At 38.9% G+C, this 70,469-nt stretch overlaps 9 protein-coding genes and 1 long non-coding RNA gene across 12 annotated transcripts in view; 5 read left to right on the forward strand and 5 right to left on the reverse strand.

Moving 5' to 3' along the window:
- The first annotated feature begins 738 nt into the window (after positions 1–738).
- On the forward strand, positions 739–11,874 carry LOC116188195 (clathrin heavy chain 1). Its single transcript, XM_031517396.1, has 30 exons — positions 739–1,044; positions 1,533–1,737; positions 2,413–2,501; positions 2,593–2,671; positions 2,805–2,932; positions 3,321–3,419; positions 3,504–3,612; positions 3,782–3,861; positions 3,947–4,174; positions 4,266–4,331; positions 4,646–4,762; positions 5,221–5,418; positions 5,549–5,665; positions 5,807–5,866; positions 6,050–6,136; positions 6,366–6,449; positions 6,544–6,678; positions 6,773–6,835; positions 6,913–7,017; positions 7,106–7,218; positions 7,315–7,567; positions 7,677–7,813; positions 7,898–8,176; positions 8,256–9,258; positions 9,370–9,855; positions 9,947–10,117; positions 10,209–10,394; positions 10,591–10,713; positions 10,953–11,063; positions 11,321–11,874. Exons 1-30 carry the CDS (start codon positions 1,000–1,002, stop codon positions 11,483–11,485), a joined length of 5,121 nt encoding a protein of 1,706 aa, XP_031373256.1. The 5' UTR covers positions 739–999; the 3' UTR covers positions 11,486–11,874.
- A 3,283-nt stretch (positions 11,875–15,157) lies between these two features.
- Positions 15,158–16,492, forward strand: LOC116188196. The gene is made up of 2 exons (XM_031517397.1): positions 15,158–15,322; positions 15,632–16,492. Exons 1-2 carry the CDS (start codon positions 15,281–15,283, stop codon positions 16,256–16,258), a joined length of 669 nt encoding a protein of 222 aa, XP_031373257.1. The 5' UTR covers positions 15,158–15,280; the 3' UTR covers positions 16,259–16,492.
- A 1,174-nt stretch (positions 16,493–17,666) lies between these two features.
- On the forward strand, positions 17,667–18,878 carry LOC116188197 (transcription factor MYB73-like). Its single transcript, XM_031517398.1, has one exon. The coding sequence runs from the start codon at positions 17,841–17,843 to the stop codon at positions 18,663–18,665; it is 825 nt and encodes a 274-aa protein (XP_031373258.1). The 5' UTR covers positions 17,667–17,840; the 3' UTR covers positions 18,666–18,878.
- A 921-nt stretch (positions 18,879–19,799) lies between these two features.
- LOC116188198 lies at positions 19,800–20,304 on the reverse strand. Its single transcript, XR_004152214.1, has 2 exons — positions 20,174–20,304; positions 19,800–20,070 (listed from the first exon to the last, which is right to left on the reverse strand). It is a non-coding gene; the product is annotated as an uncharacterized LOC116188198 (long non-coding RNA).
- Positions 20,305–27,032: 6,728 nt separating this feature from the next.
- LOC116187326 (RING-H2 finger protein ATL66) lies at positions 27,033–27,865 on the reverse strand. Its single transcript, XM_031515983.1, has one exon. The coding sequence runs from the start codon at positions 27,699–27,701 to the stop codon at positions 27,210–27,212; it is 492 nt and encodes a 163-aa protein (XP_031371843.1). The 5' UTR covers positions 27,702–27,865; the 3' UTR covers positions 27,033–27,209.
- A 1,369-nt stretch (positions 27,866–29,234) lies between these two features.
- Positions 29,235–32,027, reverse strand: LOC116187323 (ethylene-responsive transcription factor ABI4). 2 transcript variants are annotated; one of them, XM_031515981.1, is made up of 3 exons: positions 31,552–32,027; positions 30,584–31,372; positions 29,235–30,335 (listed from the first exon to the last, which is right to left on the reverse strand). In XM_031515981.1, coding segments are annotated over exons 1-3 (1,122 nt in total). In that variant the 5' UTR covers positions 31,884–32,027; the 3' UTR covers positions 29,235–30,334. The 2 variants fall into 2 exon arrangements, with proteins under 2 accessions (XP_031371841.1, XP_031371840.1); XM_031515980.1 differs by having other exon boundaries at positions 29,235–31,372.
- Positions 32,028–46,233: 14,206 nt separating this feature from the next.
- On the reverse strand, positions 46,234–48,218 carry LOC116187121 (fatty alcohol:caffeoyl-CoA acyltransferase). The gene has a single exon (XM_031515726.1). It carries the CDS (start codon positions 48,052–48,054, stop codon positions 46,555–46,557), a length of 1,500 nt encoding a protein of 499 aa, XP_031371586.1. The 5' UTR covers positions 48,055–48,218; the 3' UTR covers positions 46,234–46,554.
- Positions 48,219–63,296: 15,078 nt separating this feature from the next.
- Positions 63,297–64,528, forward strand: LOC116187789 (pentatricopeptide repeat-containing protein At3g56030, mitochondrial-like). Its single transcript, XM_031516729.1, has 2 exons — positions 63,297–64,252; positions 64,396–64,528. The coding sequence occupies exons 1-2, from the start codon at positions 63,297–63,299 to the stop codon at positions 64,526–64,528; spliced, it is 1,089 nt and encodes a 362-aa protein (XP_031372589.1).
- Positions 64,529–66,681: 2,153 nt separating this feature from the next.
- LOC116188407 (U-box domain-containing protein 1-like) lies at positions 66,682–68,882 on the forward strand. The gene has a single exon (XM_031517748.1). The coding sequence runs from the start codon at positions 66,753–66,755 to the stop codon at positions 68,817–68,819; it is 2,067 nt and encodes a 688-aa protein (XP_031373608.1). The 5' UTR covers positions 66,682–66,752; the 3' UTR covers positions 68,820–68,882.
- A 192-nt stretch (positions 68,883–69,074) lies between these two features.
- The window catches only part of LOC116188406 (UTP--glucose-1-phosphate uridylyltransferase 3, chloroplastic), a 7,104-nt gene continuing 5,709 nt past the window's right edge, over positions 69,075–70,469 (reverse strand). For both annotated transcript variants that reach the window (XM_031517747.1, XM_031517746.1), the window contains 4 exons: positions 70,333–70,424; positions 70,092–70,254; positions 69,723–69,783; positions 69,075–69,454 (listed from right to left, as the gene is read on the reverse strand). In XM_031517747.1, the coding sequence (XP_031373607.1) occupies positions 69,342–69,454; positions 69,723–69,783; positions 70,092–70,254; positions 70,333–70,424 (429 nt within the window). In that variant the 3' untranslated portion in view covers positions 69,075–69,341. The remainder of the gene's footprint in view (positions 69,455–69,722; positions 69,784–70,091; positions 70,255–70,332; positions 70,425–70,469) is intronic.

The following is a 70,469-nucleotide window of genomic DNA, read 5'->3' on the forward strand; positions in this document are numbered from 1 at the left end:
TTAGAGTAATCGGGTCATGGTCATGTGAAGCTGGTTGTGTTTCCACTCAATGTGCAGTTTGGATCCTGCTTAGACCAATGTAGACACTTTCCTAGCGCCCATTTTGAAAGTCAATCCGTCATCTTTCATAAGTTTGGAAATAATCGTTAAAATACCATAAAACATAATACAAAATAACGAGACAAAATCTCTTCAAATCCATATGAGTTGGATTGCAAGGTAATACGTGGCAGGTATGAACCGTGACGTGTTAGTGTTTGCGGGAGATCGGACAATTTTTTTAAACGTCAAATAACGTAATGCATACAATGAGCTTGTATGAAATCGGCCTTATCTTTACGTAGCCAATGTCAAGCTCGGATCTAGTCTAGATCGACACAGCCACTTCTTTGGATGTCCATCGTGCCACGGATCGGTTGGCAAATCATGCGATGGAAACATCCTTTATGTCGCGAGGCTGGTCCTGAATTGCTTGCGGCAAAGTTAAGCTTTGGGAATGGCCGGGTCGACCCGGACCCGAAAAGCAGAAAAAGACCAAATAAAGGTAAAAAGGAAAAAGAAAAAGAAAAAAAAGACACTTTGACACGTCTTCTTCCTTCAACCTTCTCTCTCCCTCTCTCTCCTGTCTGTTCTATTGCGTTGCCTGTAGAGACCTCCATTCCCATTTCCATAATCAGAGCCATTTTAAAGGGGAGCAAAAAAATAAAAAAATAAAAAAATCTCCGCCATTAAACAACCACAGTAATCATTCACTCTAATATAGTTTACCTCTCTCTCTCTCTCTCTCTCTCTCTCTCAACTCCTCAGATCTCTCCCCCTTCTCTCCCTATTTCTCTCTCTTTCTCTGAAGTTCTCGCTGGCTTCAAGGGTTTTCAGATCTCGCAGCGATTTGAATGCCCTCAGGCCTCCTCCTCCCTCCCCCTGAGCTCCGACCCAACATCCGTCCCTGAGTTCTCCACCCGCAGATCTGATCTCCTCGCCTCCCGATCTGAGCCCACCATGGCGGCTGCCAACGCCCCCATCATCATGAAGGAGGCCCTCACGGTGCGCAAACCCGATCCCCCCCCTTTACCTCTGCTTTCCCCTCATTTCTCTGTTCTTCAGCTCAGCTTTGACGCGACTTGCTTGAGTTTTATTTGGCTGAATTGTATCGATTCGCGGCAATTCTGCTGTTTCCAATGCTCAGTCTTATTGATTTTTTTATCCGAGATCTATAAGAAACTGTTAGGCTCGCTCCGCATCCACATTTGGGCGGAAGCAACCAATTCGAAGGGTGGTGGAATGTGTGAATACTCGCCGAAGGAATTGCACCAGTCGTTGTTGTATAGGGGGATCACGCAATAACTTCTAGTATCTAGATCTATGCGCAATGTCTTAGCTTAGATCTATTAGGCGCGACTGGTTACCAACTCGATCTTTTGAATTTTGTTGGCAAGTTTGTCTTAACTAGGAAACTGGGAGCACTTTGGTGTTTCTTTCGTAAGACTTAAGGAATTGAGTGGTGGATTCATGTGATCTTATGTTTTCCACAGCTTCCAAGCATCGGTATCAATCCGCAATTTATCACATTTACCCATGTCACGATGGAGTCGGACAAGTACATATGTGTGCGGGAGACAGCACCGCAGAACAGCGTGGTCATCATCGATATGAATATGCCAAATCAGCCTTTGAGGAGGCCTATCACCGCTGACTCAGCTCTCATGAACCCGAACTCTAGAATCCTTGCTCTTAAAGGTATGATCTGCTCTGCCGCCATTTCAAATTTTTTTCAACATGTCTACCGTCCTTACAATTGAAGTGTTGTTCTTAGTTGAACTTCGAAAAGCTCTTCCTTTTAACACTTGTGCATGGTCATCCAGCTGATTAACATAGTATTTTGAGCTGGAGATGAGCTCCTATTTGTCTTGTTTACTCGATAGGACTAATGCAGCAACGAAAAGGTGTCATGTTTAGTATCAATTGTTGTTGTCTACTATTCATGCTCGTGCATTTAAAACTCTTGAAGTTTCGCATTTTGCTTGCTGCATTACATTAGAACTAGAATTTGCAATGTGCACCAAATTTGGTTTTGAAGGTCTCCGTTATAGTTTCTATTGAACACTGCCACACTCTGCTTATCTGCTCTGCCTTTAGACATTCATTTTCACCGTCTTGCCACAAGTGAAAGTAGCACGCTCACTTCTAGTCAATTAAATTTGGATGCTGCTCCTTGAATTTGTTTGGTACTTTAATGGAGTAGTGAGATTTGAGGATGTACACACTCATCTGTTCGATGTTGATGGTGCTCTAAGACAGATGATGATTACTTGTTTTGATGATTATATGATGACGACTATAATCTACGCTATCTGTTTGGTTCCCCCCTTTTATGTCCGCATTCTGTTTACAAGCTGTGACATTTTCTTGTAGCCCAACTACCGGGAACAACTCAGGATCACTTACAAATATTTAACATAGAGCTGAAAGCCAAAATAAAGTCTCATCAGATGCCTGAACAGGTGAAATATTAAATACTCGTAATATCTTGCTCTCTTGGTTTTGGGGCAAGCGACCCTTTCTAAAGCGTAGAGCTCCTTGCGTTTTGTATAGGTTGTTTTCTGGAAGTGGATCACCCCTAAACTGTTGGGCCTAGTCACACAATCCTCAGTATACCACTGGTCAATTGAAGGTAAATTTTTATTCCCACTGTACTTTGCCTTGATTTGACTCTGCAGGTTGTCGAAATTCATTTTGATCATGCCAGTATGTACTATAGTATATCATTTCATCCTTATGATTCTCAGTTGTTATTCCATGTGCAGGTGATTCTGAGCCTGTGAAGATGTTTGAGAGAACAGCTAATTTGGTGAACAATCAGATAATAAACTACCGATGCGACCCTACTGAAAAGTGGTTGGTCTTGGTTGGTATTGCTCCTGGTTCACCTGAGGTAATCGATATCTCTTTATCTGCAAGTTCTTACTATCTTATTTGCAATACTGCTTTGTTTTATGTATACACGTATTCATGCAATTGTTTTAATTAAAGGCTCACTAGAAATATTGGTCAATCTGTGAATATTTGCTTTTGAGCGTCTGCTTAAGTTGTTTGAAAACGTAAACATTAAGCACTGCCTTGTTATTTTGATTTTTGTTTTGATAAGTTAGCCTTGATAGCGATGAAGCGTGCCTTTCTGTTATTAGGGGGATATGACTGAGGTGAAGTTCAATAGTCACATTTGATTTGTAGATTTTGTTCAGTAGTACTTTCATATGTATCAATTGTTTTATAAAAATGTTACATTGGTGTGTATTTGATATCTGATACTTGCAACGCAGAGGCCACAACTAGTCAAGGGGAACATGCAACTCTTCTCTTTGGAGCAGCAGAGGAGTCAAGCTCTTGAGGCGCATGCTGCAGCATTTGCTCCATTCAAGGTACGTTCTTCTTATTAATGGATTAAGAGTTATGCAAATACTTCCTTGCTGATTCATAATGTATCTTAAAATTTTCTTTAACAGGTGCCTGGAAATGAGAATCCCTCCACTCTCATTTCCTTTGCCACGAAAACCGTCAATGCTGGACAAGTCACGTCAAAGTTGCACATTATCGAATTGGGTGCTCAGCCAGGTTACTGCCACCGAAACTTCTAGTCTCCCACTATAGTTATTGCAGGGAGTGCATAAGACATGGATCTAATAATATCCTCTATCATGCTGCATCTAATTTGAGTTTGTTTCTTCTTGTTGTCTCTGCCTTGAAAATATCATTGTTTCTTACATCAGAACTGTGCTTGCAGGGAAAGCATCTTTTACAAAGAAGCAAGCAGATCTCTTCTTTCCCCCAGATTTTGCTGATGACTTTCCAGTTGCAATGCAGGTATAAGATGTTAATCTTTTTGACAACTTGCAGAATCCAGGTGTGATGATACGTGTGCTAAGTACATGAGTTCTTTCATTGGCAGATATCCCACAAATACAATTTGATATATGTGATCACAAAGCTTGGGCTACTATTCGTTTATGACTTGGAGACAGCCACTGCTGTGTATAGAAATAGAATTAGTCCAGATCCTATATTTTTGACAGCTGAAGCTTCATCAACTGGAGGTTTTTATGCCATCAACAGACGTGGCCAAGTTTTGCTGGCTAATGTAAACGAGGCGACTATCGTACCTTTTGTTAGTGGCCAAGTAAGTATATCAAGCTTAGTACTTTTTATGTATGGTTATGATCACATCAATATGTTGATTGCATATGCACATTATATGGTCTTTGGTACAGTTGAATAATTTGGAGCTGGCTGTCAACCTAGCTAAAAGAGGAAATCTTCCTGGGGCTGAGCAGCTGGTAAGGCCACATTCATACAGTTCAATTATGGATAATCTGAGAATGTTAGATCCCCCCATTTTGTTGAGGAATGATGATTCTGAAAGCAAGACTTTTCACATGCTAAGTCTGTAAAATTTGTGCCTATATGGTGGCGTGATTCCCCTGGTTTTGTTTTTTGTGCACGGGAGGTGTGACCTATTGTGGTCGTCATATTGTTTTTGAAAAGATGGTTCATGCTGGAGTACTCTATACATGGGATTTGTTGGCTTGGTTAGATTGAATTCATTTTTTGCATAGATACAAAATCATGTGTTGTCGTTTTGTGATCCCAGGTTGTCCAACGGTTTCAAGAGCTGTTTGCGCAAACAAAGTACAAAGAAGCAGCAGAGCTAGCTGCTGAATCTCCACAAGGAATTCTGCGCACCCCTGACACTGTTGCTAAATTTCAGGTACTTGTTTCTCATGTCTTATAGATTTATTTATGTCTTTTATATTGGTAAAAAGTTACATATGTTTATGGAGAAATGCACTCAGTCCATGTAGTAGAGGTGGACATTGCCTAGAAAGTTGCTTCTTGGAATCTAGAATGTCCAAGTAGATTTTTTACATGTGAAAATTTCAGCTACGCAAAATTTACAGTTTTATCCCAGGAACACACACACACACACACACACATAAATTTTTTTTACTTATTTTACCATTGAGAGAGTAACTGAGGTTGTAACTGTTGAAAAAGAACGTGTATACCTTCTAAGGTTTCCATTTTGAAAAGGTGTATGCCAATGAAAGACACTGAATGCACTGTTATTTCTTGTGTAAAAGCTATCTAATCCATCTCTTTGGTTGGACTTGAATACCAAAGTTGTGATGATGCATATGATCTCTTTTCTTTGTATTAAAAATGCAGAGTGTGCCAGTGCAAGCTGGGCAGACACCGCCTCTTTTACAGTACTTTGGGACACTTCTGACCAGAGGAAAGCTTAATGCATTTGAGTCATTGGAATTATCCCGCCTTGTTGTGAACCAAAACAAGAAGAACCTCTTAGAGAATTGGCTTGCAGAAGATAAGCTGGAGTGCAGTGAGGAACTGGGAGACCTTGTGAAGGTTTGTCATGCAGATTCATGGCTTTCTTACCCATTTTCAAAAGTTGAAGCTTCTTCAATAGAATCTTGTATTGGTTTGTTTTGTTCTGATGGTGGAACCATGGTTATATGTGTATTAATATATTTTGCAGACTGTTGATAATGATCTTGCATTGAAAATATACATTAAAGCCAGAGCAACTCCAAAAGTAGTAGCAGCTTTTGCAGAGAGGAGGGAGTTCGACAAAATATTGATCTACTCGAAGCAGGTAAATGATTCTTTTGCATGTGATCATTTATCCTGTTAATAACTTGTTATGTTTGTTATTTAGTGCTGTTGACCATGATGTTGTTACCCCTGTGATTCTTCATGTTTTGATGCTCAATTTGTTTATGACTTGGTGCTACAGGTTGGGTACATGCCGGACTATTTGTTCCTTCTACAAACGATTCTTCGAACAGATCCACAGGTATCTAGAACTTTACATTTGTGTTAATGAATCTTATATATCCCTTTCCTTTCTGGCACCTGCTTGTGAGCTACTCTGACTTGGCTATTGCTGAAAAGTTTGTGGGTAGATGGTGTTCTATTGCAAATTAATCCTCCTTTTTTTTTGGGAGCAAACAACTTACTGTTTCTCAATTTATTGTAGGGTGCTGTCAACTTTGCTCTGATGATGTCTCAAATGGAGGGAGGCTGTCCAGTTGATTACAATACCATAACAGATCTCTTTCTTCAGGTTTGATTATTTCTCAATATTTTTCATGGTTATTTACCTCTCAGAAATTGATCTTTTTTTGTCTGATTGAATGATGGCTAGTCATGTTTTGTTAACACCAGTGTCGGTAATGTTTCCCATGTTATGATTTCTGGGCGCCACCTCTCCTATATACCCTTTATACGATATTTACATGTTTGCCATTACATAAGGCTTAGCTTCATAAAATAGTCACTCATGGGATGTGCAGAGAAACTTAATACGCGAAGCAACAGCTTTTCTGTTGGATGTACTGAAGCCAAATCTACCAGAGCACGCTTTCCTTCAAACCAAGGTGTGTGATGGTGACTTCTATGGGCACTATTTTCTACTGTATCTTGTACCCCATGTTCTTCCCTTTGACAATTTTCTTTTTCAATGATATGCAGGTCCTTGAGATCAATCTGGTTACTTTTCCTAATGTTGCCGATGCTATTCTGGCCAATGGAATGTTTAGCCACTACGATCGTCCACGGATTGCCCAGCTGTGCGAAAAGGCCGGCCTTTATGTTCGAGCATTGCAAGTAATAATAGTCATAGATTTGTCTTTGTTTATTTTCTTTTACATATTGCGCGATTGAATTGATCTCCGGAGGAATTTTTTCACTCTTTCTGCAGCATTACTCAGAGCTTCCTGATATCAAACGTGTAATCGTGAATACCCATGCGATCGAGCCTCAGGTTAGTATCAATCGAGATAATCTTCCCTATGTTCTTCGTCACTATTAGATTAGTTCTAAATTTGTGATTTCCTGCAGTCACTTGTAGAGTTCTTTGGCACCCTTTCTAAAGAATGGGCTGTAGAATGCATGAAGGACCTTCTACTGGTTAACTTGAGGGGCAACCTTCAGATAATTGTTCAGGTTTGCTGTTGGTTCTGTTATTTTCCTGAAACTTTAGTTGCTGTTCTTATGTGTTAGTTGTACATGCTTAAAAGTTATATCTTTGCAGGTAGCCAAGGAATATTGTGAGCAGCTCGGCGTTGATTCATGCATAAAACTTTTTGAGCAGTTCAAATCTTATGAAGGATTATACTTCTTTTTAGGATCATATTTGAGTTCCAGGTACTAGCAGTAGGAAATTTTTTTTGGTGTTTATGCACCGAAAGCCCTTTGGTGGAATGAGAATTTTTTTCCTTATTAATCCTTACTTTTTTGCAGTGAGGATCCTGACATTCATTTCAAATACATAGAGGCTGCGGCTAAAACCGGTCAAATCAAGGAGGTTGAGCGTGTGACTAGAGAGTCAAATTTCTATGATGCAGAAAAGACTAAGAATTTCCTGATGGAGGCCAAGCTTCCAGATGCACGTCCGCTCATTAATGTTTGTGATCGATTTGGCTTTGTGCCTGATCTCACACACTATCTTTACTCCAACAACATGCTCCGCTATATTGAAGGCTATGTTCAGAAGGTATAGCATTATGAATCTTGTGAGGGGCAGCTTTTGCTTGATATAGGATATTTCCATGTTTAGAGGACTTAAACTTTCCCATTGCAATAACATCGCTTTTTCCTATCAGGTGAACCCTGGGAATGCTCCTTTGGTAGTTGGGCAGCTACTAGATGATGAATGCCCTGAAGATTTCATCAAAGGCTTGATTCTCTCTGTCCGTTCTTTGCTCCCAGTGGAACCTCTTGTGGAAGAATGTGAAAAGAGGTATGCCCACTTCATATCTTCATGCCTCCACATCCTAATTGTTTTCCTGTATAGATGAGTCTAAACCTTGCTCTGGCTTTTCAGGAATCGACTTCGTTTGCTCACTCAATTTTTGGAGCATCTTGTGAGTGAGGGGAGCCAAGATGTTCATGTCCACAATGCTCTTGGTAAAATAATAATTGATAGTGGAAATAACCCGGAGCATTTTCTCACCACGAATCCATACTATGATTCTCGTGTTGTGGGTAAATATTGTGAGAAACGCGATCCCACTCTTGCGGTCGTAGCATACAGGAGAGGCCAGTGTGATGATGAGCTTGTCAATGTGACCAACAAGAATTCTCTCTTTAAATTGCAAGCAAGGTTTGTAATTTACCGAATTATGACAGAGATCTCGGTTTCTTTGTTAAGTTTGGATACTTATTTGTCACCCTGATTACAGATATGTAGTCGAGAGAATGGATGGTGATCTCTGGGAGAAGGTTCTTAACCCTGAGAATGAGTACCGGAGGCAGCTCATCGATCAGGTTGTATCTACAGCACTGCCCGAAAGTCAGAGTCCGGAACAAGTATCTGCAGCTGTTAAAGCTTTCATGACTGCTGATCTGCCACATGAATTAATTGAGCTGCTGGAGAAAATTGTTCTTCAAAATTCTGCATTCAGCGGGAACTTCAATCTGCAGAACCTTCTTATCCTCACTGCTATCAAAGCTGATCCCTCCAGAGTTATGGATTATGTCAATAGGCTGGACAACTTTGATGGGCCTGCAGTTGGGGAGGTCGCAGTGGAAGCCCAATTATATGAGGAAGCCTTTGCGATTTTCAAGAAGTTCAACATGAATGTACAGGCCGTAAATGTCTTGTTGGACAATATCCGAAGCATTGAAAGGGCTGTCGAGTTTGCCTTCAGGGTCGAAGAGGATGCTGTTTGGAGTCAGGTGGCAAAGGCTCAACTCAAGGAAGGTCTCGTCAGTGATGCAATTGAGTCATTTATTCGTGCAGATGATGCAACTCACTTTTTGGATGTCATTCAAGCTGCTGAGAATGCAAATGTGTACCATGACTTGGTGCGTTACCTTTTGATGGTCAGACAGAAGGCCAAGGAGCCGAAAGTGGATAGTGAGCTCATTTATGCATATGCGAAGATTGATAGACTGGGTGATATTGAAGAATTTATTCTCATGCCGAACGTGGCCAACCTTCAGAATGTTGGTGATCGCCTCTATGATGAAGCCCTCTATGAGGCTGCAAAAATCATATATGCATTCATATCGAACTGGGCCAAGCTGGCTGTCACCCTTGTTAAGCTTAAACAGTTCCAAGGTGCTGTTGATGCAGCACGGAAGGCTAACAGCGCCAAGACATGGAAGGAAGTTTGCTTTGCCTGTGTTGATGCTGAGGAGTTCCGGTTAGCTCAAATATGTGGTCTGAACATTATAATACAGGTGAAATATGAACTGGTTTGCTCTTCAATTGCTAGTCTGAAGTTTGGATGTTGCTTACTGTAGATTAAATATGCTTTCCTCATCGATTTTTCACCTGACTGGATTTTGCAGGTGGATGACTTGGAAGAAGTCAGCGAATACTACCAGAATAGGGGCTGCTTCAATGAGCTTATCTCTCTCATGGAGAGTGGTCTTGGTTTGGAACGTGCACACATGGGCATATTCACCGAGCTAGGAGTTCTCTATGCTAGATACCGTCCCGAGAAGCTCATGGAGCACATCAAGCTCTTCTCCACGCGTCTTAATATTCCGAAGCTCATTCGAGCTTGTGACGAGCAGCAACATTGGAAGGAGCTCACCTACCTGTACATTTTATACGACGAGTTCGATAATGCTGCAACTACTATAATGAATCATTCCCCAGAGGCTTGGGACCACATGCAGTTCAAGGATGTCATTGTCAAAGTTGCCAGTGTGGAACTCTACTACAAAGCTGTTCACTTCTACTTGCAGGAGCATCCGGATTTGATCAATGATGTCCTCAATGTCCTGGCTCTTAGGGTGGACCACACTCGTGTTGTTGACATCTTGAGGAAGGTTTGACTTTTCTGCATATGATTATAAACTTGATCCTATACTCTCTGGATCTGAATGTCTAAGGCACTCTCTTCTTGTTTTTGAACTTCAGGCTGGTCACTTGCGTCTCGTGAAGCCATACATGGTTGCAGTGCAGAGCAACAACGTGCCTGCTGTTAATGAGGCCTTAAACGAAATTTACGTAGAGGAGGAAGACTATGATCGGCTACGTGAATCTATCGACTTGCACGATAACTTTGATATGATTGGCCTTGCGCAAAAGGTCAGTTGTTGTAATCTTGCTTTTCTGGTTTTCAGGCTTTACATGAGAAAATGATTTCATGACTGAGTTGTTTATCTGCACTTGGGAGCAGATTGAGAAGCACGAGCTACTCGAGATGAGACGTGTTGCTGCTTATATTTACAAGAAGGCTGGGAGGTGGAAGGTATCTATTGCATTGTCCAAGAAAGACAAGCATTACAAGGATGCTATGGAGACAGCCTCCCAGTCTGGTGATCGCGAACTTGCTGAAGAGTTGCTCATCTATTTCATTGAACAGGTACCTGCCTCGGTAAATAATTAGTTCTTTCATTTTTTTACCCTTAGCAGGGCAGACCTTTTCTAAGTAAATGGAACAATCAGCCTTTTTCAAGTAAATGAAACAATCTTCTGTATAGGAACTAGATAGAAACTTGTGGCTTAGGCTTTCTTTGTTGAATGCTAATATTTTTTTCCTTTCCTTTGTGGTTATGTAGGGCAAGAAGGAGTGCTTTGCCTCGTGCTTGTTTGTATGTTACGACTTAATTCGGGCAGATGTGGCTCTGGAACTCGCCTGGATGAATAACATGATTGATTTTGCCTTCCCATATCTTCTACAGGTGATTTGATTCTCGTACTATTTACCCTTACTTCTTGAGTGTCCATTTACTTGGTAGTTTCTGTCTGCAACATTCATGTGATTGCTTCACTTTTAAGGAATCGAAAATCTATGTGGCTCTCTCTGAAGCTTCAGGATTTGGTTGAACAATGTTTCATTCTGATTTCAGGGACTGTGTCAGGCATTTTAAAGCACTGATTGAGATACTTGTGTTTTCTCACCTCCCTTGTTCTTTTGCAGTTCATCCGTGAGTACACTGGTAAAGTTGATGAACTCATTAAGGACAGGATAGAGGCCCAAAACGAAATGAAGGCTAAAGAGAAGGAAGAGAAGGATGTCATTGCCCAGCAGGTAGCGTGATCTGTCTCATACTTTGCTGGCGAAAAAATATCGTCTTTTTGCCTCCTCATTTTAGGCTCCTGCTGTGATTTCTTAGGAGCTACTCTTGTTCTTGGAATTAGTCACTGGGCAATATTTACATGCCGCGATAGTTCTCAGGATGTGCGTTTTCCATTTTCCACATGAAACAACGTAGAGAAATATTGGTGATGGTTCTCTCTCACAGTGATCTGATGAGATTGTTTATTCGCTCTGCTTTGCTGTTGCAGAATATGTATGCTCAGTTACTGCCACTTGCTCTGCCTGCACCCCCGATGCCTGGTATGGGAGGCCCACAAGGAATGGGTGGAGGCTTCGTTCCGCCACCACCAATGGGCGGGATGGGAATGCCCCCTATGCCGCCCTTTGGGATGCCGCCGATGGGAAGCTATTGATCTAAAGACATAGGACCGTGAGGATTGCGGCTTTTTTTCAAAGGATGAAGAGTTTGGGAACAGTTTGATTTCCTCTGTTTTTAGCTGTTGTATAATGTTGCTCTGTGTCAGACTGTTATTTTCCGTTTTATCGGTGTCAATTGAAGGCATTGTCAGACTGATACGTCAATTTTGTGGGGATTTTACATTAAAATAGTTTGTGTTGATAAAAAGTTGTCCACAAAATATTCTTTGGCTAGGGAGGTGGGATGTGGCATTCTTTTGGCTGTTGTAGAGAGCCAACCTTTGGATTTCCCCTTTGTTGTTCTTTTTTTTTTTTTTTTGCCCCTCTTCTTGTACTACTGATTTTACTTTATTTACTATCTCATGAGTTGAAGTGAGTTCCTTCATGTGACTTGTGTCGTCTCAACAATTATTAGCCCCCCCCCTTTTTTTTTCTCTCATTTATTTCTTTTGTTGTTATCATATCGAGCATTACGACTATTAATCAATCATGAAAGGCATAAAATTATGATTTATAAAATTTCAAAGTACGCGAATAATATAATAATAATATTAAAAAGCACAAAAATCGAATATGTACTATCCCATGCAGCGTACGACTAGTACTATACTATAGTTATTTTAGAGAAAAAAACGGAATAGATACAGTAACTATCATTTTGAGTTTGGGAGAGGGAAATTGTCATGATAGAGGAAGAAAGTGGAATGACAACCGAACTACTTTTAGGATTTAGGTGAAAGAAAATGTGAGAGAAAGTGGAATAGAGAGTAGAACTATCATTTATGGTTGATAAGAGAGACAATGTAATGCAAGAGAGAGAAATAGAGTGAAACTACTATTCATGGTTTAGGAGAAAGGATGTTATGTTAGAGATAAAAAGTGGAAGAAAGAGCAGAGTTAACATTTAGGGTTTAATAGAGAGAAAATGTCGTCTTAGAGAGGGAAAATAGAATAGAGAGCATAATTACCATTGATGGATGTAAGAGAGATTGTCGATTAAGAGAGAGAACAAAACTACTATTTAAGGTTTATGAGAGAGAAAATGTTATGTTAGACAGAGAAAGTATAGTAGAGAGTGAGACTATCATTTAGGATTTGTGAGAGAAAATTTCAAGTTAGAGAAAGAAAGTGAAATAGATGGTGTAATTATCATTTAGGGTTTAGTAGCGAGACAATATCATGCAAGGGAGAGAGCGAAACTATCATTCAAAGTTTAGGAGAGGGAAAATGTCATGTTAGAGAGTGAAATAAAGAGCGAAAGTACCATTTAGGGTCTAAGAGAAAGAAAATGTTGTGCTAGAGAGAAAAAGTGGTATAGAGAGCACAATTGCCATTGAGTAAGAGAGTGTGTCGGGGTAAGAGAGAAAGCGAAACTACCATTTAAAATTTATGAGAGATAATGTCATTTTAGAGAGAGAATGTTGAATAGAGAGCGCAACTATCATTTAGGGTTTAGAAGCGAGACGGTGTCATGCAAGAGAGAGAGTAGATGTACCGTTCGGGGTTAAGATAAAGTTTTATGTTAAAAAGATTAAATGGAATAAAAAGCTGAACTACCATTTAGGGTTTAAGAGACAGAAAATATCGTGTTAGAGAGAAAGTGAAATAGAGAGCACAACTACCATTGAGGATGTAAGAGAAAGTGTTGGGTAAGAGATGGAGTGAAACTATCATTTAAGATTTATGAGAGAGAAATTGTCAGATTAAAGAGGAAAGTAGAATAGAGAGCAGACTCTCATTTGTTTAATAAAGAGAAAATGTCATGTTAGAGAGATAAAGTGGAATAGAGAGCATAATTACCATTTAGGGTTTAGGAGAGAGAATGTATTATGTTAGTTTCGTTGTTTACTCCACATTTGCTCTTAAATATGACACTATCTCTCTTCTAAACTATAAATGGTAGTTTCCCTCTCTCTCTTGTATGACATTATCTCTCTATTAAACCTCAAATGATAGTTACGATCTATATTTCACTTTTTCTCTCTAACATGACATTTTCTTTCTCATAAACCCTAAATGGTAGTCACGCTTTCTCTCTTACATGACACTTTTTCTCTCTTAAACCATAAACGGTAGTTCCGACTCTCTTTTATTTGACACTTTTTATCTCATAAATCATAAATGGTAGTTACCCTATTTATTTCACTTTCTCTCTCTAATATGACTCTTTCTGTCTCATAAACCCTAAATAGTAATTGCGCTCTTTATGATACTCTCTCTTACATGACATTTTGTCTCTCTAACATGATATTTTCTATCTCCTAAATCCTATATGGTAGTTTCGTTATCTCTCTTACATGATATTTTCTTCCTTTTAAACCCTGAATGGTAGTTTTGTTCTCTCTCTTACATGACACTTTCTATCTCCTAAACCATAAACGGTAGTTGCCTTCTTTATTTCGCTTTCTCTATCTAACATAACTTTTTCTCTTTCCTAAATCATAAATGGTAATTATGCTCTTTAATCCACTCTTTCTAACACTCTACTTTCTCTCTCCTAAATATTGAAAGGTGGTTCCACTCGATCTCTTACATGACATTTTCTATTTTTTAAATCCTAAGGGTGCGTTTGGATTCAGAGTTAAAGTAACTTTGATTTTGATTTTGATTGTGGAAAATGACAAATGAGATGTGATTATAAATTTGACTTGGGAAATGTGTGTTTTTGTTGTGTAGTGTGTTGAGTTAAAGTTAAAGTTAAAATTTTTGACTTGAGAAATATGTATTTTTGTTGTGTAGTGTGTTGAGTTAAAGTTAAAATTAAAGTTAAATTTTGGTGTTTGGGAATCCAAATAGACCCTAAATGGTAATTGCATTTTCTATTATATTTTTTCTCTCTAACATGATACTTTCTCTCATTAACCCTAAGTGGTAATTCCGCTGTTTATTATACATTCTCTCCCTAACATAATATTTTTCTCTCTCTTAAACTTCAAATGATAGTTTCACTCTCTCTTACATGACACTTTCTCTCTTTTGAGTCATAAATGGTAGTTGCGCTTTTTGTTCAAATTCTCTCTTTAACATCACACTTTATATCTCATAAACAATAAATGATAGTTTCGTTGTCTATTCTACATTTTCTCTCTAACATGAAACTTTCTTTATTCTAAGCCCTAAGTTGTAGTTCTACTTTCTCTTATATGACACTTTCACTCTCTTAAATCTTAAATAATAGTTGCGCTCTCTATTCTACTTTCTCAAGGCACTTTCTCTCTCCTAACCTTAAATGGTAGTTCCGTACCTTCTGCTCTCTATTGGATTTTTTTCTCTAACATGACACCCTATCTCCTAAACCATTAATGATAGTTTTGTAATAATCGATACGAACCTATTCGAAGATAACACAAGTTCAAGTTCTATCCTATGCAATGCACGAATTTTATGACTATTATGAAAGTTGAAATGATAAGGGGTGAGACAAAGATTAGTTGATGATGATGATTAACTAGCTCTCTCGCATGTACCATGCACGATTGCGTTCGTGTTTTTATCCAATCTCAATTTTGATTTTTATGAAAATTTTATTAAATCTATGGGAATCATGATTTATTTTTATTAATATTTAGAAGCTGTAATTAATTAAGTAAAGGTTTAGTAATTTTAGTAAATAAAAATAAAAAAATACGCAAAAAATTTCGGGTCGGATTAAATTAAACTGGGCGACAGGCGACGCGCGGCAGACGACACGGACCCAGCCAGCAACTCATCTCCTTCATTCCTTCCATATCCTCTCTCTCTCTCTCTCTCTGCCTCTCTCAGTCTCTGTAGTTAATGGTTCCTCCATAGAAATGGCTGTTTCCTTGAGCTCCATCGCGAGCTTCAACTCCAAGGTAATATCTATCCTTCACGCCTTTCCTTTCTTCCCCTAAATCAACGCACGATATAGTCTGTTACTTCCACTTCACTTTCCTATCTGTGAGTGCTGGCTTCATTTGGCTACTTGTTATGGTGGATTTTGATATCTAATGTTCTGTAAGCGAGCTCAAATTTGTCATTTTGATGTATTATAGCATTTGAATTCTGACGGATTGAGCTTAAACTTCATCAACTTAAGCTCACTAGTCAAGATTTTGGATGAATTGATGTGCTGCTTATGATGCTCGCCAAATCCTGAATTTTGATGGTGATTTCTCCTTCAGAATTTGCAGGCTAGTAATAACAATCACCATGAATCAAGAGCTCAAGCTCGGGTTTCGGCTTTCCAGGAAAGGCAACTCGCTTCCACCCTGTCGATGCCCAAGTCTCAGTGGTCAAAAAGGATTCTCCGTCTTTCCGCCTCGGACAGCGATCAGCTCGCCATAGATACTACTGATAAGGGACCTACTCCACCTTTGGAGTCTGCAGACGTAAGCACCCAGCCCAACGGATCAGTTCTTAAGTCGGGGGCAGAACCCGAGCAATCTAAATCACCACAATCTCCCCCAAAGCGGTCGCCCTTGACAGCGAGGGAGAGGCTGAGGGCGGCACGTGTCCTGAGCCGCTACGCTGAGACAAAGCCCTCGGCGAAATCCGAAATGGGCAGCAAAGTCTTGGATGCAATCAAAGAGAGCGACCGTGGGAAGAGGAAGTCGGGCCTCCCGGAAGCCCCAACTAACCTGTTCGATGACAGCAAGAGAGGGCTTCCCAAGGATGGGTTCACGTTTCAGTTCCCTGGCGGGTTCGATCTGTTCATTGTTGCCTTTTCCTTCGTCTTCATCAGCACCGTCATGTTTGCTACCACTTATCTCGTGTGGAAAGTTGGGGCCATTCATTTCAATGAGTACTGAAGCTACGGAAGTATACTGGAAATTGCATCGCAGCTGTGTCCCGATCTTTTAGGTACACAGTCGAATCTCTTCGCTATACTTTGAATTCACGGAACCTTGCTTGTCTTATATTCGTAGATTCACGTAACTTTTGTAGCATAGTCTTGTTCTGTGGTCTTGCCTATTTGGAAACAAACACAAAGGAAAAGAAAAGAGCTAGTTTCCGTATATGCCGACTTGCTCTTTGAAGTTTCATTTTTTGCTGTGAAATTAATGATTGAAACAGTAGGATTCTCAGTTATGGGTTCAGATTGAAGGTTGAACTGCCAGCCAGTGCTAGAGATAACCATAGAAGATGCTTAAGGAAGAAAAAGCCCATGGAATTCCGCTTGTATAACCTTGCTAAGGATTATTGATTGTTCCTCTCTGGAGTAGAAATCGTGAACTGGCACCACTGACCTTGTCGTCCAACTTAAGATCGTCAATGATCCGATTTAAGGAATGTCGAGAGTTTTGAGTGCCAGGACAAAAAGGATTTAGGTGATCAAGATGCTTTTTAGTTGCATATAGCTGAGATCTTCAATCCCGGGAAGTAACCAGTAGATAATCCTTACACATGGGTTTGAATGCTCATCGACTATACGACCCCAAACCTGATCCTTCCATCAAACCGTTTAAACAGCCAATTTGGTGCGTCTTCTTTTACACTTGGAGCTAAAAGCTTGGACCTGTAAATTCTCTGCTTCATTCCATCGATCCCTTCGCCATTAGCACACAATTTTTTCATGCGTAGCTACAAGGATACGAATTGGTTGAAGTCTCTGCCGATCATTCCCGAGCCTGTTTTATATTTGGACACTAATTAACACGTTCTTTTATTTACTTTTTTTTCCTCTTTTATTTACTTTTTTGGGATGGGGGAAGGTGGTAGAGAGATAAATGACCCGTCCGTTTAGGCCTTCCTCAAGGAGGAAGGCCGTTGTTTTCAACTTTGAATCAGTTAACGGACTAAGGCGAAATAGAAACAGAAAGCTCATAACTTCCCCCATCATAATCTCTCTCTCTCTCTCTCTACCTTCCCGTAAAATCAAGAAGCTTAGTTGGCACATCGTCTGACTGAGATCACCATCGTCGGTATGATCACATGTCGGTGAACGTGACATACTACGATCATGTCGGTGAACGTGACATAGCGATCGATACCGAATGAAATGAAACGCAAACCAGAAAGGAACCACCAGGAAATATGGGTGTCGATAGATGAATACGAAACCGAAACAGAAATACCCAACAAACGCTCATCTTTCTGTTAAACTCATAAGAGAGTGGTTATGTCAAGTAGCGGTTTCACGGGTTCATGCCAACAAACCCTCCTCTCCCCCCCCCCCCCCCCCCCCCCCCCCCCCCCCCCCCCCCCTCCTAAAACGGTTAACTTAACCCCCCCCTCTCCCTTCTTCCCACACCCTCCCACGCCATAAATAAGAACCCACAGCAAAGCAGGCCAAATCTCTCCCTGTCAATCTTTTGTTTCTCGATTTCGCTCCTCGGGTGCTTGTTCGGTCGGTCGATCTGCTTTTCGTTTCCGTCCGTGTTCGTTACATGAATGAAGGTCACTACAGTTGAGGGGGTGGACAGGGTGAAGGGTTCGTGGAGCCCGGAGGAGGACGCGACCCTCATCAAGCTGGTCGAGCAGCACGGCCCCCGCAACTGGTCCCTCATCAGCTCCGGCATCCCGGGTCGGTCGGGCAAGTCGTGCCGCCTCCGCTGGTGCAACCAGCTCAGCCCCTTCGTCCACCACCGCGCCTTCACCCCGGCTGAGGACGCCATCATCATTGAGGCCCACCGGACCCACGGCAACAAGTGGGCCACCATCGCCCGCCTCCTACCTGGGCGCACTGACAACGCTATCAAGAACCATTGGAACTCCACCCTCCGCCGCCGCCGCCCTCCCCGACCTGCACCCGTCCTAGGCGGTCCTGACTCCCCTTCCGATTCTGCTGTGGTCAAGCGGCCGCTCTCACCGCTGGATGGGCATGAGGAGGAGTCCTCGAAGAGGCAGCGCTTGGGTGGGTGCAACAGGGTTGAGGCAGGGCTCGACGATATTGATATCAAGACCTCATTGACCCTGTCCCCGCCTGGGGAGACCTGTACATCAGCCCCGAAGGAGGAGGACGACGATGAGGAGGACAATGACGATGACGCGGCAGAGGACATAGACCGGGAGGAGGAAGAGGAAGAAGCGGACAGAAGTAATAAGGTAGCAGTGGGTATGGCTCAGGACAATGCATGCTTGGTGACGGTCATGAAGCGCATGATAGCTGAAGAGGTTAGGAAGTACATAGATACCCTATGGGCCCAAAGCAATGCGCCTGGGCCTGGGCCTTTGCCTGGGCCAGGGCTCAGTTTCACTGTCAAAAAGGATCCGTAGAAGAGAAAAACACAGGGCCCAATACCTTAACTTATGTCCTCCTAATGTCTTCTCTCTTCTCTTTTATCGAGGAAATGCAACCCTTGTCTCGAACTTGAGGTGCTACTTTAAGGCAATTTGAGTTGGTAAATTAATTCCTATTGCACATTATCATCTCGTCCGTGTATCACACTTCATTCTGCAGCTTAAATTATCGGATACAGATAGGTAATACATGGCCACCGCTGATGTACAGAACTTGAAAATGTATATTACCTCTCCTTGCTGCAGTTTCCATTGGTAAATTTTGCTCCGTCCATAATCCTCTGTCGATATTGAGACTTGGGTACTCATTTGACAGATTCTCGGTTATGCTTACTAGTTGGCATGAGACAGAAAATCATCTCCCATTGTTTACCCTGTCAGACAATCATCTTCATATGCCCCGATGACTCAATCAACTCATACCATGCATTCCAATTCCAATACATATTAAAGGCAGTCGATATAGACACCCGTCAATACAAACTCTCAAGTCAAGAGCAGGGTATACGCGCAACACATGTATTAGCTCGGAATCAGCTCGTGACGATCAACAACTTTGAAAGGTGAATGCACACAGGAGTTTCTGAACACTTACTAAATCATATGCAAGTAGTAGTAGTAGTACAGGCCCTATCATGAAGGCTCCTCTGCGATTTATCGAACTAACTTAAGCTCAAGAAAAGCCGACCTCAATCCCCAGGAGGTTAACAATGTCCTAATTAAGCTCCTCTTATCGACCGCGTCACAGTCATACCATATCCCGACCAACAGAAAGCCCTTTGGAGCCTAAATTGATCAGACATGTAAATGATCCAATAACCCAAATTACCATCCCGCGTAACGATAATTCCAGAAACCTCATTCATCAATCGCCTTCCCCTGACCAGTGAATTATCAATTCGGGAAGAAGATGCAGTAGAAACCTCGAATACTGTAGAACAACAGCAATAACTCAAAGCAGACCTATGCCGATCGACAACTTCCCAACCTCCAATTACAAGACATTGCTTCTATACTTGAACACATACAGAGCTACCACAGCAGGGCTCAGGCACCAGCAAATACAGCAAAAATCAAGCTCAATGAATCAATGCAGAAGGAGGGAGGAGATTACGCAGACCAAAATCGATTCATCCTTCCATAAAGTAACAAGGTCCGAGCTGAACTTCATAAGAGTGTACCGACAGCAAGCTTGAAACAGAGAAAAACCAACAGCACTAGTAATGATAGCAATAACGATAAATCTCTAACAGAGTACTACTCAGTCAGGAAGGCGAGAGCTGGAGAGTGTGGGAGCCGGCAGCCACCGAGATCTCTACTTGGATCTCTGCCTCATCTTTCTGCGCTTCCTCTTGAGCCTCCTCATGCGCTTCTTCTTCCACTGCCACACCACGAACCACCAATCCATTCGTCATCTCTCACTATTCATATAAGGGATAAGCGTAGCAGCCAGTCTAGAATAGATAGGTCTGATCGGAGCTTACCTTCGCTCTCATAGTGACGGTTCTGGAGAGTCCTCCGCCCGCTGCCTTCTTCGCCTTCGAAACCCTAGAGGAGCTCTGCTGCTGCTGCTATGGCTGCTCCGATATATGAAGAACTTTGTTGGGACGTGGTCTCGTTGTATTTATACAATGAAGAAACCCTAAGCTCTGTGCCTTCTTGTTGGGCTTGGGCCGTAACTAGCCTAGGCCCTTAAGTTAAAGTGCTATGACTCATTTGGGCTTCAATGTTGGCCCAAAAATTGTTGGGCTTCAACCAAAATTTACTGCACGATCCCTATCCAAAAGGAAACGAACGCCGTTCGAGATCTTATATCGTCTACCCTTCGTACTTGAGCTCGATATACCACACACACGCCGCTATGTGATATGTCGCCCGCATCATCTAACAGTTACGGGTTACCTTGTTGTTCGTAACAAAGGCAAGCATTTGCCCGTTGAACTGTAGTTTGGTGCTCCAGTTAAGTACGGAAGTCTGAGTAGCTCGAAGCACGGCGAGTGTCGTCCTGATTTGCAAGTGATAAGACGCCCGATAGTTGTAAGCAAGTCATCCTTTACTTCATGACATCAATTGAAAGAATAAATCTGGTTCATGCGTACTTATATATGGAAGAACATGAAATTAGTTGTGCAATAGAGTTTTTAAGGAGGCAGTCAATGTTACATTTTTTTTTTTTTTGCTAACCCAGGGTATCCGGGTTTCGCCCGACTAATCCCCGAGGCTCCGTGAACTCCCGGCGGCGCACGGATCGGGTAATCACGTCAAAGGCGCTTCGGTGACCCCAAGGAAATTCGAACCCGGGTCTCGATGCAAACTTGAGTGCACATTAACCACTAGGCCAACTGCCTTGGGTTGGCAGTCAATGTTACATTAAATCATGCACGACGGTGGAATGGAAAGATAAAAGAGGAAAAGAGCACATGCCGCGGAATCAGGAATCAGGAAGCCCATCACTTCGTCCGACGAGAAGATGTTAAATTTAATAATTATTATAAATTAAATTCCCCAGCCAAAGTCTGCCAAATAATGAAGAGCCCGATATGAACTCCCCATCTGCTCACTTAATAATTCCCATCCATCTAACCTTATCTACATGGCGTAAATAATATTAGGTCGATTTCAACAACTGATTTCACGGCCCAGTGTGTTTAGTAAATGAAATGGTAGCTAGCTAGCTAGAGTTCCCGACGAGAAGTCGAAATGAAATACGGGACTAATTCCCTCCTCGACTTGTTCTCGTTAATGTCCATCGTCATTTTATCAGACAAATCACCTTTTTCTGCACCGTTATAACTTTAAGATGCGGAGTTGCCAATATTTCCATATAGCGTCCTTTTATTTTGACATTAACATACGACTTACTCAACAATCAATAAATAGGAATCTATTGTTGGCCTATGTTGGGGTTAGGGATGTACTCAACCAAACAATAACGCAGCGATTAATCTTCCTTCCCTTCTAGTGTAATCGAGATAGGAACTAATCAAATCAACCAACAAGCAGTAAAGTAAAACAACACCAAGAATTTTACGTGGAAAACCCCAATGTGGGGAAAAACCACGGGACCAACTCCGAATCAACGATCCACTATGAAGATTATACAATGTCTTTCATCAAGGGTAAACCCTCGAATTTAGTATTTGGGTGATCCAAGAGAGTGTTTCTCTTGAGTTTGGTGATCCAAGGGTTTACCCTTGATGAAAGACATTGTATAATCTTCATAGTGGATCGTTGATTCGGAGTTGGTCCCGTGGTTTTTCCCCACATTGGGGTTTTCCACGTAAAATTCTTGGTGTTGTTTTACTTTACTGCTTGTTGGTTGATTTGATTAGTTCCTATCTCGATTACACTAGAAGGGGAGGAAGATTAATCGCTGCGTTATTGTTTGGTTGAGTACATCCCTAACCCCAACAAGTGGTATCAGAGCTTCGGGTTAGAGAAGTTTGAGTTTTTTCGGTGTTTTCGAGATGGAGGAATCTACAGGATCTATGTTCAAGTTGAATGCAACCAACTACTCTATATGGAAGTCTCGGATGGAGGATCTTCTATTTTGCAGGGATTTGTACGATCCTATTGAAGGGGATTCCGCGAAACCCAAAGATAAGGATGACAAGGCTTGGGAACGCACAAATCGGAAGACTATTGGTTTGATTCGGCAGTGGATAGACAATAGTATTTATCATCATGTTGCTCAGGAGACAAATGCAAAAGCTTTGTGGGATAAATTGACAAATCTCTATGCGAGGAAGACGCCGCAAAATAAGGCATTCCTCGTGAAGAAGCTGGTTCATCTTCGTTTTCAGGATGGAGGTGATATGGCTGTGCACATGAGTAATTTCCAGGATATTATTAACCAGTTGACGAACCTGGAGATAATATTACCCGATGAGTTGCAGGCCTGTCTACTTTTAGGGACTCTACCGGATAATTGGGACACACTTGTGGTTGCATTAAGCAATTCTGCGCCAAACGGGAAGCTATCGTTGGCCACGGTGACAGACAGTTTATTTAATGAGGAGACTAGAAGGAAAGGCTCGGGGATTTCCATTCAGTCTGAAGCTTTGGTTACTGAACAACGGGGGAGAAGTCAAAGCAGAAATTTCTCTTCCAAGCATAGTAACTCACGTGGCAAATCGAGGGGTAGATCAAAGTCGAAGACGAGGAAAGTGGTCACTTGCTATCACTGTGGAAAGGAGGGACACTACAAAAGGGAGTGTAGAGCTCTGAAGAAAAATCAGAATGGCAACGGTGAGAGCAAGAAGGAAGAAGGTACTACAGCAGTGGCATCTGATGGAGAGACCTACATCATTTGTGATGAAGCCTATGTGAATTTCACATGTCAGGACTCTACCTGGGTTGCAGATACAGGTGCCTCGTTTCATGTCACTCCTCATCGGGATTTCTTTTCATCTTACACTACCGGGACTATGGTTATGTGAGAATGGGGAATGGACAATCATGCAAGATTGTCGGTATTGGTGATGTCTGTCTAGAGACCGAGCTTGGCTGCAAGTTGTTTTTGAAGAAGGTGAGGCATGTTCCAGAAATTCGCCTTAACCTAATCTCGACGGGTCAACTTGATGATGAAGGCTACAGTAATGAATTCAGCAATGGGAGATGGAAGCTCTCCAAGGGTTCGTTGATTGTGGCACGGGGTCAGAAGACCGACACTCTCTACAGGCTGCGTGCCAGACACAATTCCGGTCAAATTAATGTTGCTGAGGATTATCCTATCGAGCTATGGCATAGGAGACTTGGGCATATCAGCGAGAAAGGTATTCAAATTCTTGCTAGAAAGCAGTCTTTGCCCGTTAAAGGTATGCACTTGAGCACTTGTGATCACTGTTTAGCTGGTAAGCAGAGGAGAGTTTCTTTTGTTAGAAGTCGTCCCTCTAGATGCCATCATATACTTGATCTTGTGCATACAGATGTTTGTTTTATGTCGGATAGATCTCTTGGTGGTGCTCTCTATTTTGTGACATTTATAGATGATCACACCAGGAAAGTTTGGGCTTACCCTATGAGAACTAAAGATCAGGTGACTGAGATTTTCAAGAACTTCCATGTAGCAGTGGAAAGAGAAACAGGCATGAAGCTGAAATGTGTCAGAGCTGATAATGGTGGTGAGTATAGAGGTCCTTTCGAGAACTATTGCAGGACTCACGGTATCAAACTTGAGAAGACGGTACCGAAGACACCACAACAGAACGGGCTTGCAGAGAGAATGAACCGCACAATTGTTGAGAGAGTTCGTTGTATGCTTTCTCAGGCGAAACTGTCTAAGCCTTTCTGGGGCGAGGCAATGAGGTCAGCGGTTGATCTTATTAATCTTACACCGTCAGTTGCACTTGATGGAGATGTACCCCAGCAGGTGTGGACCGGCAAGAAAGTATCATACAAGCATCTCAGAGTATTCGGGTGCAGGGCATCTGTTCACATTCCTCGAGATGAAAGATCAAAACTTGATGCCAAGGCAAAACAGTGCATCTTCTTGGGTTATGCACATGAAGAGTTCGGGTACAGGCTTTGGGACCCTGATAGCAAGAAGATCATCAGGAGCAGGGATGTTGTCTTCTTTGAGGACCAGACAATCGAGGATTTGCAAAAGTTAGAGAAGGCCAGTGTAGGCAATCCTCACGAGATCTCTATTCCTGTACCGGTTGATGTAGAGCATCCAATGGAAGAGGTACCTGGTGAGTATGAAGAAACCACGACTGGGGGTGAGATTCCTCAGGTAGATGATGATGTGACTACGGATGATACAGGCTCGCAGTTACAGTTAGAGCCTGCAGATCTACCTAGACAATCTGATAGAATAAGACGATCATCTACAAGATATCCGCCTCATGAATATGTGCTACTGACTGACGGGGGAGAACCTGAGTGCTATGATGAAGCTGTGGCACATGAGCACAAGGAGCACTGGTTGAAGGCGATGAATGAGGAGATGAACTCCTTGTCTGAAAATCACACGTATGACCTAGTGAAGCTACCGCAACGTAAGAGAGCATTGAAGAACAAATGGGTCTACAGGTTGAAGACAGAGAACTCGCGACCTCGATACAAAGCTCGGCTGGTAGTGAAAGGTTTCAACCAGAAGAAAGGAGTTGACTTCGAGGAGATCTTCTCGCCTGTTGTCAAGATGTCATCGATCCGAGTTGTTCTCGCACTGGCAGCTAGTCTAAATTTGGAGATCGAGCAGCTCGATGTAAAAACAGCTTTCCTACATGGTGACTTGGAGGAAGAAATATATATGGAGCAGCCTGAAGGATTCCGAGTTAAAGGTAAGGAGCATTTGGTGTGCAGGCTGAGGAAGAGCTTGTATGGGCTTAAGCAAGCACCTCGGCAGTGGTATAAAAAGTTTGACTCTTTCATGTTGAGCCATGGCTACACACGGACAACTTCAGATCATTGTGTGTTCGTGAAACAATTCTCGAATGGTGATTTTATCATTTTACTGTTATATGTGGATGATATGCTACTTGTTGGTCATGATATGAGCAAGATTACAGAGTTGAAGAAGGAGCTCAACAAGTCCTTTGCCATGAAGGATTTGGGACCGGCAAAGCAGATCCTTGGGATGCATATTTCTCGTGACAGATCAAGTGGAAAACTTTGGCTTTCTCAAGAGAAGTACATCGAGAAGATTTTGGATCGGTTCAACATGGGTAATGCTAAACCAGTTTCATCACCACTTGCTTCTCATTTCAAACTTAGCTCGAAGCAATGTCCTACAAGTGAGAAGGAGAAAGAAGAGATGAAGAAAGTTCCTTACTCATCAGCTGTAGGAAGTTTAATGTATGCCATGGTCTGTACAAGGCCAGATATTGCTCATTCTGTTGGTGTGGTAAGTCGTTTTCTCTCCAATCCGGGGAAAGAGCATTGGAATGCGGTTAAATGGATCCTGAGGTATCTCAGAGGAACATCCAAGGTGTGTTTACACTTTGGCACTGGTAAGCCGGAGTTAGTGGGCTACACGGATGCAGATATGGCAGGAGATATCGATTCCCGGAAATCCACTTCGGGATACTTGATGACTTTTGCAGGGGGAGCTATCTCATGGCAATCAAGGCTTCAAAAGTGCATCGCTTTGTCTACAACGGAAGCCGAATACATTGCGGTGACCGAAGGTTGCAAGGAGATGTTGTGGTTGCAAAAGTTTTTGCAGGAGTTGAGCTTGAAGCAAGAAAGGTATGTTCTACACTGTGATAGTCAAAGCGCCATTCATCTTTGCAAGAATCCCACTTTCCATTCGAGGTCGAAGCATATCGATATCAAGTTTCATTGGATTAGAGATGTGTTGGAGTCTAAGCTGGTGAAGCTAGACAAAGTACACACTGATGAGAATGGAGCTGATATGATGACAAAACCTCTCGCTAGGGAGAAACTTCATGTTTGTCGAAGTATAGCCGGTATGCTTGAAGCCTCCAAATAGTCGGGAGGGGGAGTTTGTTGGGTATCCCTCCAATTTGGAGGAAGTTGGACTCAAATTGTATTGGGCTTTTATCGGGCTTTAATAGGCCCAAGAACCCATTTTTGTTAGGGTTTATTCTTCAGCAAATCAGCTGAGGTATAAAAGCAGAAGCAGCAGCCGCAGCGGCAGAACAGCAGCAGCAAAGGGGCAGCAGAACAGCACAGCAGAACAGAGGAAGAGCAGAGGAGAATTCTGCTCAACAGGGGCAGCGCGCAGCTGGAGATCAAACCTCGATCGGGACATCAAACGAACTCCGATTGGGACGAAATTTTGACAGCAGCTTCACAACACGTGGGGCTAACTTCTGAACGGTCAGAATTTCTATTCGAGCTCTGTAGGTGCTGTTTCAGCTGATTTTGTGAACCACCCGGTGTGGGTGACGAATTTAGTATTTGGGTGATCCAAGAGAGTGTTTCTCTTGAGTTTGGTGATCCAAGGGTTTACCCTTGATGAAAGACATTGTATAATCTTCATAGTGGATCGTTGATTCGGAGTTGGTCCCGTGGTTTTTCCCCACATTGGGGTTTTCCACGTAAAATTCTTGGTGTTGTTTTACTTTACTGCTTGTTGGTTGATTTGATTAGTTCCTATCTCGATTACACTAGAAGGGGAGGAAGATTAATCGCTGCGTTATTGTTTGGTTGAGTACATCCCTAACCCCAACAGCCTAAAATGATGGCGCAACTCTTACATGAAAAATGGTATCAATGTTTCGCGAATGCTAAGTGGTGCACGTTCCTTATGGGAAATTACATGTATTTCTTCCTCGAAACTCGGTGAAGGTGATTAACGTATAGTTTTCGATAAACCGGACAAGCATATAAATTTTCGAACATATTCTTCCCTTATTACCAAGAGGGATCTGCACAGAACAACCTCAATTTATCACGGTCGAATTCAATTTCGCGAATCAAACCAACCAAATTTTCTTTTTTTTACCCAAAATTCTCCAAATCAACACAGTTCGAAGTTAATTATCACCAAAAAAAATAATGCCGGCGCTAGAAGAAAAAAGGGCAAGTCAAAGGTCAACTCCTGATCTCGACTCACTGAATCACTAAGGGAGGGGCCAAGTCGGCCCGGAGATTGGCCCTGCAGAGGGGGCAGACCGGCTGAGCAGCAAGCCACCGGTCGACGCACTCGCAATGATAGCAGTGCCGACACGGCGGGAGAACCTTTATCTTCTCCCCGTCCTTAAAGATCCCCAAGCAGATACTGCACTCGGTCTCTTCAGTGGCGTCGTCCCGGGGCTTCTTTCCGTCCCCAGCTCCGTCGAAAACCACGACGGGGAGGCCGTCGATTGCGGCACGGTCCAGGCCAGCGGATGGCCTCGTAGTGGCTGAAGGGGACCCGGGCAAGGAGGAGGAAGTGGCGAAGTTGCAGAGCCACCGGGCGTAGAGGAAGAGGAGGGTGAATAGGAGGATGGCGGAGAAGAGGACCGCGATGTAGAAGAGCGTCCGGCCTCGGATTTGGAAGTTCCGGTCGTCGAGGAGCTCGGTGTACTGCCAGTGGAACGTGGACGGGGCGGAGGATGCCATCAAGGGACGGCTGAGCGGGGTGGTCACCGGCGCTCGAGAGGCAGCCACGGCGGAGGAGGAGGACGGCGGGGCATGGCGGAATAGGAGACTTGCCCCGAAAGGGAGATCTTTTTCTGGAGAGGTCTGAGGGAATGAATGAGAGAGCTTAGTACTGCCGATATTTTCGGAGAGGGAAAATAAGTAGTGATCACCGATCACTTGGGGAGAGCACGTGCGGCGCGCGTGACGATCGACGACACTCGAGACCGGGGTCTCCCTCGATGGTCGCATGTGGTCGGCGAATTTTTCATTTTGCCCCGCCAAGGACATTATCCAAGTTCTTTTCTTGGTCCTCGATCTTTGGCTCAATAGAAATTCCCTCCCGAAAGCTTTTTTTTTTTTACACCGTCTTAATTTGCGCTACCAAATTACTAATTACACTCAGCGTCTCGGAAACGTTGAATATACTTAGTGGTGCACTTCATGTTGAACCGTCTTGACATACTAAGGTATGATTGGAATCAAGGGACCATATACATATACATATATATAGAATTTTCCAATAGACTTTACTTCATGTTTACAATACGAGCTCAATATCGATTAGTCCATCACCATTACCTTTCCTACATGATTCGATCAATATAAAATCCTACTTCATGTCCCATTAACTTTAATTATTACTTGTTGTTAAATGGGAAAAAAAAAAAGAGTGACCGAAAACTATTCAAAAGAAGTAAAAAGGATTAAGTAGATTCATAAGTATCAATTATTTTTTCCTTTTATTTTTTTAAAGATAATATCGCGTCTGTTTCTATGCATGCAACACACAGCTATATATCTCTAATTATGGTAACTATGAAATGCTCGCAGCTAGGCAAACATAGGCTCATCCTCTTAGTGAAACTCATATTAAAATGATAATTTTTTTTCTGTTTCCCGCATTAAATTAAAATAATTAAAAGTTTGGGCCTCATGTGGGAGTTCAGGTGGGAGGCAGTACTCAAGAGTAGCTTGGAGCCCAATCCACCAACTTGAAGTTGGGCTAGCTATAGCCTATAGGCAACCCTTTTGTTTAAACTCATGTTTTATTTTATTTAATTTTTTGGTACGAAGGATAGCATGGGACCGGAGACCATCGAAACAACACTACAAAGCCAACTAGAAATGGTTATAAAGAAGCCTCGATGATATATCGCTCAGTAGAAGCATAAGGATGCCAGTCAGTGGAGAACTGAAGATATACAAGCTCGCAAGGAGAGAGATCCAAAAGAAACGTAACGTCACTGCATGCGCATCACAATTAAGGCAGTAGAACAATACTGGGGGTTCAAGGTCCCTTGTGATCAATTCGACGGGAAGAGGCAATCCCTTGTGATTGATTCGACGGGAAGAGGCAAAGCAGGATCGAGAAATACGTACTCAATATGTATATATTACTAGACACTTCTGGTCAGTATGATTATTCATTCATATATAATAATAGTAACACAAAATTTTTGTAATTAATTAAGTAGGTTATCGATAAAATTGAGATATCAGTTTGTCAGTTATTACAACACATATTATTGTGAACTGATAAAAAAATGTCATATCTCCTGCGTACTGTATACACATACATACACTGGTTTCCAGGAGTTCAGGAGTTGCAGCATATATTCCACCAACCAATACATGTCCACTATATGTGCGAGCGCATACAATTACTTATATCCCCTTACCCCAAAAAAAAAGAAAAAAAAAATTGCTCATCTCCCATGAGAAATTAAAATGTATGCAGAGCATTACCATTATATAGGTTTAAAATTGATTTCTTTCTCTTACCTTAGTAAATATATGGCAGACATAGATAAGAAATGTATAAACATATGCACATATATTTCACCCAAGAAACATTTCATCTTATTACATAAATAAAAAGGAGCATATCTATATTCTCATCTTGGTTTCCTAGAAGAGAATGAGAAACATTGAAGATTAGCAAAATCCCTACTCTTTCAATCGATTACTTGAGTCCCAAATAGTTAGGCTAAAATGCACCAACTCTCGATCGCCGATGTGTCGCATTCGATACGTATGGAGTTTTAATTCAATGACTTACAGTGAGAATATTTAGGAATCAAATGCAGTTTTAGCTAGAAAAACTAATTGCAAATGGATTGATCGTTTAGAAGAGATGATAATATGTAACTAATTAAGAAATTCATTGTTTTTTCTTTTTTTGGCTCAACATTGAATTGATTATTCCAATTACTACAATAGGATACAATGATTCTTAAGTACATGCTTCAGCCTCAACTGGGGGTGGGGAGTAAAACTGGGAAAGATCTAATTAGAATCTAAAAATACCTCAAGGGAAAAGAAAAAAAAACTAAATCTTTCCCTAACCTATTGACTATGAAGTTGAATCATGAAGAAGAACACCAAGACCAACAGCCTATGAATGTAAATTCCCTCTTGGAGATTGCTGTCATCTGATAATGAATCAAAGGAAACCGCTTCCTCTGAATCTTTCAACACGAAACAACAAAAAAATCCCAATGTAATACGGTGATCCTGAACTTCTTGAATCAGAGAATTTACTTACTGTTGCAATATCAACTGTTCCACATACGCAGCAGTTCCACGTGCATCCTTGATATACTTGGACAATTTCTGCAAATTTTAAATCGAAAATGGCATGCTAGCCTCTTCGAATGATCCCGATCATAACCGAAGAATCTTCGCATGTAGACTATTTGAAAGAATCATGGATGTCTGATATATCCATCCACATCATCTTTTGCAAACTAAAAATATATCAATTCATATATAATTGCTTTTGATCCAAATATTTCATCTACCTATTATATGTATAATAAATCTCTTTTCTCCTGAGACCCGGGTTTGCTCAAAAATCATACCAGAAAGGGTCGCCGTAGTCCCAGAGGCCATGCTGGAGGTACTCCTCATTCGTTAGCGGCCACATCGGAGGCGGCGGTGAGCCTGGGCCGCTGGCCACAATTGCTGGATCTGGCCCCAGAGGCGACGACACTGCCTGTGAAGTGAGGGAGAGGCTCGCGTCCACCAAGCCGATGAGCGAGTTTGCATCACCGGGGTTCTGAATATGGATCTGTGGTTGCTGTTCCTGATGATGCTGATCATCACAACTAGGGTTAGGGTTTTGGATTGGTGCAGTGACAGCAGCGACAACCGCGTGGTCCTCTCCCGTTCCCCTTGCTACCTCTTCCGAACACAGAGCTCGCCGATAATTGTCGTGCTGTGCCTGCAGTTCTGACCACCCCGAGGAGCACTGTGAGTTATTTGGTACTACCGTGGTATTGGAACATTGCAGGGCGCCGAAGTGTGGGGTGGTGCTAGGGTAGGTGAAGTAGGCCGCGTAAGGTGGGTAGCCCGCGAAGGGCAGGCTGCCGGCCCCGTAGTTGGAAGGGCGGGGTAGGAGTGGGCGGAGGGTCTGGGTCGTGGAGGAGGACGAAGAGGAGGAGGAGGATGCTGCAGTAGAGGCGGAGGATGGAGGAGGCTGGAGGTTGAGCTGGGCCTTAGGGCCGTGGAGGATGAGGGCTGCACGATCGTAAGCACGGGCGGCGTCCTCGGCGGTGTTGAAGGTTCCCAGCCACTTGCGGCTCCGGCCTCGGGGATGGCGGATCTCCGCCACCCACTTTCCCCAGCTCCGCTGCCGCACCCCTTTGTACCTGAAAGGAAGTCATAATAACAGAAAGAAATTAAAATACTATAGCTTCATGCAATTATATCTAATTAAGCGGGTGAGCAGCTGATAATTATTAATTAGAGATACATTATTATACTGTGTTCTTCCAGGTTGACGTGAGGGCAGTTGTGTTATATGTATTATTCGAGTACTACGTCCTACCTGAACTTGTTATTATCGGGGCCGCCCTTGCCCTTGCCCTTGCCCTTGCGGCCGCCGGCGGTGCTGGTGGAGCTACATGCGTTATCGGCGGTGGAGGCGAGGGGGCTGGAGGAGGCGGCAGCTGTGGCGGAGCTGGTGCTGTTGCCGCTATTATTGCTTAGGGTTTGGCCCTGGGAGAGATCAGAAATATTGTCATCGTTGCAATTGGAAGAAGGTGACGGATCTTCTTGCTCTTGTTGTTGTTGGGGTTGGGGTTGCAGGGGAGGGTGAAGCAGCAGAAGCTGATGATGGCTGATGTTTGGGGAAGGGGAAGAAGAGGGGGGGCTGCTCATAATAATATTAATGGTGAGTGGGGGGGAAGGAGACTGTTGGCTTTAGCGGAGACCCGACCAGAGGGAGAGCACCTCGTTCAGTGTTCTCTCTGCAATTCAGTCTCTCTCTCTCTCTCTCTCTCTTTCTCTATGTGGTGGGATGTTTTGAATGTCACCCCTTCTAATGGTGGAAGGGAGCGGTGGTCTCTCTATTTATATTTGAACCGACGCACAAAAAGGGAAAAGAAAAAAGAGAGAGAGAGAGAGAGAGAGAGAGAGGGGTTGCTCCTCGATGAAGGAAAAGAACCCTTCAAAGGTTTTAATTAGTTAATTAATATTTGGTTGCTTTTACTCTTCACTTGTCACTTGGACTAAATATCACCTTTCGACATCCACCGAGAAATGATCGTGAATTAGTTTGGTGATGCTCTTTTTTTTTAAAAAATATTTTAATAGACTGTTTTTGAACCGAATTCAGGCTATATAAGGGTTTATGAATATTGGTGGTGCAGATCAGAAAAAACAACCTTTATACTCTAGCTCGCCTCTATTATATTTCTATTTGAAGTAACTCCAACCTATAACACTAGTTCGATACAAATCCTTAGGACCTTAGCATCAGGATCACTTATACAAACCTGGAAAAAAAGCCACCTAATACAAAGTGGATGTATAGTATTTTTCGACTTAACAATACAGTTCATATATGTTATTATGCTTCATTTACTTTACTAAGCTATTGGGATCTAGCTAGCTAATAAATATATGAAGAAGCTTTTTTTAAATTAATTTTTTTTCCGTAGAAATATATGAAGAAGCATATGAATTGTAGTGATCGACTGTTACCACATGTTATTGCAGATGGTAGACTTTTTTTTTTTGTTGAGCAATCGATAATTGTCCATTGACATATAACAAAAACGAATACATAGTAAAATGTTCAAGAAAAAGACTACAAGGACAAAACCATATAGCAGATCCATCGAGATTACAGTAAAGGAAAAAATTGTGTCTGGAGCACATCCAATGAGATTAAATACAATTGCAGAAAACCTTCCAGATGTTATAAGTCTAATCCTAACTTCTTGGAACTAAATTCTACATGGACTCAATCAATGCCGGGAGGCGGAGCTAAGTGTAATCCATATAGAGCTGCGACCGTGTGGAAACAAAGGAGCAGAACCAAGAGGAATCTTAAACTGGTACTCGGCGCATGAATCTTTCACAGATTACAACATCCAGATCTAATCAATTAACCAAAACAACCTAATCCCTAACAATCAAATCAGAACAACCTAACTTCATGATCGGTTCAAACCAGTGATTATCTATCTAGTCAATCAAGTCAACAAACTAAGCTATTTTGATCAATTCAAATCAGTGACTATCTTCGAGTAGTTAAGACCTATCATGAATCAACAGAAAAAAGCAAAGGCACAAAAGATTGATTTTTTTTGCAAGCGGATGGTAAAATTAATCAAACCAATATTGTAATTCTTTAATCTGAAAGGCGCGGATGCGGTCGAAGGGATGGCGAGAAACTGCAGACAAGAACCTTTTACTTACAGTGAGAAGCCGCAGATAAGAACCTATTGCAGATGGTAGACTGGTAGTACTTAATAACTTAGACCTCATCTCCTTAACCTTGGATTTTGGGATTGGGAAAATCTGACAAATTTACTTATTTACTGGAAAGTGAATTAATTGGGTCGATCAGGAGTACTCTAATGAAATGAAAGTTATCGTGTTTTCTGACCACGGACGATCGATCCTGGCCGATACTGTGACTAGGCAAAGCCCTTTGTGCCACCCTGCCAGGAAACCAGTATGAAACGTTGGAGGCAACTCGTTCTTTTGATGTATAAACTATATAAACTATAACAGGTGACGATGCATTATTAAATATTTGTAGGAAATATATTTTGTTTTCTAACTTATTTAATTTGATTTCTTAGAATTCATATTATCATATTCTGAAGTATTTCGGTGATAAAATCACGAGATGTACAATCTATTGGTTGAGATCAATTATTCATATTTGCATTTTGGTTTTTTTGGTAGGACGAATACTTGTATTTTACAACGTGCAATAATCTAGAACGTTCCCGAATTAAAGAACTGCACTTATTGTATTTAATATTGGAGTATCTAATTGATTAGTTAATTTGTACTCTAAGATAATGGTGATACAGATGCAACTTCTTCTTTCTTGGTACGGGATACATATTGGCCAGTTGAAAATTTGGATGGAATCAATTTATATATTTGTTTTTATATATTTGTATATCTAGATCCTTAATATAGAAAGTATAATATGACTAAAATGATTTATCAATAACACATGAATGTAACATATATATCATGTTGAAATCTTATTTATTAACCCCACCGAAAGTATTTCATGGTGAGACCAACCTCAAATTCGAACAAAATCTACTCTTAGATCAATAAGTAAATGGGGCATGATTATCAGCATCCCCTATGAGAATCGGAGCACTTTTGTTTGGTGATATTTCGAGGCCTTTGTATCCTGCCTTTACAATTGGTAGATTTCTTTTTTTTTTTTTGGGCTTATCCAGTTAGCCTTAAAAAAAAAAAGGCGTATCGTTGTTTTGTCATTTGTGGATATTCATATCGAAGCTCCCAAAGGGGGGGGAAGAAGAAGAGAGAGCGTTCAAACCCGCAAATTTTATGGAGAAGAAAGAATAGTCGTTCTTTCCCCAAAAAAATAAAAAATAAAAAGAATAGTCGTTCTATTAATATTTGCTCCTGAATTCTTGTGGGAATATTTTTCATGTTATATATATTTCTTTTATTTAATTGATGGATGATTGATGTCAGCTTCCAGTTCTGGATAAACATCAACTCTGACAACCAGAGTTCATTCCAACGAGAGGAGCACGAGGTTTTTCCCCTTCTAGTAAGTACTAAATTAGGTTCTGTTCTGTTCTCCCAAAAAAAAAAGGGACAAAGAAAAGTTAAAAGGTTATATCGGCCACCGTCCCAACCGAGAGAGTCTTCCATACGAAGAGAGTACTCTTCTATATAGCGAATATAATCACCACGTGACCAGCTAGTATCATAAAGTTAATGATAGTTAAACATATCATGCCACCAAAGATTATAGTTAGGTGGCTAACAAGTTTACTTCCATTTAATTTGGTAAATTCAAAATTCCGAGTTTGAATTCTCTCTATGTATGTGTGTCAAAATATTTGTTAGAAGTGTGTTTTTCACTTGTGGTTAGGGATTTTGGCTTTTGTGATTACATTACGCCTTTGGTGGTGCTACTCTGATACAGTCAGTATTTGCGTTGGTTGTTCAGTTCGTCTGATATATTTGCGATTGAATACAAGAGCCGATATATTTATTGTTGTTATTTGGCTGTGCGAGGATCCTCTTTAAAAAATTTGGTTAAAATATTTTAATTTTGGGCTAATCTCCAGGAAAAAGCACGAGTTGCCCTTATTACCATTTCTAGCATTACTTTTTGAAAATTGTACAAAAAACATCAGCTATTGATTTTGTATCACATGCCAAGAACAACTTCAAATTTTTCATCGGTTTTAACAGTTTCTGGAGACATGAAAGGTGGAATTTGATCGCATGGGCCCTGACATTTTTTTTTACAAAATTACTATAAACAAAATTTTAAAAATAAAAACAAAAGAAAAAAAAATCAAAACTCTAAAATATGTAGGAGGAACGGGGCCAACATCGGGGGAGGTTGGTTGTCGCCGGAATCGGGGTAAAGGGAGAGGGTGTGGAGGCAATGGGGCTTCACTAGCAGGTACCACCCATCCACAATCACGGTCACTGGTGATATCAATCTTTGTTGATGACCTCAGTTGTGGCGGCCACCGTCGCACCAGTGGATCACCAGTAACCATTGAGGTTGTTAGCAACTTTGATTGTGGGGAGGTGGCCGCCAACAAGGCCCTCACTGCATTGCCCGCCCTCCTCCTCTTACATATTTCCTGGTTTTGATTATTTTTCTTCGGTTGTTGTTTTTTCTTTAATTTTTAGAATAATTTTGTTAAAAAAATTTGACCAATCCTAGTCAATCAATTATGTACCATGTGGAACCAATAAACACCACGTCGATAAAATCCATTAAAATTGACGAAAAGTATGACGCCGTGCTAAACGTGATATAAAATCTATAGATGATACTGCCTGTTTAATTTTCAAAAAGTTATGCTAGAAATGACATAAAGTGTAAAGTTCGTGCTTCATTAGAATTAATGGCCTGGCTTGGTCAATTTTCATGAGTTGTGCCACATTGGCAAAACCATTAATATTGACAGAAAATATAATTTGCGTTAGATATGGTACAAAATTAATAGTTAATACTTTTTTATACAAATTTTAAAAATTAATACTAGAAATGAAACAATAGTCAAAGTTCATGTTTTTTTTATTAATTAACACTTTAATTATAGAAGTCATAGGTGCATGTCCGGAGCAGTCAATTATATGTTAATCGAAAAACTTCTGCTTCTAACTCAATCGAATGAAATAAAATAAACCTTTGGTCAGATAAAACAATCTGGTCCTTTAATTTTTTTGCCTTGTTTTGCGTTTTCTTGAATAGTAAAAACCGACTAAAAACCAGAAAAATGTAAAATATTTGATCTCGTTTTGTGATCCTTATAATTAACAAAAATAATTAACTCCATCGAGCAGCCACAAAATGGGAAGCAATAATAATATCTTTTCAGGTGAGACTATGAATATCCTCAGTCAAATATACTGAATTCAATCTCCTTTAGGCCCAATCAGGAAAATTATAATTTTGTTCGAGTCACATATGGTATGTACGTTAATGTTGAAAGGAATTCTTTATCTAATACGTTTTTTTTCCTCCGAACGTAAATGAAGTTAATGAACCTACGGAATACGATAGGATATAGAGGAAAATGGAAAATCTGAAAGACGACATTAATCAGATTAAGAAACCTACAGTTTCAAGCTGAAGACATGGTCATTACAACATATCATCATATGAACTTTAGTATCGTATATGTATATATTATGCATTTATCCAAACTAATTTTATAATAACTAATCATGTAACAATACATATGTAGTTCTCTTTGGATTGCATCGCGTATCTCTTTCTCACTCTCCATTCCACACGCAGAACTTACTTCTTCAAGAAGTACTTAACATCTCAGACAACTGTAATTAGCCACTGATTGTTTGATTTAGCCGAAACCTTATTCCTCTCGATATATTTTTCATCGTTTTCTTAACTCTTTAATAGAATATTTTTGGACAGAAGATAAAATTATGTAAGTTTAATTGATCGTTAAACAAGAACACACGTGAAACGTCAGTGTGAGAATTGGCTTTTTCTTCAGTGTCGATGTAATGGGCGTTGCTTCACCCGAAAAAAAAGAAAAAAGAAAAGAGTAATGAGAGCATTATATTGCGGCTGCCGGGAAAACACAAGAAGCCAGGAGTAGTCTTTCGTGTTTGCAGTCTGAGGATGATGTCATTTAAACTTCTCATGATCCATGTCATAAGATGGACTTTAGTTGTAGCATAGAAATTCGGGATTAATTCATTCGAGCTATTTTATAGCTACACCAAAATTATTATTCGAGAGAGCGTTAATTAGTTTCAATTAATAAATTAGAATATTTTCTGATCTCATTTAAAAAGGATAAAAAAATTCTTTGATTGAATTCATGTGATTGATTAATATCAGAATCATAATTAAGTAATATAAAATAAGAAGATTGAGGTGGACATTTTCTCCTTATTATTTCACAGAGTAATTCATCATATAGTCGGTCACTTTTTTTAGGTGATATAAATGGCGGTTTATATGCATATCCGAAGCAGTCAAAGTTATTCTGCAGGTGAGCACTTTCAGAGTTTTCGCAGGAATCTTTGTCTCCTTCAAAGGTGAATTTTTTTTTTCTTTTGTTAACGGAGTGTTTGGACTTTGTCCGACTTCGGGTCTCTGGAACCCTTACGATACTTGGGACGGATAAAATGGGCCAAACCAAACTTCAGGTCTCGGGAATCCTTGCAATACTCGGGATGGATAAAATGGGCCAAACCACTTGAAGTTTCAAAGGTGAAATTATCTATACATTAATATATATGATAGCAAAATATAATAGGAGATTAACATCGACCTTCAGAATATAGATCGAATCAGCAAACATTCATCTTAACGTTGGGCGTCAATTAACCCTAGAAAATTATGAAAAATAACTTAACATTAATTAATTAAAAAATATTAATATAACAAATGCATAATTGAATATAATTATCGCCTAATAATTTATACATGATGTAATATAAAATAATCGAAACATTAACTGGTCGATTTCAACCCAACTTTTCAGTGACTAACTTTTTGTCACAAAATTCTAATTAAATAAATTTAAATATACAATTAAATATAACTACTTTGGACCACAGCAAAAATTTTATTACTTCTTGAAAATAATTTAGATACAATACTATTGAAATTCTATGTAGACCGCACAATGCATTAACGCCATTAGAGACCAAGTAAACTAAAGCTAATAAAAATAGTATGTCATTCTATAATAGTTAATTTGAAACTTTTGAACTCTTGGAGTGTTGTATTAAGTCTAGAAGATTTGAAGCGAATTTAAAATATCAAAGCGATGTCTTTTACAATTTCGATTTAAAAATTTTCTCTTTTAGAAACCATAAAGAATCAAACTAATTATATTAATTATAGTAAATGTAATTTTACTGACTTGATTTTTCTATTCTTATCCACGAAATGTGTAATTTAATTATTGCTTTCTTGTAGATAAATTATTTTAGTAGTTTGAAAAAAAAGTATTTTAATAGGATTAACTTATGAATTTGATATATTTTATTTAGAAGAATAACTTAAGAATTATACGAGAGTAAATTCTATGATGATAAACGAATTAACTAGTTTAAGACCAAATTAAATTCAATAATAAAATATCACCATTTTTTGTCTCGATTAGTAATTAATCTTGCACAACACGCAACTAAACGTGATTAGTTTCCATTAATAACTAAAAATGACACAGTATATATACATACACAGAAACAAAGGAGAAATATATTAATCACGAGGGTGTGCACAATATAATGATGTGAGAAAACTTTATTAGAGGTGCAACGGAATTAAGCACTTCGTGTCAGGAGGAGCCAAGTTCGGATAGCACCTCATGGTAATTAAATAAGCAAAAAAAAATAAAAAAAAATGGGGGAGTTTGCCTGTTAGTTGCTAAGGAGAACCGGCCGTCTATTTGCTTTGCTTCCGGTACTCGACCGGTCAGTTTGCGTCTAGCATGCAGCTGGGCCTGGCTGCACTTCTGCCTTCTTCTGTTGTCACCTTGCGATTGAATATTTTGTTTTCGTTCTATAATTTGTTTCTTTTTTCAAAGTCAGGGGACATATAGTTAATGCCGCCCACTTAGTAGAAAGGAAAAGCGAAACGAAACGAAACGAAAAGGTTAAATTTCAAGTTCAAGACGTACAGAGATGTGAATTTTCTCATGCATCACATGGTACTAATTAAATGTACACAAATATTTTTCAGTATCTAAAATTGATACCTGAAAGTCTAACGAGTCCCTATTAATTCGGTTCGAGTCAGAATTGGCTCACTAAGGGAGTAAACAATATATATTTTTTTCATTCACAATGCTCGAACTCAAGATCTTATTTAAGAATAACAAGCACCGAATTATTTGAACCAATCTATGCTGATAAATGTGCAAATTTTACATAATATCATAGGACTGTATTGAATTTTAAGTTGCCAGCCCGGTTTGATTCGAGAGTGACTTATCCATAGCTGTATCTTAGGAAATGTCCAAAAGTTTTGGCCAAACAAAGCCACCCTTTGGTCTCACACTGACCTTCTAGCTAGAGCGCACCTGACAAGAGCCCCATTAACGAGGTCACATCAAAATTACATATGTGGCCCGGCTAGCTCAATTCGGAAATATTAACATACAGTCAAAATTATCATAATAAACTCATGCATGAGATTCGATCTAATTCACCGACATCCAATTCCATGAATGATCTCTCTAAGTAACTTCTTCCAAGACGTGGGGTCGATTGTTCGAGGGCCCGCGATTCGATAAATAATTGGGTTAACTAGAGATGATGTCACGGACAATGATTTGTCAGGGAATTGTCCATGGAGGTCAGTTCGTCAACAAGAAGCTTCGTACGTATCCGGCAAAGTTGCCGTCTAGCTTTGATTTTCTGTGTAAATCACCAGTATCCAAGAGCCTTATGGATTCAATTAATTCAAGACCGAGTCGATTTGATCTAGAACTATTCGAGTGTGAACTTTTTTTCATTCATAAAAATCAAACATAAAATCTTATTTAAGAAGAACAAATATTAAATATAACTTTGCACCAGCCTTGGTAAATTGCCGTCTTCGATTTTAATTAATTCAGACGGAAATGACTAATGAGGAATCTCAATTCCGTTTCAATTCCTAAAGACGGGGCCGGCCCTACTACGGCAAAAAACCGGCGCAGAGACTTTTGCATGTGGCGGCCAGCCGGTCCTTGCCTCGGTACTCCCAAACGGTATTAAGAAACCCTTCCATCCATAAAGTAAATCAACGGTGTGGACCACATAGAGAAAGCAAGAAGAATCAAAATTCTACATAATCTTCTTGGTTTTTCTTTTTTCTCTGTTTGTTTTTTTTTTTTTTGTGATATAATCACAGCAGATGCAATAATAGAACAGTCACAGCTGATAAAGAAAATAATACATTAATTGGCGACATGGGATAACTGTCTTTATTATCGGTCGATCCGGATACGATTTAATCCGATAGTATGGAAATGCTTTCTGTCATCAAGAGCATGTAATAATTTCTCGAGCTATGATATCAATATATGTACATACCCACACGGTTCCCTCTAGGGTCTGCATGCACACTCTTGTCGCACCCTAGCTCCTTTTCGGGAGAAAAACCCTAGCTGGGATCTTGTAAGGTGAGAAAGAAAGAAAGCTGTTCCGTTATTCACAGACAAAACTCTCTCTCTCCCTCTGTCTTTCATACATAGACTACCATGCAATATGTACTCTCTGATTATTCAACTCTATTGTTATGGAGAACCCTAGCAAGTTTGACAGTGATTATCCAAAAACACAAGAACTTTGACAGTGTTGAACTGTGTGAGAGATGATATATAAGATAATATAATACAACATAACATAATGTAATAATATAAGATGCGATTGATTGAACATAAATAATGTTATTTATTTATTTATTATTAAAAAGAATCTAGGCCCAAAATTCGTGTGCCTATATATATATATATATATATATCTCAAAATTCTTTTGGAATACTTATTCAAAATATACATATATATATATATATATATATTTAGGATCAGATTGATCATTGATATATCTGATTTCAGTATAAATTACTGGGTTAGCAACATTTTTTAGTTTGTTGGATAAATGTGGTTATTTACTGAGTAATAATTTCTTATATTTTAATATTAATTCATATTTATTTGCGTAATGCATTTGAAATTTCTCAAATTTTTCCGGGTGAATTAATTTTAAAATTTTTTCAAGATGATAAGTCTCGAATTTTCTAGTTTTATTTTATAATATTATTTAATAAAATACGATTTATAGTTTTAAATTTAATATATTCTCTAATAACATGTGGTTATTTACAAAATAACTTTACATTTTAAAATTTTCAGTTTTTAAATTTAAAATCTTTTATTTTGATTTATTATGATAACATGTTATATTCATACAATATTTTGTGAGTTTATTAACCGGACTCATCCATTTCATAAATAGAGAAATATTATTTCACATATTATAGCAAGTTTAATTTACGTTTTATCGATAAATGTACAACTTACTAATATTAATAATTTACATTTTTGTCTTCTTTAATGCAATTATTTTTACCATATTGGAGAAATTTAATAACCATTAGTCTTATATAATTTATAGTGTATATTTATAGAATGCAAATTACGAATTTAAACAACTTAAAACACGCATGTATTACATCATGAAATTGACAAAAAGAAAAAAAATCACGTTTTATACCATCCAATGCATGGATTCCGTGTGTAATATATATATATATATATATATATATACACACACTATCAAGTTGCTTATTTTACCACAATCTTGTGGTTTCGCTCCAAAAATTGAATACAAAAAATATTTTCCATCAAAGATTAATGTATAAATTTCGAACAAATCTGAGAGCGAAAAAATTAACACATGTTTTACCCAGCTTCTCCCCACTTTAGCCAAGAGGACTTCCAGTTCCAGTGGGTCATGTGCTGCCGGGGCCCCTGGCACTGGAAGTCGTCGACCACACATGGTCCAAGCTCATGGTTTCAATGAACACCGTGCCCTGGGCCCGACACACAAATTCAAGTCCTAGTAGCCTGACCCGACCTGCAACGGAATATTGTGGACCAGTGCCTTGCCCAAGGCAGCCTTGATGCTATTGGCAGTCGAGCTCCTGGTCGAGCTGCTGGCCCCGTCCGATTGATTGAAGATGAAGAGGAGCACCACCGGTGAACTGGAAGAAGGGCTGAGAGAGTGAGAGTAGAAGGTGAGGGCGATCCATTGGGGGTAACAACGCAATTGCTTCTTTGATTTGTATAAGGCTCATATCTTTTTTGTTCTAATTAATTAATAAATCTCTCCTATAATCAGAAAAAAGAAAAAAAATTAATAATCTCTCTTAGATATTGCTTTTTCATTTGATGAAGAAGTTTCCGAATGGACGGACATATGAATTGAACTTTTTAAGCTTATATATAATTATTAAGAGGAGCAGATTAACGGTCGACATTGATGAAGTAAAATTTATCAATTTTGAGATGCATTCTCACATTTAAACGAACAGTAGTTACAAAATTTCCAATAACTGAATGTACTATATAGTTCCCCACAATTGAAATTGTTTTACATTGAATGTTTTGTGACCCTGGCAAATTGATGATCAATTGGGAAAGAGTATTTGCTAATAGTCAGAGGATATCTCGTGACAACCATAACTTTTGCTTTTGAGTGAATTAAAAATAAAAAGTAGTGGTATGAACCATGAAAAAATATTTAAATAAAGAATGGTTCTTCAAAGACAACTGCCCTCGACTATGAACCGTGAGATTACGTGATCAATTTTCATCGAGTATTAAAGGTTATGCTCCCTCCTAATAAGTACATTTATGAGAACTTGAACTCATATTCTCCTTTCTATGGGGATAAAATTGTTTAATACTCAACCAATATTTTATTGATTGTTGCTATATACGTTATCACAATGTGAATGAGAAATTATTGAATAAAACTAGAGCTAGGCCCCTTTTCAGAAGGCCCATTCACGTTATGGAATAAAGCTAGAGCTAGGCCCTTTTCAGAAGGCCCAATGGACCGAAAATGCGCATTTTGGTCTCCACGAATCTCTCGCCCTTTTTTTAAAAAAAGAATTGAGGGGCTGAAGCCCGAACGAATTATATGTTCTCAGTGCGAATTAAGAATGCCATTAATTATTATCATATCTTAATTATTATCACCTATTTATGATATATCCATTATTTTCAGTTTTTCTTACTAACCAAATAAATAAAACAAAAAAAGGACGAAAATCCCTGTTTCCAATATCTTAACAACAGACGGTAATGGAAATAGAGAGGACATAGGAAGTCATGTAATGTAATATTCAAGGTTGGATTGGTAGCTGAAAGTCGTTCAGAAAGTGAAATATTTTTTAGAGAAACGATAATTAACTCCTTATTTCTTGTATATAAGATATAATTATATTTTTAGAAATTAATGAAAATTTATGCATTACTAAAAAAAGTACACGACAAAAGCTTAAGAAACAAAAAATTATATATAAGATCGGAATCAATCAGAGGAATTTATCTCCTAGGTGAACTACATAGAAAAATATAGGTGAAAGACACCAAGTAAATATATGCAAGTGCAAAGGCAGATATGGTTAGTTATAATTTAATAAAAGAAGAAAGAGCTATATGATTGATTTATTACTTATATGTATGTCTCAAATTTATGCATAAAATCATTTATTTATACAAAGTAATTTTCTATTACCAAACTTTATCATTTTTTTTTGTTGAACGACTTTATCACTTAAACACCATGGGCCATTCATTCTTCTTCTTTTCCTAATCATTCATATGCGTATACACTCAGTTGACATATCTATACCATCACTCTCTTCTATTAATATAACACCAGAGAGCATCTTTATTATTGTTGACATTTTTCTTTGTCGGCTCAAAGAAAATGTTAATTATCTTTTCTTCTTCTTTTTTTCCGTAGAATTACCTCTTCATTTTTATTTTATTCTTTAACACTAAACAAAAACTGTTCGCCCAATGTTATTTAATTGGTGGACTTAATTAGAAAAAGAAAATGCTAATGATGTCTTCAGAACAATGATTGGCACTCTAGAAAATACTGCTTTAATGCCCATGATACTGCTTCTCCCCAGCGATTCGGCATGTTTCCCTTAAATAAAGTTTCAAGTTTGAGTTTTGTAAACGGAGAAAATTCATACTGAAAGAGTTTTATCTCTTAATGGGCTAACGATATTTGACTGAATTAGTCGGGATCTAATTGAGTTTTCAAGTACGGAATTTATACTGAAAAAAGGATATTGCTTCTCCCTATCAAATATTTAAATTCGATATTCTCTTCTAAATTAAAAGATAGCATTTATATAATCATATACTTCATACTAAACTTAGTTATAATAGCCTATATATATATATATATATATATATATATATTACTCCTCAAAAGATCTGAACATCTTTCTCTCCGCTAATTAATTATAGTATAATTCTTGAAAAAATTTGGGCTCGTGAATGCAAAACGTTAGTACGAATTTGAGGAGGTGACGTATCAACCTACTAAAACGTCGTAAAATCTTCTAAATAAAAACATGTTATATTTGTAAGTGGAAAAATTAGACAAATATAAATAGAAAACGTTATTTTTATATATAATTATATTCCTTATGCTAAATGCATGTTTTGTTTTTCCAATAGCATCTTTATAAAGTTTTTTATTAATTGGTCAAACGACTGATGAGTTGCGGGACTTACAATTGTCTTTTTGAACTTGCACATCATTATGTTCATCAATTGATGTTGTCTAGTCAACTTATATTATATGCTAGAAAATCTTTTGACTCGATCACAGCGAGGTAGCGTTCATCTCCCGAGGATGCTTTTTGGCATTTTTGTTCAAAAACTAATCCATTAATTATTATATCAGATCAGTCTCTTACTGACTTAGGATCCAAAATTGATGTTCACAAGAGATTGAGATTCCCCTTTTCTAAATTATTGGAATGGCGTGCCATGAATTGCGTGGCAATGTGTTACATTAAGATATACATTGATTAGAAGAATAATCAAACGTTGGTTGTGATCTTAATGGATTTAGCATTTGAATAGAAAAAATCTGTGGGACAGATATATATATAACTAAGATGAGACTCTACCCAAAAGAAAGAAAATAGTATACTTTTCTGAATCTAGGAATATATAAATCAAGCTTTTGGCTAGTTTATAATTCAGTGAAGGTCTCTAGAAGAATTAACATTTGCAATTAGGTTTTTAGGCTCCCCGTTTAAATGAGGTCTCACATTAACATGTAAAAATTAAATTTTCTGCTTTTGATTTTTATGTTCTAATTAATATTTTCTTATATCTTATCCAAAAAAATATTTTCTTGTAATAGTCTTGAATGTATTTCTACACAAACTAAAATTAACTAAAGGTATTAATATGGGTTGGTCGAAACGATTCGACACTTGTTTCCTAAAATAAGATTTCGTATACGAGTTTTACCCAATACTGAACAAACTCAACTTAAACTAGATTAATCGGAATCTATCGAGATTCCAAACATCGGGGTGCAACACCAATATAATTAACTAAACGGAATTTTGGTGGAGTACACGTCTCCATAAAGAGACCGGTGGAAAAGGAGCCAATAAACCATAGGTGATCGCTTATCCAAAAAGTAATAATAAACAAACAACACAGAAAAAGAAAATTAAAAAAAAAAACACACACAAAAACAAAAACATAGCTGCCAAGTACCACCAAGAGATTATTTTAGGTGGAAATCCAACAAGAGAAAAATGGTACTTGTGATGAAATAGTTCGTTGAAATTATTCAAAGACCTGTCGAAACTAAGTAAATTATGTGAATACCTGAAACCAATCTCTCGAGATTGAAAATTTTCGCTGACTTATTGAAGTTTATTATATTTCTTTGATAAAATGAGAAATTACTGCATGCTATTACACAAGGAAGAACCTCTTATGTACCAATTTGTCCATAGTTGTTTTATGGAACTATTTTCTTTATTTCTAATATATTGCTACATTATAGAAGAGTGGGTCTATCAATATTGTCGGATCATAAGAGGAGAAATGAATCTCCCTCCATCATCTTCCACCGTTAATAACTTCCTTTTTCTTTTTCTTTTTTCCTTTTTCTCTTTTTTTTTGGGTTTGGGGGGGTGAACTTCCACCATTAATAACTTAGTAGAGAATGTACAATAATGATTAAACAATTGAGAGTCAAACTGTGTGTTCTGAAAGGTCAACGCATAGGCCCCGGGAGAATAGACAGTTCCACTCCTCAAGAGCATGAAGTATTCTTGACCAAACGCTCGTACTTGTCAACGGCACTCGCCGGCACCGCCACCATCACCTTCACCCCGTCCTGCCGGCCGCCGGTCCTCGGCAGGATCAGGCAGTACCTGTCGCAGCAGATTGGCGCTATGTGGACCGGCCTCCCCATCCCGAAGTCAACCCTGTCGAGTCCTAGTGTAGACCACTGCGAAATGACTAACGTGCTGGTCAGGTCGGCTTCCACCCTGCCTTCTCTCACCGAGTCAATGATCGCCCTCACGTACTCCGGGCCGACTCGATCCTTGGCTCGCTTGACGAGTCTTGTAACGTGGCCCAGGCCCTTCTCTGTGAGGTCCCTCGCGGTGGACTGCAAGCGTGCGAGCACGAACGCATTGCCATAGTAGCCATTGGGAATTCCCGGCTCTACCCGGTTTCGAATGTTCGTGCTGAAGACGAGCTTTAGGACTTGGTTGGATGGCAAGTTCAGAGACCTCGCCCAGCTCCTCCACACGTGAGCTGAGAGGACTTCGAATGATGTGTACATGGACGTGGAGGAAGCAGCCTTCTTCAACTCATTGAGAGAGGTTCTGTCGAAGACCACGGCGGTAGGAACGAGCCTCTCGCTCGAGAAGCGGGAATTGAGCCCAGATATGTCTAGGACTTGGCTGAACTCGCCGGCTGCGGCACTGGCGCCAGAGTATTCTCGAGATGTTTCGTGCGGACAGATGGAGTCGACATAGTGGCGATCCCAAACAGGCTTGGGTGTTAACTCACCTCTACCGCCGAGCTCTTGCCGCCTTGCCAACTCAGCGAACGAGTTGAGGAACTCGCCGCTTCCGATCCCATCGATGAGGCAGTGGTTGAATCCCACTCCGAGAGCAGCATTGCCGTCCCTGAGCCACGTGAGCTGGACGACGAGCGATGGGCCCCCCTGGAGGACGTCCGGCACACAGAGGGACAATAGCCTTCTCCACTGAGTTATGTGCCGCGGAGCCCACTCGAAGTTGGCGGCCACATGATCAGAGGCGGCCTCGATGAAGACTGCGCCCTGGGCCTGGCACACCACCTCGAGGAGTGTACCCTGGGGGCTAGGCCTGACCCGACCTGCGAGGGGGTAGTATGGCACGAGGGCCTGGGCAAGGGCCGACTTGAGGCAGGCTGAGATCAAGGCCTGGTGGCTGCCGGCTTGACGATGTGGCGGCTTGAAGATTAAAAGGTACTCAATGGTGAAGCGGAGGAAGGGCTGAGAGTCGAGGGCAGAGAGGGGGAGGATGGTGGATGGAGTGGGCTCCGACGGGGTGACCACCACGGCTTCTCTGATGTGAATGGCGGAGCTGCCCATGCTAGCGGTGGCTTCAAGCTGAGAGGACTTAAAGATGTTAGGGGGTATTTGTAAGGGGAAGAGGGGTGCCTGTGTATGGAGAAGGCTTCTCCTCTCCATTACCACTTGACGTGGGTATATATTTTTCCTTCTTTCAACTGGACGAGAGACCCATAAACTTAACATAAAATTAAGAAATAAAGCAAATAGAAAAACACATCAGTCCCATTGCTAAGGATCAAATCAAAAACTTTTTGATTCTAATAAGGAATTAACTTTCCTAAGAATATTATTATTTTTTAGAGGATTATTAAAAGCTCAATTTTTAGGAGCCTCCTGACCTTATAGACTCCCTTTTAATAAATCAGCACCTTATATCGCCGTACTAAAACCCTTAAGATGTTGGTTTATTTATATTGTGGAAAGTCCCACAATCCATCTGGATCATAAGAAATCTGATTTTAATGACTTGTTTGGTTTGTGAGTATAATTTTAAAATTACAACTTTAACATAATTCTACCAATAAAAAAACAAAATAATTCATACAAAATCAAAGAGTTTGTCCTATTTATACCACTTTTTTTTCACAACAAAACAACATAACTCATACAAAGTCAAAGGGTGAGTCTCATTTATACAACTCTTTTTCAAGATCAAAATCTGATTTTAAAATTATATTATGAAACCAAACAGAGTATAAATTATTTGAAAAGTCAAATTACCATGTCCGACTGAATAAGCTTACTAGTAATCTAATATTACCACTTACCTAGTAATGTCATTCCCACAGGGGAGGTGACTATGTCGATTACCAGCTAAGTGGTAATCCCATTTTTATTTTTTATTAACAAAATGGCCCTTACCCTAGTCCTCTTTTTATACCAAATAAGATAATTTGAATTATTGGCAAGATTATCAATCTATATCAAATATGGTAATATAACTTTATCAGTAATTTTAAAACTAGTAATCTATGTCAAAGAGGGTATAGGCAGTGGCGCACGCTCGTGCCGGTCAACTAGGAGATTGTATGTTCGATACTCTTAGTGAGACTACTCGTGTTCTTTTATTAAATCTTTGGTCTTTTATTTAATTGTAGTAGGTCCGCGGACTTTCCATATACCGAAAAAGTAATAATCTACTAAAAAAACAGTAATTTATGTGAGACGGAATCTAGATCATTAGTAATTTTAAATAATAATGCACCAAATGCCATTTTAGAAGTTTCATATTCGATTCTTGCGGCAAGATTAATTATTTGTGCGCTCTTATTAAGTTTTTTATTTCTATTTCATTGTACTAGACTTACGAGTCTACCTTATAACCGAAAAAATATATAATAATTCAAAAAAAGATATAATAGAGAACGACCAAATTCTCTATTTAATTCAAGTTGTGGGGGAAAAATGATGTTACATATGACTTTTTAATCATAATATCACCTATAGGAAAATACATATAATTATAATTTCCTCTTATAGTTGCAGTAATCACAAGTATAAGAAAGTCTATGTGGTATTTCATAATTAAGCTGGTGAATCTAATACGAATAATATCTTATTTTATTATGTAATCAAATCAAGTGCACCACATGATCTTCGAATTAAATCTGAATGAACAATTGTATAGACAATTTTATAGATTTGCCTTGTTAGTTTGTTCATCAAGTTCAGGCCCAGCCTGATTTTGTGTATCGTTATTCTAAATGTTACAACCTATCAAAATCATACCGTATTCTTACTGCCATCCACTGTTCCAACCAATATCCGGTAACCATCTGTTCTGTTATATATGTACCAAGCCGCAACCCGCAAGAATATTTTCTGCTATATCTAAGTAGTTGAAAATACCGAAATATATCTTACCGCCCCGCGGGGGGGGGGGGGGGGGGGGGGGGGGGGGGGGGGGGGGGGGGGGGGTGGTTGTTTCTGGGGTTGGGTGTGGGGAAAGAACCTCAATATAAGATCTCAAATCGACCTATCCCATGTGCCTACACGAGGATTACCTGATCAATTATTGCCTATTGCCGAATTTTTTAATGGTGAGTGCATATACAAGTTAGACAAGGAATTTCATGGATTTAATATGATGAAACAGAAATCCTAACGACTAATAAAGAGCACACGTAATCCCATCACGATAATCAAATATAAAATCACTTAATATAGAATTTAAATAGTGATACATGAATTGTAGAATTTTTCGGGTTGAACCAAATAGGATCCGCCCTTGTGGGACTTGACCCAACTTGATTAACCACATGAGATATTATCTTATGACTGTGATTATCTGAAGATATCTAAAGATATTTATGGGATCCGATATCGGATCTGTAACCACTGAATATAAGTAGATAATTCCAATGAACGTACGAAGAATCGATGGAGGAAGAATTCTTGCTTCCGAAAATTGAGAGAGTATGAGAGAGGGTTTTTGTAATTAGCGGTCTTTGCTCGATTTAGTCGCAAAATCCATTACCAGTGTTTATTTATCTTGCAGGACGTGATCATTCAGCTCGACTCTAGATGCTCTAGTCGAGAGATTCGACTAAGTAAGCCTAAAACCTTACTGGTTCAGCTCAATTCTTTAAACTCCTACACGAACAATCATATACGTTTATATTATACACAGGCATACTCTAACAACTATATGAACAATTTCATAAATATTAATTATTTATTATCAATATATAGCAAACATAGTAATGGGTAGAGAGTGACTTTTCTCTCTCTTACTACGAAAGATCGATGCCAGGATTCTGCGGGCATCACTTTATTGAAAATTGAATTAGAAAACAAAATTAAATATGTTGAACAGCTTGGCCCCTTTGCTTTCTGTCTGCTCGAGGAAAGTGATAGGTCTCTTTCTCAGTGGATTTTGCTCAGATAAATGAAATAATTAACCTGAGAAATTATTAATTTCTATTTTCTTTGTTTTTTGATAAGTGAATTGTTTCTATATATTAACTGATAGGTCAATGCGTATCCATATATGAAAGACCATATGGTATTTACCCAAAAAAAAGAAAGACCATATGGTTTTTAAATGAGGATGTTCGAGTTGTCCGATTAATTTTGATCCATACGAACACTTTGTAAGCTCACAGGACATGATTTGATCCACACAAACACTTTGTAAACTCACGGGACATATCAATCTGATCACAGGTCATGTGGCTTATTAGGAAATATTCTTCTACATGGTTGTTGGGATGACTTGACACTAAAACTTTTCCAAAGAAATCACATGAGTTAACAAGCCAACTCCATTGTATTAGATAATATGGTAATCCTTCCTTAATTTTGATTTGTAATATGGTGGGTCTGGTTAATCTCAATTGATACGCATATCTCTGCTTCCATGTTATATGCAATAGAGCGACACCTGCTGCTTCTAGTTCATTTCTTTAACATCGGTATTAATTTTCCCTTTTCTTGTTAATTATATATATATATTTTTACCCCCATCTGGAAAATCCTTGTACCCAACATGATAGCTCAATAATGCCAATAGCCATGAGCATGAAATTGTCTAATTATTTGAAGAATAATTTCGGCAGGATTTTCGGGGCATAGGTATTAGCCAACGAGGTTTGTCCTATAATAGCTACAGAAATTATACATTTTTAAATGTAAATTAAGTATATATGAATTTCACTTCCATTTTTTCCTCAACGCGTTCCAATCCATCATCAAATTATACAATAAAGATAGAGGAATTATGCGATATGCCGTATGTCTTAAATGGCTAACTTGGATTTAAATTCATCAGCACATATTTCTATGTAGGATACAGTAATAAAAAGAATCGATTGAAACTGAAAACACACAATAATTGGACATTTTGTGGACATGACTCCTTAAATATCAACTAATAGCTTATAAAGCTCACCAGATATTCTCTCCAAAAGCATGAAATGACAACAATTAGGGTTGGAAAAAAGTTGATTTAACCTATATGCTGTCACGGATTTCATAAAAGGATCTCATAACTACTAACTAGGTAGTGCTAACTAAATTTAGGGATTACAATATACATACATATATATTTATTTATTTATTTTAGTATATAATAGTGAAAATGTACTAGGTTTAACCGAAGCCTAACCCTAATCTTGGACGATCCAAGCATATTATCTATGCCAAGCTCAGTCGATGACATCCTAGGTAGAATAAAAGGACCTGAGCTAGCTCGATCCCTCGATCTGATGAATAGACTCTCTTATTATTCGAATCAATTCGTTATATATTTTGTTAGACAAAGAAAATAAAATATTTTATATCAAGTTGGCTGAGGCAACACCTCAACTCTGTCGGGGGACAGTGGGCCATGTTCTCTGCTCAGAAGAGATCACTCGCTCTGAAGAATCTCTGTTAGTTCATAAGCTTTTTTTGATGAATATAACTTCATAAACTGATTTGCTTTTATAACTATGCCCTTTTAGAAATTCTCCATTCTAGGTTATTAACCGGTGGGGGTTTCTCAACTTATACTACATGCAATATTAATTTCCGTATCTTTATCTTTTCGTTTTTCTTTATATCTTACATAAATATATGCCTTACATAAGATATATTGCTATATATATTCCTATCTCTTTCTGTCTCCTATACCCTAACTTAAGGAGAATTTTTTATCTCAACCAATTAGTATTCAAATTAGAGCAAGTATTTATATTTTAGCCAATGAATCAAAGCAAGGTACTACAATAAGTGCATATAGCTTACGTTATCAAGGATAAATTCGAGCGGAATATTTAAGTTGAATCCTGAATTAGATTTTCTATGATGCGCTTGTACGTACACATCATCTCGTAGGACGTACTGTTTATTATATATAAATCGTGTGTATATATATATATGTATATATATATATATTAATCTTTGAAAGTCTCAAGCTGCAGATAGTCCTAAACTGGTGTACATCTCTCGAGATCATACATATCTCTTGTACTAAAATCGGCCCCAGGATCATTAGGATTCCGCATACTTATTTGGTTGGTGTGCTGTGTGCAGCACATACGTAATGAGCCTATTTACCGAAATCCATGATGTAACCTGTGCATTTTTTCCTGTTGGCAGAGGAAGGTGATGACTTAGAAGGAAATGTTTGAATTTTATACAATAATGCGGTCCAATATACATATTAATAGCTACGAATTATTTATTATCTTTATTGTTGGCCCAATTAGGTGATATAATTAAATTTTAAGTAATGAGCTTTATTGATATCTCGTTGAAGTATAAAACCTAGTGTGCAGATCTCAAAAGGTAATTTCTAATTTTATAATGGGGAAATTAGAAACTATAGTAACCTTATGCAATTAGATGCAATTGAGGAGTATGATCTCCAACTCATACTTAGAGGACCAAGAGATCCCATTACTTAGACAAGAGAAACAATCCACGGTGATTGCATATAGGCTTGGAAGACTGTAAATCTGTGCTCTCGACTTCAGCAATGGATTCTTGTATGCTTCTGATAAGATATCGACTTGACCATTTAGCAGGTTCAATTATAAAGTTTTCAACACGAGAAATACTAGGAGAGCTAACTAACTAGGGATAAGAGGTCAATTGAAAATATAGAGAATTAATTAAATTTTGAATTCAATTCTAAAAAAAATTAAATTTTGAATTAATGATTCTAAGTTCTAAGTTGAGATGGAGTGTTCATGTATCAAAATTTTCTGCAACGACGAACTTTTTTAGTAATAATTAATAAGCGAGACCTATGCGAGGTGGCGGGAAGATTAATAAGGATTCGCTTTATTCATGTCCTGAAGATTTGGACTGCTACGACACAGTGGGCCATCAGGCATCTAGTCAATTAATCATATTGTATATCAAAACCGTATCTGTCTATGAGGTGGTGTCTGAATCGAAGATGCCATGCAAAAAGGAAATTCCTACATGATTTTCACGGGTGTGCCTTTTAATAAGTTTTTCTAAAAAGCCAGGAAAATCATAATATAGTAATAATTTATCTTTTGGATAAAACTACAAGAAATGATTTTTTTATAGGAACTACAAGGAATAATTTTTAATGAATAAAATTATTCTTACAAACAATTAGTGAATTTGACTTTTATCGTGGCTGATGACTTCGTCCTTTCCTACTCATTTAACGCATATTCCACGGATGACATTAAATTGCATTTACACACTAGGGGCTACATCACTATATATAGTTCTTTTTCAGAAAGAAAAAAAGAAATTCAAATTACATTTACACACTACGGGCTACATCAGTATTTTGAGAAGCATGTGAATTTTTCCCAGGACCAATTCGTTAATAAAAGGCTTAATTAATCACTATGAAGAAACATTGAAAGAGCCTTAATTAATTGCTCTCGTGGTTTATGCTGTTATAAGACCCTCAAAATATTAATTTCCTTATTTCAATGCTTACTGGCCCGGAAAAGGGACAATACATTCTTTTCCTTTATTTGTTTTATTTGTGTATGAATATGTACGTATATATTTATATACTTTAAACTTATGCCTCCAATTGAAGAGTTTATCCTCGTTCGATAAGTAATGTTAAGTGATGCTGCAATATGTCATGTTGTGCCTTGAGGAGGAATATTGAATATTTATAATTTTACGTTTCACTAGAATATAATCAAGCACAAGAGAAAATATTAGTATATATAGGATATGTACTTATGCTTGCTAAATAAAAGGCTGGGAGGGGGAGACTAGCGTAGCAACCTTCCTCTGGAGACCAGAGGGGATTCACAGCCTCCATGAAATGTCCATTCGCCCGAATGGGTAAAGGGATCGGTGAGACATAGTCCACCTAGATCACAATAACCCCATCAAAGCGCACAGTGGATCAAAACAGTTTCTATAAGATAGATGACAAAAGTCTATTAATACAGGCGGTTTCGTGTTTAAGTCGAGTTTCGACCCCTTGACCTCTTATTTGGAAGACGAAGTCCGTTATCAGCTGAGCTACCATCTTGGTGGTACTTATGCAATATCTTCTTACGAGAGCCAAAAGTGGTCTATAGAGATTATCATGTTTTTTGTTTAACCTGCGGAATATAATCGAACCTTTCGTAGGATGGTTTATTTTAAAAAAGATTAGATGTTATTGCCAAAAATTTATTTTCTTGGCAGGAGCCCTGGCATTGTTGGTTAGTGGGGGACAGGTTCAAGGCATAATAATAGGTAAATTCAATAGAATAAGCCAAAAAAGAATTTATTCTCCTTGCAAGAAAAAGAGAAGAAAATTGGGATTAATTGATTTAATTCCTCTGAGGAATGATATTTCAAAAGTCGCCTAGCTATCAATCAAGTCAAAGAGGAATCATTTTTATCTTATCTCACATAAAGAAATATTAATTAAATTATAATAAATATAAAAATGAGTGTTAGTTATTCAAATAATTAGCATAAATATTATTAGTTGAAGTGATTTATGAGATATTATGTAAAAATTTCAACATAACTGTCACATGTAAAAAGTTCAATATAAATACCGTGGATAATTTGAAATCAATAAGTTCAGTAGATATTTGAATAAATTCCCTTTTTCAATCGTAAAAAAGTTGTTCGAGATTGAATCTTTTCACAGTTATGAATCAAAGGGAAATTTAATCAGCAAAGAGCAGACGTAGGAATGGAAGAAAACTCGCACATCATCATCATCATCCAAATGGTCCTATTGAGCATATAAAGTTCTGATATATATATATATATATGCACGTAAATACATATATCCACACGTAAGCTCAGATTTACTAGACTGTGCCTTTGCTCTTTTATATGTCCATTCGATGCCATTTCGTGTTGACAAAGATAAATGATTTTTCTCTTGTCATTTGGGCGAAGCGACAAGAAGATCCATAGAAGTTCAGAGCAAAATGACGAGAGAGCTTTGATTTGTAATTTTACCTAACAAATTTATGAACATTCGGCACGATCTTTGAAATGTAGAGGTCTTTGGGGCCATTAATTCTTTCAGCTTGATTGAGTTAGTTTTATGAGGGTTTCATTTGAGTAAATTATTTATATTTTAGAACATTACACTAGGAAATAAACTACTTGATTTTTTAATAAATTACTTATAAATTAAACAAATTACACTGGTTTGAATATTTCACTTACACTTTTTTGTAATTTATACAAATTTCGATAAATTTTATCTAAGCTTAGTAATTTGTATGTTGATTATATTGTATACTCACTTTTATTGATTGCACTACAGAAATCTCACCCATTATGTATGTTGGAAGCCTCAATAATTTTATATGAATTTCAAGTTGAACAGCTATAAGGCTATTAATTTCATTTCATATTGCATGTGGTGAGAGTCAAAAACTCGTGGAATTGACGAAATGACTTTCCCGCTGCTAGAAACAAATCCATCTTTAATTGATAGCTTTCGCGATTACGACCCATCTTGAAAGATAGAGAAGAAGGTACGTTGATCCGATCCACCAATTAAACTGGTCCACATTAAATTTTTCCTTGGCTTATTATTTATTTGGAGAAAAATTTTTAAAAAAGGATGTCAAATAATAATAATAATAAGGTCAACTTTTCCGTTTTTCCAAGTAGAAACGACACATAACATTCATTGGGCATGCAACAAGAGGACAATATATATAGTAGGGCCTCTGTACCATCCGTTGATCTGTCACCACGCTTGAACTGATTTCACCCTCTAAATCTTCATGAAAGTTCCATCAAGAAATTAATTACACGACCTCGAGTTTTCATACTTGATTTGATCATGAATGGCAACCATCTATGTCTTTATGTAATTATATTGTCGTGATTAAGGATTAATATATATTATTGCATTGGGAAATTATTTTACCTCCGAAAATGCTCGGAGGATGTTCCTCCAAATGCCACTCAAGTGCAAATTGCCCCTACTTTTTTCAATAATTGCAAAATTTCCATTTGTGAGACATTCAACAGAACCGAATTCGGAATGGGTAGCACAACTCTATTGCATTCGGTTCTTGTGGTGCACCTCCAGGAAAACACATACTTAAGCGTGGTTTTGAGTGTTAGGATTTCACTAGAATGGCTTTCAATGGGTCATATATATATAACTACTCCATAAAAAAATGATAAACTATATACATATTCAGTAGGTTAAAGTTGTATAGACTATTTCATCTCGTGGATCATGACAATTAAATTACGATCTCTTTACAATGTGTGCACAAAGTTAACAGAATCGGTAAATATATTTTCTTTTAGAAGTGTCGACGGAGATGATATCAAATTAATTATGAAAAAGAAACATGCATATGTATGTATGTATATATCTATATATATATGTATGTATGTATTCATGCGAAAAAGATGGAACGCAAAACAGACCGACCAAACCATTACAAAGCTGTAGGTTAGGACTTATTATGTAATGTGATGATTCTCGTGTCATGTAGCTCAAAGAGAAATGAAGGGCCGCTGCGGTGGGGATAAAGACTCACAAAGATTCCCCTTTTTTTTTCCTTTAAATTTTTGTTATCCAATCAAGAGGGAAGGAATATCATTTATTAATTATGTCTTATCTTGCTGTCTGGCTGGCTGGGCTTGCTAGGGAAATTGTCTGTGTCGGGCTGGTTTCAGAGGACAACACGACCCCCCAATCTTTGCTGGGATCAAATCTAAAAATCAGATAAAAGAAGACATCACCAAGAAAAGAAGTATAATGCAGCGAAATACGTTCTCATCTACTAATAGGAAAATTTCAAGTTTTAATTCTCACAACAAAACTGTCCGTATTTATTTATTTGGCTTTCATTTTTAGTTTTTTTAATCAAATATGTGAGCCTTTTCTATCATTGAAATAAAGAAAGAAAAGGACATCATTGTCCAGCTAGCTATTCAACCTAATAATAAAACTTCAAAAATTCATCGGAAATACTTCCTACTCCATGCAAATAAATACCAATTGTTTCTCAGCTATAAATAGGTTGATGACATACTTCATAATTATGCCTGAAAAATTTTAGAATACGGGTGAGCTGCATGTACATCTATGATGTATATGTATGTATGTATGTATGTATAATTCAATTTTTTAACTGCAAAAAGTAGATTTTAATTTTAATATTTTTGCTTCATTTAACATTGTAATTATGATGCCCCTCTAAAATCCAAATATTCTGACCGTAGTTGTACTTTATCGTCCTATATGATAATTTATTGGACGGTTGGTGGTAGGGGCAGATCTGCAGAGGGTTTCCATGAAAAATGAATGATATGCCCGAGAAGATCTCTTTTGTGATCATCATTTTGCACGGAGAGAAGGCGCACGCTGACAAAGTATATCTACTGTCAGATATATATACAATATCGGGAAAATAACGTTCTCTATCCAATTTTTACATATTATTTTAATTTATTTCAATGTTACTTTTTTTTAAGATATCATAACATTAATGGTTTGATTTCAAATCTATCCCCCGTAAAGTTCCATCCATTTTTTACGGAAATACTGACATGATTCATTAATTGCTTGATAGAACTGATGTGGAGAGTGTATGAGTCCCGATTTAAGGGAAAAATTACACCATATATCTCAACTTTTTTTTTTTTATTTCTCAATTTTATCCTAATATTTTAATGCTTTCTCAATTTTTCCATCATTACAATAGTTTCTCAGTTTTATCCTAATCTTTTACTGTTTTCTCAATATTACCCCAACAAGTTTGGATAAATTTGAGAAATTACGAAAATATTGGAATAAAATTGAGAAAAAAATAGAAAGATTGGGATAAAATTGAGAAAATATTAAAAGGTTGGGATATATAGTATTATTTTTTTCCTGTATTGAACCCCACATACTCTCCACGTCAGTGCCGTCAAGCAATTAACGTGCCATGTTAGCATTTTCGTTAAAAATGGATGGAATGTTTACAGCGGAATAGATTTGACACCAAACCATTAATGTTAGAATACCTCAGAAAATATCGACGTTTGATTAAAATAAAGACAACATGTAAAGGTTGAGATATATGTTTCCCTACAATATCTATATATGTATAGTTTAAATTTCTTAATTGATCATAAATAAATAAATTAGTATATATATATTGGTTAAATGGTAAGTAACTCTAACTTTTACATGGAGAAGAATACGATTTTTTTTTTGGTGAATGAGAAGGATACAAAATGAATTTCGAAAAGTACAATTATTAGGAGGGGAATAGGTTTTAATACTCGATTTATAAGAATTGTGAGAGTAATATTTTCCATAATTTTCTCTAATAAATAGTTTCTCTTATTAAAAAAAACATAACTTTTAAATCTATCGATAATCTCATTTTGCAAAAGGAGGATAAAAGTAGCTTAGTCCCAATCTTTACATCACAATTTTGCACTTCATCACAATCTTTATATCTATCATGTACCGACTATTTAACAAGGATTGCGACATATACCGAGTGAACAAAGGTCATTTACATACATATTCGAAGCAAGAACTAAAGCGTTCTTAGTTATGCAATGGTATTTTAGTCTTTTAAATATTGAGCATGTTTGAGAGCTATAAATGAGAGAATGAGGATATACTTGGATATATATATATGTGTGTGTGTGTGTGTTATATTTATGTACATATGTTTTGTAGGGCGTGGAGAGAGATTATATAGGTCAAACTAGAGCTAGACATCCCCTGCCAGTGTGATAAGATTTGAGCCGAAAAGCTTAATCGATAATATACATAATAATACAAGATCCCATTATCCCGTAATACAATGGCAGAATAAGGAGAGAGGTGGGGTAATCTTCAAGAGATTTTGTGCATAAAGTTTGGACTGATGACACATTGATATGCGATAAGAATTATGGTTATAGGTCTCATCTGATCTTCTTTCTAACCATATCGATACTTTCGCCTAGTTAACAGTATTATCACATCTTTTTTTCTAAAAAGCAACGCATACAAAAAACATATCACTTTTTTATTTTTATTTATTAGATTTTGTGAGGTCATGCGTATGCATGAATTTAATAGCTTAACTTTATACAAAATACATGTATATATATATATATATATATTTCATTTAATGTACTATACGAGCTTGTCTGTGCTCTGTTCACAATTCAAAATGAACCGAAGCTGATCCATCATAACCATTAATATTCTACGTGGTTGCGATGTATTATTTGGTTCGATTTGACTGTATTCATTTTCAATATTAGTTGGCATGCAAAAAAATATATAACATGTCTTGACTAAAGTCTTTCCCTAGCCATGCACTGAAAATGATATTGGGGAGAGCAGCTTCCATTCAAACTCAATGACTTTTTTCTTTTTCTTTATCGAAGCAATTACAGTATTTATTTTTCAATAATTAGGTTTGAAAAAATCCGTAACCTTGAAAAGTAATCTCCTTAAAAGAATGAATATTTCCTAGAAAAATGTATCACTCTCCTAATATATACTCGATTGCGTGAAATATATATCACATTTGTAGACGATCATATTACATTTCCTCGTGTGTATCATACCTAATCACTGAACTGTTTAAGCATGGTGAATTGGTGATCACTTTAAGCGCCCATAGGTTTTATTCAAAAATGCTTCTAACATCCACAATGTCATGATCTTAATTTCAATCACATTGAAGAGACTTCTTTTCTAATTTACATTTGAATCTTGGGGACATTTTTTAATTTGCATATATTTTAGAAGGATTAATATCATGTTAACTAAAAGAATCGCCATTGACTCATTATAATACGGATTGTAGGATTGAACAAACCAAACCAGAACTACTCACAATTCATGTGTGCGTTTGAAAACTGAACCTCTCAAGCTAATAATTAATAATGAGGCCAAATTTGTAGGCATTTATTTGAAGTAATACATTAATCATATTAATTTTATATGATATGTTCTTTCTTTCAGCCGACAGCAAAATCTTCCATATGTAGCTAATTATTTGAGTACTGAACTCAGGATCTTAACTTCATGAATGAGATTTTTTAGGGGTCGAATAGTAAAACAGTTTTTTCGAATTTAGGGGATAAATTTAAAGAATTTTATCAAAATTTTAAAAATTATATATAAATTTTCTTAAAACCTAAAAAATTATAGGGGATGACTATCAACCCAGCCTCCCTCCTCCATTCATCCCTGGAGCTGAAAATAAGGTATATATAAGGGCGCTACAGCTGAGTGGCTTGTTAATTATCTTGTGAGCTGGTTTCTCTCTTATTAAATCCATCCATATGCATGTGCTCATAATCTTCTAATAATTAATTATTTTGTAAGTTTGGACTGATGGCACATTGATATGCGATAACAGCAATGTTTATATGTCTGATTATCTCTTCCTTTTTCTAAAAGATCGATGCTTTTGCCTAGCTACCAGAGTATTATCACATCTTCTTTTTCTAAAAAGCAACGCACACAAAAACAAAAATTAAACATATGATCGTTATTATATTTTCATTTTCGGTGTGAATCCTGATATTTGGAAGGCTAACGGGTCCCGATTAATCTAATCGAGCCGGGTCGGTCCATTAAGAGATAAAATTCTCTCAGCATGAATTTTCTCCATCCACAAGAATCGAACTTAAGATCTTATTTAAGGGAGACAATCGCCGAACTGCTTTTTCCAGTCCCATTGCTTATATTTTGTTTATTGTGTGAGGATATGTAAAGCAATTGCAATTGCAAAACTTTATATGTGATACACATATGCATATTATGGCTGTAATCCATAATTTAGATTATTGTTAATCGGGTCATGTCAAGGACGTCGTTATTTTCTATGGTAGTTGCGAGATATTATTTGGTTCGATGACACCGTATTCGTCTTCGATATTAGTTGGCATCTAAGAAAATATAACATTTCTTGACTGAAGTCTTTCTCCAGGCACTGAAAATATTGATATCAGCAAGAGCTTTCATTCAGACTCATCACTCAATGACATTTGTTTCTTCTTTTTTCGGTCGAATCAATTACTACTATCTATCTTTCAACAGTTAATTAATTAGGTCTGGAAATGATCATAACCTTAAATAATAATCTCTTATCACATGGATTGGTGATCATATTACATTTCTCATGCGTAATAGCTCAAGCATATATACTGCATACATAGTTATTGAACCGTTTAAGTATGGTCACTTTAAGTGGTCATAGAATTTTTCAAAAATCCTTCTAACACCCGCCAGTATGGTCACCTCTTTTTTCCCTTAACACCCACAAAGGGTTAGTCGAGTGGTAAACTACTTTAACACTTGTAAGGAAGATAACATAAGTTCAAGTCCCGAGAAGCGGACTTGTTGGGATTTAGAATAATTTTTAATGCTTTATCTCCCGAAATTACGAGAGAAATGTCTCCCGCCATTTCTTTTTAAAATTTTTAGTTACATGTGATTTGTGAATCTTGGGGAGATTTTTTCTAATAATTGTATACACCTTTTAGAAGGATTAATCGTTTCTTTTTCCGATATCGTCATTATATATAATATGGAATGAAGGATTAACCAAATCGGATTCAGAACTACTTGCTATTAATTAATATGTGTGTTTAAAATTTAACCTCGGGCTATTAATGAGGCCAAATTTGTGGGCATTGACTTGAATTAATATATAAATTAATCATGGCACGTATATATATGTTAATTAATTTTATATGATATATTCTCTTTTTTTTGGGGGCAAGATATACGAAATATTCTTTCTTACAAGTTAAGACCGACAACCAAATCTTCCATCTATAGCCAACCAATTATTTGAGTATATTGAGACAGGTATCTGCAGCTGAGAGTTGCTTGTAATCCTGTGGGCTGGTTTCTCTTATTAGATCAATGCATGTGCTTATAATCCTCTATTAATTACATGTTACAAGTACATAGGCTAGGAGGGATAATGCACGCTCTGTAATACAATACGGAGTAGTTATTATATATGCGTTAAACAAAATTAATCACGACTCACGAGTTGTTAATTATCCGCCATACGTAAACATTCGATCCACTGCTGTCACGTTGATATTCGATTATTATACCATACAAACATCCACCAATACCATTAGGTTAGTATCACTCATCTTTCAAAACACCAAAATTCAGAATGCCGCGAGCATCTAAGAATGATAGCAACAACCCTTGTTCACCCGAACAACCAGGCCGGGTCTGGAAATAAGGTGGGTATTAGATCGATATGAGCATTTGAAGAAAGAGGAAATATTCGGTGGGTGTTACTGATGCCCGTCATTACGAAACTGCTACTTATCGAATGACGAGGTCTAAGTTTTCACGGGCCGATTGGGCTTATAAAAATGAAGCCCATACTAAATAGGCCCATTTTACTCGGTCCGTTGAACTTGGCCCATATCCAATGCTTCACTACACAAAGCCCATTTCGGCCTATGCCCCCTTTTTCCCTTAACAACCCGGAAGCCTTCTGCTTGCTTCTCTGCAAGCTTCCACGTCAATGCCCTTTCTCAGCAAGCTCACTACCCGTGCCCGAAATTACAAATCTGCCATCGCCGCCGCCGCCGTCGTCCGTTCGCTGAGCTCCTCCTACCCTAACCCCGACCCATTCGTCATCCCCGATGACCCCACGTCCGGCCACTACGATGAGCTCGTCAACTCCGTCGGCCGCGAGGGCGACTTCGACGCCCTCTATCGCCTCCTCAACAAGCGCATCAAGGACGGCTGCTTCAATACCGCTCAGACTTTCCGGTTCCTCGACGAGTCCTCCCTCCCCGCCCTAGACGACCTCGTCCGCACCTTTGTCCGCCTGGATGCTGGGTTCACCCAGAAGAACGCTTTCGACTCGCTGGTATCGCGGTTATGCCGGCTCGGCCGCGTGGACGATTCCCTGCGCGTGGTGGAGGTAATGCTGAGTGCCGGCGGTTGCAGGGTCAATGCGGTGACCCTCCATCCCATCCTGAACCAGCTCACGAGGACGAAGGACTTCGACCGTGCGTGGCGGGTGGTGGAGGAGATGAGGGGGAAGGGGATTCCGCCTGACCTGACGGCGTACAATTACTTCCTCACGGCGCACGCTGCCTCTGGAGACCTCAGCGGGACGGTGAAGATGCTGGAGAGGATGGAGGAGGAAGGAATGGGGGCGGATACGCGGACTTATGATGCCATGGTGCTGGCGGCGTGCAGGGCAGGAAAGCCAGAAGGGGCGGTGGCAGTGCTAAGGAGGATGGTGGAGGAAGGGGTGCCACCGCTCTACTCGACGCACATCCACGTGATCAAGGCCTTACTGAGGCAGCACCGCATCGCAGAGGCAGTAGAGTTTGTGAGGACTTTCGCTGGAAAAGACGAGAACTTGGATTCGGAGAACTTCGGGATTATGGCGAACGAGCTGATCAAGAAAAAGCGATTTGCGGAGGCGAAATCGATATTGGAGGAGATGGAGAGAAGAGATCTTAGGTTGGGGGACCAATTGAAGTCGTGTTACGATCGGATTCTAATGAAAGAAAAGCAAGAGAGCGGAGAAAATACAAATTGATTTGGATCATTGGTTTCGGATAATATATTCTTTGTTGAAAATGTGCAATTACTATATTGAGTAGGGCACCGGAAGAGTGCATTTTTGTGATTTGGATGATTCGATACGATGAGGAAATGCTGCTGTTACAGTTTCTCTTTGCTCATTTCGTTGAAATCTGGGCTAAAGTAGGGGAAAGACTCTGCAGGAGCTACTGACAGTCTGAACTTCATGGCCTGTGCTTTATGGCTGAGGTTAACTTGGGATGGGCATCGCAGCTGCCTTGCTAAGGCCAACTGGTTGCCTTACCAACAATAGCATAGACCGACCATGGCTGGCCTCGTCTGCAGGATTTGATCGGTCATTTGGTTTGTCCGGTTGAGCACATACTAGTGCAGCTGCTGGTGATACCAATCTTATGCTACCGAAAAATTCCAGCCTTACAATGCTGACATTCAAGCTGGTAAGCCAGGCCATGGTCGATTCGGTAGATCAGCTTGAATGGGCACACCGAGTGCTATTGGCCATCATTCTGCTAAGTCTGCAGCTCTCAGTTTCTCTCGCGGAGAACTAAAATCTAGGGTAGATACAATGAGGAAGAACATCGGAGCATCTGATCTTGCACTTCCTCGTTCCCTTATTGTTTGGCTAATCTCGAATGGACATTATGAGCACACTAGGTCAAGTCAATTGTTGGAATTGGACTATATCTTCTAATTTTCCAGCCAACATCGAACATGGATGCTCGTTGCATGATGGGAGTTGCTTCAAGACTTCCTCTGGCAACCAGACAGTCTCCATTTGACCTACCCTGGTTGTTCCGGACCCAGTCCTAACTGCCCAGGCTGTTTCAATGGATTGCAAGTCCACGGAGAAGCTCGAGATGGAAATTCAAGGAAGCCAAGTTGAGCTCGGGAAAGCCACTCTTTTCGCTTGGCTGTTCAAGGCCCGGTCTTCTGCTACAACAATGGAAGATCGGCATAGCATAGCCGACTCTGCAAATTTGGAAGTTTCAACTCTCTGGTTCTTGGTCTGTAATGGACTCTCGGCCCGGGCAAACAATTTCTTATCCCATAACATTGCCTATTGGGCCGCTATCCAGAAGTTGACGGGATCCCAAATTGGCTAAGTTAGCTCTTGGTGATTGTCTTTGGGCTGGCCATTGATGGCTGCTGCTTTCTCTCTCTCTTCTTTTTTTTTTTTTTTTTTTTTTTTTTTTTTTTTTTCTCTGTCGATGCATTCCGAGAGTTTTGTTGTTAATGCAGAAGGATACGAATAAATTTGTCATATGATAGATTCGAAAGTAGGTTCTAACATTAGGGAAACGACAAGTTCGATAAAGGTAATTAGGATGAATTCTACCTTACGCAAACTCAGTACCTCCCACTTTGAGGTTTCGATTCTCTCATTAGCTTCCGCTAAGTCATAATGTTTTCTCTCATCATTAGTTCTGTTTTCCTTTCAAGTGAGGAGCTTTGCATTGTCAGCAAATACACCCAACATTTGACTTAAAGCCTATGTATGAAATCTTTATGCTGGGTTAGATTTCAAAATAAGATTTTAATTTTGAAAAAAAATAATATAAATGATTATATATGTGATTCACCCTTTGACTTTATATGAATTATTTTATTTTGTTGCAGAAAAAAGAGTTGTATAAATGAGACTCATCTTTTGATTTTGTATGAGTTATTTTATTTTATTATAGGTAAAAATAAGTTAAAGTGTAATTTTAAAATCACATTTTGAAATCAAATAAGTTATTAGACTGCTTATTACTTATAACAATTACTATACTAATAAATAGAAAAAGACAAAAAGGCAGATGATGAAAGCTAGACTTCGGACAAAAACGCCCAAAAAAAAAAACCCACAGTTTTGGACTGACTTGGATGCGTTCTCCTTGCCATCTTTTAAGATAGCAATCATGAAATTGTCAAGATGTTAGTTCTTAAAGATACAAAATTAGGGTCACAGAGAAACCCTAGCCTAAATTTTCCCTAATAAGACATTCAAAGTAGATATATACGCACACAAATATATTTATATGTAAGACCGTTGAACTTACCAAAACCCCAACTTTGTCAAACTTCACTTTATTTTTTTGGTGAACACAATCTTTGATATATTGATTGATTGAGTGACATTTTCATTACTTGTATTGAATATAAAAAGCGGCTGCTTGTTTGCATTAGCTAACGCACAAAGGCCGGACATGCCTCCACGTGGCAGCAACCCAGAAGCCCTCCTACCATCCTCGTCTTGTCTCATGCAATAGGCAGGACAAAGGGAAGCAGTCAATAGAGTGCGCCATTAGTTTAATGGCGAAAGAAACTTTCAAAGTAATCCAATTTCTAGAGGAAATCAAACATTGATAATAACAATGAACAGAGGAGCTCCTGCAGACTTGCTCTGACATAAGAGATAGAGAGAGCGAGAACAATGGAAGGAGCTCTTCCTCCTGCTCTAATGGTTTCCGCGGGCTTCCTGCCCACCGGGTCACTGCTGGACTCGCTGATTCACATCTCCAATGAAGTTTCGTCCATGGAGAAGTTCCCTTCCGTACAAGTCAGGAATGTCTCGACCATGGTACGGAGGATCAAGCTCTTCTCCTCTCTGTTCGAAGAGATTCAGGAGTCGAGAAGGAAGCTCCCGCCATCTTCTATCCTCTGCCTGACCGAGCTTTTCTCGGTCATACAGCGGGTGAAGTTGGTGATCCAGTCGTGCAAGGATGGGAGCTCCCTGTGGAGCCTCGTGCAGACTGAGCGCATCTCCAAGCAGTTTTACCTGTTGGTGAAGGAGATGGGGAGGGCTCTGGATATTCTTCCCCTGAGCCTGCTCAGTCTAACAACTGACGTTAGAGAGCAGGTCGAGCTTCTCCACAAGCAAGCGAAACGGGCCGAGCTGGTCATCGATGATCGGGAGCTTCAAAGAAGAAAGGACCTGCTGCAGCTAATGGCTTCTAACAACGAGAAGAACAGCAAGAACAAAGGCCTCCTTAATCTTGAAGAACTGAAGGGTATTCTGAGCAGCATTGGGTTGAGGAACCCATTGGACTATGAAGAAGAGATCTCAAAGCTCGAGGCAGAAGCGCAGAGACAAGCAGGAACAGGTGGACTAATCGTGGTCTCAAACATCAACAATCTCATCTCCCTAGTTTCTTATGCAAAATCCATGGTCTTCACGAATGAGGAGTCTAAGAAAACCAAGGTGAGTTCTGGGCAGCTCACTTCATCTCTGAACAAGAATTGTGATATTTCCTCCTCTCAAAGTACAGTTCTCAACATTCCCGATGAGTTCCGCTGCCCCATTTCACTCGATTTGATGAGGAACCCTGTGATAGTGTCCTCAGGGCACACCTATGATCGAAGCTCGATTGCCCAGTGGATCAATTCGGGGCACCATACATGCCCTAAGAGTGGCCAAAGGCTCATTCACATGGCGCTCATACCAAACTATGCCCTGAAGAGTCTTGTGCATCAATGGTGCCAAGAGAACAACATCCCGCTGATAGACTATTATCCATCTCCTTCCACTGACACAGAGAGGAGCTCAACTCAGAGCAATTCCCAAGAGAATGCGATAGATCATATTTCAGCTGCAAAGGCAGCGATGGATGCAGTGAAAATGACGGCAGAGTTTTTGGTTGGGAAGCTGGCAACAGGTTCTGTCGAGATTCAGAGGCAGGCGGCTTACGAGTTGAGGCTATTAGCTAAGACTGGGATGGACAATAGAAGGTTGATTGCCGAGGCAGGAGCAATCCCATTCCTCGTCACCTTGCTGAGCTCTCACGACTCGAGAATCCAAGAGAATGCAGTCACGGCCCTTCTCAACCTCTCGATATTCGACAACAATAAGATTCTGATTGTGGCTGCCGGAGCAATGGAGAGCATCGTGGACGTCCTTGAGACTGGGAAGACAATGGAGGCAAGAGAGAATGCTGCAGCTGCGATCTTTAGCCTGTCGATGATCGACGAGTGCAAGGTGAGTATTGGGGCTCACCCAAGGGCAATAAAAGCGTTGGTAGGACTTTTAAGAGAAGGGACAACGGCAGGGAAGAGAGATGCTGCAACCGCTTTATTCAATCTAGCAGTTTACAATGCTAATAAGGCTTGTATCGTAATTGCGGGGGCAGTACCTTTGCTTATTGAACTTCTCATGGATGACAAGGCTGGGATCACAGATGATGCCCTTGCTCTGTTAGCTCTGCTCTTGGGCTGCTCACAGGGGATGGAAGACACGAGAAAAAGTCGGGTTCTCTTGCCTTTGCTGATTGATCTTCTGAGGTTTGGATCTCCGAAAGGGAAGGAAAATGCCATTACCCTTCTTCTCGGGCTATGCAAAGATGGAGGAGAAGAGGTTGCGAGGCGATTGCTGATGAACCCAAGAAGCATTCCTTCGCTTCAGAGTTTGGCCAGTGATGGGTCCCTCAAAGCTCGGAGGAAGGCTGATGCACTGCTTAGACTGCTCAACAGATGCTGCTCTCATTCGCGAAGCCCTGCCACATAGGTCTAATCTGATCATTTGAGGAACAAAGAAGTAAATGTAAATGTGTTGATATTACATAAAGTAAGACGCAAAATTGTTCATTATTACCGTCAATACTCGAGGCTTTGATAATGTCTCATGTATGTGTGTCTCGTGTCATTGTGATGACACTGCTTCGACAGAGAATTAGAGATGGATTCAAGAAAAGATGAAATGATAAGCTTATTCTGAATTTCCGCATAACGTAAAGATTTCAGCCCGAAACAAGAAAAGCAATTGCAGCAACAGAGAAGATCAATTAATGTACAAATTTCACTATTTTGATTGTCAGAGATACATTTTCGAGTTACATGAGAAGCAAGGTACAATGCCAGAAGCTACAAGAAATAGCTGATCTTTGAAATTTACAGTCAACTCTATAAGAATTCTAATGGAAAGTCGCGAACAGAGAAAACAGGTTAAACTTCTGTTCAACCAATGAGACTGAAAGCCATCAGTGAACCATGATTCACATGAGGGTGTTGGAGAGTGAGAATGCTGTTTTCACGATCCTACCAATTCCAATTGAATGTTTGTACCGATAATCATGTAATTCCAGTGCCAGCTACCAGTATCCATCAAGTTTGGTGCAATTGGAATAAGTTGGGCATCAAAACCTGAATCAGCGATGGAAAAGATGACATAATGTATCAGAAAAATGATACTTTGAGCAAAGAGTTCAACTTGACAAACTAATATAATATGAGAAAGCAGAGTGAAATGGAAATATTTTCTCATTTTATCATACGCCTCGGGGGACTTTCTTTCATATAACATATAGATAGATATTAAATAAGATGGAATATTAGTCATGATGTTTATTCATATATAAAATTTCTAAGTTGATTTAATATCATTATCCAAAAGCTTTTAGAAGTTACGAACCTGCAGGCGCTGCTGTGATTGTTAACTTGTGACCATCTGGAACTTCAAAAACGTGATTTCCCTGTGGAAAGAGAACATAATTAGAAGGTCTTATATGATCTTAGAGCCTGGCTGTCCAGCTATAAAGCACTTCAAAACATAAAAAAGACCATAAGCAAGTAAATCCAATTCCATGTAGCAATTGGACATTTTAGTCGGTAACTCTGAATAGCCTGACGTCACACTTTGAAAAAAATCCTGCATGCAACTGGCTAACTATTTCAGTTCATAGTCCTTATAATGCAATCATCAGGTCCCACACTGATTCTAAAAAAGTTTCAACTATCGTATGCCTAATATCCATGTTGCATGCATTTATTCCAAGTATACCTGAATAGTCACATCGTTTGCTTCAAATTCTGCATTTCCATGCAATTTGACCTTCAATGACTCGAATCGCCTTACATCATGTTTCCAGTAAATGTTGCCTCTGAATTTCCAGTCAATCCCATCATTTAAGACCTTGACGTTCTGTAACTTACATCTCCCACACCTAGCAAATCAATTCAGTTTGAAATCGGTTGTTCCATTGCTTGCATGGAAAGAGACTGGATTAGAAGCTGGAAGGTACCTGAGGCCATATTTTAATATCGGCTCACCACTATCATCCAATTTGGTTGAGCCCATAGCATTATCGGCTTCAATTATCAGGCTTCCATCAAGCTGGAATAGAAAGATCCATCTGGCTAAATAATTTACAACAGGGGA

Source organism: Punica granatum, chromosome 8 (genome assembly GCF_007655135.1).
Source record: "Punica granatum isolate Tunisia-2019 chromosome 8, ASM765513v2, whole genome shotgun sequence".
NCBI lineage: Eukaryota > Viridiplantae > Streptophyta > Magnoliopsida > Myrtales > Lythraceae > Punica > Punica granatum.

Excerpts from the sequence above, each read along its gene's own strand:
- LOC116188195 (XM_031517396.1), top strand. The coding sequence starts at position 1,000 with ATGGCGGCTGCCAACGCCCCCATCATCATGAAGGAGGCCCTCACG. Across the intron at positions 2,933-3,320 it reads TTGCTCCTGGTTCACCTGAG|AGGCCACAACTAGTCAAGGG; the intron begins GTAATCGATATC and ends CTTGCAACGCAG. Across the intron at positions 7,018-7,105 it reads ACCTTCAGATAATTGTTCAG|GTAGCCAAGGAATATTGTGA; the intron begins GTTTGCTGTTGG and ends ATATCTTTGCAG.
- LOC116188196 (XM_031517397.1), top strand. The coding sequence starts at position 15,281 with ATGGCTGTTTCCTTGAGCTCCATCGCGAGCTTCAACTCCAAG. Across the intron at positions 15,323-15,631 it reads TCGCGAGCTTCAACTCCAAG|AATTTGCAGGCTAGTAATAA; the intron begins GTAATATCTATC and ends TTTCTCCTTCAG.
- LOC116188197 (XM_031517398.1), top strand. The coding sequence starts at position 17,841 with ATGAAGGTCACTACAGTTGAGGGGGTGGACAGGGTGAAGGGTTCGTGG.
- LOC116187326 (XM_031515983.1), bottom strand. The coding sequence starts at position 27,701 with ATGGCATCCTCCGCCCCGTCCACGTTCCACTGGCAGTACACCGAGCTC.
- LOC116187323 (XM_031515980.1), bottom strand. The coding sequence starts at position 31,883 with ATGAGCAGCCCCCCCTCTTCTTCCCCTTCCCCAAACATCAGCCATCAT. Across the intron at positions 31,373-31,551 it reads CCCGATAATAACAAGTTCAG|GTACAAAGGGGTGCGGCAGC; the intron begins GTAGGACGTAGT and ends ACTTCCTTTCAG.
- LOC116187121 (XM_031515726.1), bottom strand. The coding sequence starts at position 48,054 with ATGTTAAGTTTATGGGTCTCTCGTCCAGTTGAAAGAAGGAAAAATATA.
- LOC116187789 (XM_031516729.1), top strand. The coding sequence starts at position 63,297 with ATGCCCTTTCTCAGCAAGCTCACTACCCGTGCCCGAAATTACAAATCT. Across the intron at positions 64,253-64,395 it reads ATGGAGAGAAGAGATCTTAG|GGCACCGGAAGAGTGCATTT; the intron begins GTTGGGGGACCA and ends TATATTGAGTAG.
- LOC116188407 (XM_031517748.1), top strand. The coding sequence starts at position 66,753 with ATGGAAGGAGCTCTTCCTCCTGCTCTAATGGTTTCCGCGGGCTTCCTG.